This window comes from Pavona decussata, unplaced genomic scaffold, assembly GCF_977016875.1.
Source record: "Pavona decussata unplaced genomic scaffold, jaPavDecu1.1 SCAFFOLD_52, whole genome shotgun sequence".
NCBI lineage: Eukaryota > Metazoa > Cnidaria > Anthozoa > Scleractinia > Agariciidae > Pavona > Pavona decussata.
Genome location: NW_028145474.1, coordinates 1,934,903 through 2,006,323, shown reverse-complemented (window position 1 = coordinate 2,006,323; position 71,421 = coordinate 1,934,903). Strand labels below are relative to the sequence as shown.

Here is a 71,421-nt window from a genome sequence, read left to right as displayed (position 1 = left end):
TCCAAACGTAAGTAATCCAACCCCCAAACTTAAGAATTTCTAACCCCCAAACGTAAGAAAACGAACCCCCAAACGTAAGAATTCCTAATTCCCAAACGTAAGAAATCTAACCCCTAAACGTAAAAAGTCTAACCCCCGAACGTAAAAATTCGTAACCCCCAAAAATAAGAAATCTAACCCCAAAACGTAAGAATTACTAACCCCTAAACGTAAGAAAAATAAACCCGAAACGTAAGTAATCTAACCCCCAAACGTAAATATTATAAACCCCCAAACGTAAGAAAACTAACCCCCAAACGTAAGCATTCCTAACTTTCAAACGTAAGAAATCTAATCCCCAAACGTTCGACAACTAACCCCCAAACGTAAGAAATCTAACCGCCAAAAATAAGAATTCCTAGCCCCCAAACGTTGGAATTACTAAACCCCAAACGTACGAAGACTAACCCCCAAAGATAAGAAAACTAGCCCCCAAACGTAAGTATTATTAACCTTCAAACGTAAGAAATCTAACCCCAAGAAGTAAGAATTTTTAGCGACCAAACATTAGAATTACTAACCGCCAAACGTAAGAAAACTAACACCCGAAACGTAACAATTCCTAACCCCAAAACGTAAGAAACCTAACCCCCAAGCGTTAGAATTACTAACCCCCCAAACGTAAGAATTACTAACCCCCAAACTTAAGAAAATTAACCCCTAAACGTAAAAATTCCTAACCACCAAACATAAGAATTGCTAACCCGGAAACGTAAAAAAATTTACAAACCCCCAAACGTAAGAATTCTTAACACCCAAAAGTAAAAATTACTACCACCAAAACGTAAGAATAACGAACCCTCAAACGTAAGAATTCCTATCCCCCAAAACTAAAAATTACAAACCCCAAACGTAACAAAACGAACAACCAAACGTAAGAATTCTTAACCCCAAACGTAAAAATTACCAACCCCCAAACGGATAAATACGTAACCCCTAAACGTAAGAAATCTAACCCCCAAATGTAAGATTTAATAACCCCCAAACGTAATAAAGGTAAGCCGCAAACGTAGAAATTCCTAACCCCCAAACGTAAGAAATCTAGCCCCCAAACGTAAGAAAACTAACCCCCAAACGTAAGAAATCTAACCACCAAACAGAAGAATTACGAACACCAAAATGTAACAAATCTAACCCCCAAAGGTAAGAATTCCTAACCCCAAACCCTAAGAAAACCAAACCCAAAAACGTAAGAATTCCTAGCCCCAAAACGTAAGAAATCTAACCACCAAACGTAAGAATTCCAAAACCCAAACGTAAGAATTCCTAACCCCGAAACGTAAAAAATTCTAACCTCCAAACGGAAGAACACTAACCCCTAAACGGAAGAATTCTTAACCCCCAAACGAAAGAAATCTAACCATAAACGTAAGAAAACTAACCCCCAAACGTAAGAATTCCTAACCCCCAGAGGTAAGAATTCTAACCCCCAAACGTAAGAATTCTTAACCCCCAAACGTAAGAATTACTAACCCCCAAACTTATGAAAACCAACCCCTAAACGTTAGAATTCCTAACCTCCAACCGTAAGAATTACTAACCCTCAAACGTAAGAAAACTAACCCATAAACGTATGAATTCCTAACCCCCAAACATAAGAAATCTAACCTTCAAACGTAAGAATTACTAACCAACAAACGTAAGAATTCAAAACCTTCAAACGAAGAAATCAAACCCCCAAACGTAAGAATTACTAACCCCCAAACGTAAGAAAACTAACGCCCAAACGTAAGAATTCCTAACCCCCAAACGTAAAAAACTAGCCCTCAAACGTAAGAATTACTAACCCCAGAACGTAAGGAAATAAACTATCAAAAGTAAGAATTGCTAACCCCCAAACGTAAAAAAAAAAACCTTCAAACGTAAGAAAACTAACCCCCAAACGTAAGAATTCCTAACCCCTAAACGTAAAAATTACTAACCCTCAAACGTAAGAATTCGTAACTCCCAAACGTAAGAAATTCTAACCCCCGAAACGTAAAAATTCTTAACCTCCAAACGTAAGAAATCCAACCCCCAAACGTAAGAATTACTAGCAATTCTTACGTTTAGGGGCTAGATTTTTTACGTTTTGAAGTTCGTTTTCTTACGTTTTGGAGTTAGTAATTCTAACGTTTGGGGGGTTAGATTTCTCACATTTGGGGGTTAGGAATTCTTACGTTTGGGGGTTAGTTTTCTTGCGATTGGGGGTTAGTAATTCTTACGTTTGGGGGGTTAGTAATTCTTACGTTTGGGGGTTTTTAATTCTTACGTTTGGGGGTTAGATTTCTCACGTTTGGGGGTTAGTACTTCTTACGTTTTGGGGGTTAGATTTCTTACGTTTGCGGGTTATGAATTCTTACGTCTTGAGGTTAGATTTCTCACGTTTGGGGGTTAGGAATTCTTACGTTTGGCGATTAGTATTTCTTACGTTTGGGTGTTAGTAATTCTAACGCTTGGGGGTTAGATTTCTTACGTTTGAAGGTTAGGAATTCTCGCGTTTGGAGGTTAGTTTTCTTACGTTTGGGGGTTAGGAGTTCTTATGTTTGGGGGTTAGTTTACTTACGTTTCGGGGTTAGTAATTCTTACGTTTGTGGGTCAGATTTCTTACCTTTGGGGGTTAGGAATTCTTACGTTTGGGGGTTAGTATTTCTTACGTTTGGGGGTTAGTAATTTTTACGTTTAGGGGTTAGATTTCTTATGTTTGGGGGTTAGAAATTCTTACCTTTGGGGGTTAGTTTTCTTATTTTTGGGGGTACGTATTTTTTACATTTTGGGGTTAGATTTCTTACATTTGGGAGTAGCAATCTTACTTTTGGGGGCTATATTTCTTTCGTTTGTAGGTTAGGAATTTTTTCGTTTGGGGGATCGTTTTCTTACGTTTTGGGTTAGTAATTGTTACGTTTGGGGGTTATTTTTCTTACCTTTGGGGGTTAGTAATTCTTACGTTTGGGGGTTAGTAATTCTTATGTTTGGCGGTTAAATTTCTTACGTTTCGGGGTTAGGAATTCTTACGTTTGGGGATCAGTTTTTTTACGTTTGTGGGTTAGGATTTCTTACGTTTGGAAGCTAGTAATTCTCATGTTTGGGGGCTAGATTTCTTTCGTTTGGGGGTTAGTTTTCTTACGTTTGGGGGTTAGATTTTTTTACGTTTGGGGGTTAGATTTCTTAAGTTTAGTTGTTAGGAATTCTTACGTTTGGGGGTTAGTAATTCTAACGATCGGCGGTTAGATTTCTTACGTTTTGGGGTAAGTTTTCTTAGGTTTCGCGGTTAGTAATTCTTACGTTTTGGGGGTTGGATTTGTTACGTTTTGGGTTTTGGGGGTTGGAAATTCTTACATTACGGGGTTCTTTTTCTTACATTTGGGAATTAGTTTCGTTACGTTTGGATGTTAGTAATTCTTAAGTTTGGGAGTTAGATTTCTTACGCTTGTGGGTTAGAAATTCTTACGTTTGGGAATTAGTTTTGTTACGTTTGGAGGTTAGTAATTCTTAAGTTTGGAAGTTAGATTTGTTACGTTTAAGGGTTAGAAATTCTTACGTTTGGGGGTTAGTTTTCTTACGTTTGGGGGTTAGGAATTCTTACGTTTGGGGGTTAGTTTTCTTAAGTTTAGTTGTTAGGAATTCTTAGCTTTGGGGGTTAGTTTTCTTACGTTTGGGGATTAGTAATTCTTACGTTTGGGGGTTAGATTTTTTACATTTGAAGGTTAGGAATTCTTACGTTTGGCGGTTGGTTTTCCTATTCTTGGGGGTTAGTAATTCTTACCTTTGGAGGTTAGATTTCTTCCTTTTGGGGGTTAGATTTCTTACGTTTGGAAGTTAATACTTCTTACGTTTGGGGGTTAGAATTTTACGTTTGTGGGTTAGGAATTCTTACGTTTAGGGGTTAGTTTTCTTATGTTTGGGGGTTATATTTTTATACGTTTGGGGGTTAGTAGTTCCTACGTTTGGGGGTTAGTAATTCTTACATTTGGGGGTTAGATTTCTTAAGTTTAGTTGTTAGGAATTCTTACGTTTGGGGGTTAGTTTTCTTACGTTTAGGGGCTAGTAATTCTTACGTTTGAGGGTTAAAAATTCTTACGTTTGGCGGTTAGTTTTTTATGTTTGGGGGTTAGTATTTTTTACTTTTGGGGGTTAGATTTCTAGTAACGTTTGGGGGTTAGATTTTTTACGTTTGGGGGACAGGTTTCTTAGGTTTCGGGGTTAGTAATTCTTACGTTTGGGGGTCAGGATGTCGTACGTTGGGGGTTTTGGGGGTTGGAAATTCTTACATTTAAGGGTTATTTTTCTTCCCTTTGGAAATTAGTTTTGTTACGTTTTTGGGTTAGTAATTCTTACGTTTTGGGGTTAGTTTTCTTATGTTTGGGGGGTTAGTAATTCTTACGTTTAGGAGTTGGATTTCTTACGTTTGGGGGTTAGGAATTCTTACGTTTGGGGCTTAGTTTTCTTACATTTGGCGGTTAGATTTCTGACGTTTGGGGGTTGGTTTTTTTACTTTTGTGGGTTAGTAATTCTTACCTTTGGAGGTTAGATTTTTTCTTTTTGGGGGTTAGTTTTCTTACGTTTGGGGGGTAGTATCTCTTATGTTTGTTGGTTAGTTTTCTTATGTTTGGGGGTTAGTAATTCTTACGTTTAGGGGTTGGATTTCTTACGTTTGGGGATTAGGAATTCTTACGTTTGGGGCTTAGTTTTCTTACGTTTGGCGGTTAGATTTCTTACCTTTGGGGGTTGGTTTTTTTACTTTTGGGGGTTAGTAATTCTTACCTATGGAGGTTAGATTTTTTCCTTTTGGGGGTTAGTTTTCTTACGTTTGGGGGTAGTATGTCTTACGTTTGGGGGGCAGGTTTCTTATGTTTCGGGGTTAGTAATTCATACGTTTAGGGGTTGGATTTCTTACGTTTGGGGCTTAGGAATTCTTACGTTTGGAGCTTAGTTTTCTTACGTTTGGCGGTTAGATTTCTTACGTTTGGGGAATGTTTTTTTTTTACTTTTGGGGGTTTGTTATTCTTAGCTTTGGAGGTTAGAGTTTTTTTATTTTGAGGGTTAGTTTTCTTACGTTTGGGGGGTAGTATCTCTTACGTTTGGAGGTTGGTTTTCTTACGTTTGGGGGTTAGATTTTCTTTAAGTTTGGAAGTTAGGACTTCTTACGTTTGGGGGTTAGGAATTCTTACGTTTGGGGGCTAGTAATTCTTACGTTTGGGGGTTAGATTTCTCACGTTTGGGGGTTAGTTTTCTTACCTTTGGGGGTTGAGAATTGTTACGTTTGGGGGTTTAATTTCTTACGTTCGGGGGTTAGGAATTCTTACGTTTGTGGGTTAGTTTTCTTACGTTTTGGAGGTTAGTAATTTTTAAGTTTGGGAGTTAGATTTCTCATTTTTGGAGGTTAAGAATTCTTACGTTTAGGGGTTAGTTTTCTTACGTTTGGGAGAAAGTAATTGTTACGTTTGATGGTTAGATTTCTTACGTTTGGCGGTTAGTAATTCTGACGTTTGGGGGTTAGAGTTCTGACGTTTTGGGGTTAGGATCTCTTACGTTTGGGAGTTAGTTTTCTTACGTTTTGGGTTTAGATTTCTTACGTTTGGGGGTTAATAATTCTTACGTTTGGGGGTTAGGAATTGGTACGTGTGGGGGTTAGGAGTTCTTAGGTTTCGGGGTTAGATTTCTTACGTTTGAGGGTTAGTTTTCTTAGGTTTGGGAGTTAGTAATTCTTACGTTTGTGGGTTAGATTTCGTACGTCTGGGGGTTAGGAATTTCTTACGTTTGGGGTCTTGGGGGGTATAAATTCTTACCTTCAAGGGTTATTTCTCTTACGTTTGGGAATTAGTTTTGTTACGTTTGGAGGCTAGTAATTCTAACCTTTGGGGGTTAGTTTTCTTAGGTTTAAAGGTTAGGAATTCTTACGTTTGGGGGTTACGAATTCTTACGTTTAGGGGTTAGTTTTCTTACGTTTGGGTTATAGTAATTTTTACGTTTGGGGGTTAGATTTCTTACGTTTGGAGGTCAAGAACTCTAACGTTTGGGGATTAGTTTTCTTACCTTTGGGGGTTAGTAATACTTACGTTTGGGGGTTATATTTCTTACGTTTGAGGCTTAAAAATTCTTACGTTTGGGGGTTAGTTTCTTTATGCTTGGGGGTTAGTATTTTTTACTTTTGGGGTTTATATTTGTTACGTTTGGGGGTTAGTATTTCTAACGTTTGCTGGTTAGATTTGTTACGTTTGGGGATTAGGTTTCTTAGGTTTCGGGGTTAGTAATTCTTACGTTTGGGGGTTAGGATATCTTACGTTGGGGGTTTTGGGGGTTGGAAATTCTTACAGTTAAGGGTTATTTTTCTTACCTTTGGAAATTAGCTTTGTTACGTTTTTTGGTTAGTAAATCTTACGTTTGGGGGTTAGATTTCTTAAGGATAGTTGTTAGGAATTCTTACGTTTGTTTGTTAGTTTTCTTACGTTTGGGGGTTAGTAATTCTTACGTTTGGGGGTTGGATTTCTTACGTTTGGGGGTTAAGAATTCTTACGTTTGGTTGTTAGATATCTCACGTTTGGGGGTTAGAAGTTCTTGCGTTTGGGGGTTAGTTTTCTTATCTTTGGGGGTTAGGAATTCTCACGTTTGTGGGGTTAGTAATTTTTACATTTGGGAGTTAGATTACTTACCTTTGTAGGTTAGGAATTCTTACGTTTGGGGGTTAGTTTTCTTAAGTTTGGGCGTTAGGAATTTTTTCGTTTGGGGGTTAGTATTTTCTTACGTTTGGGAGAAAGTAATTGTTACGTTTGGGGGTTAGATTTTTTACGTTAGGCGGTTAGTAATTCTTACGTTTGGGGTTAGATTTCTGACGTTTGGGGGTTAGGATCTCTTACGTTTGGGAGTTAGTTTTCTTACGTTTTGGGGTTAGATTTCTTACGTTTATGCGTTAGTAATTCTTACGTTTTGGGGTTAGGAAATGTTACGTTTGGGGTTTAGGAGTTCTTAGGTTTCGGGGTTAGATTTTTTACGTTTGGGGGTTAGGAATTTTCACGTTTTGGGGGTTAGTTCTCTTAGGTTTAAGAGTTAGTAATTCTTACGTTTGTGGGTTAGATTTATTACGTTTGGGGGTTAGGAACTTTTTACGTTTGGGGTCTTGGGGGGTATAAATTCTTACCTTTAAGGTTTTTTTTTCTTACGTTTGGAGGTTAGTAATTCTAACCTTTGGGGTTAGATTTCTTACGTTTGTGGGTTAGGAATTCTAACGTTTGGTGGTTAGTTTTCTTAGGTTTGGGGGTGAGGAATTCTTACGTTTAGGGGTTACGAATTCTTACGTTTAAGGGTTAGTTTTCTTAGGTTTGGGTAATAGTGATTCTTACTTTTGGGGGTTAGATTTCTTATGTTTGGGTTTAAGAACTTTTACGTTTGGGGGTTAGTTTTCTTACGTTTGGGGGTTAGTAATTCTTACGTTTGGGGGTTAGATTTCGTAAGTTTGGGGGTTAGGAATTCTTACGTTTGGGGGTTAGTAATCCTTATGTTTTGGGGTTAGATATTTTACGTTTGGGGGTTAGGAATTCTTACGTTTGGGGGTTAGATTTCTTACTTTTGGGGGTTAGGAATTCTTACGTTTTTGGGTTAGTATTTCTTACATTTGAAGGTTAGTAATTCTTAAGTTCTGGGGTTAGATTTCTTACGTTTTGGGGGTTAGGAATTCTTTCGTTTAGGGGTTAGTTTTATTGTGTTTGGGGGTTAATAATTCTTATGTTTGGGGGTTAGATTTCTTACGTTTGGGGATTAGGAATTCTTACGTTTGGGGGTTAGTTTTCTTATGTTTGGGGGTTAGACTTCTTACGTTTATGGGTTAGGAATTCTTACGTTTAGGGGTTAGGTTTCTTACATTTGGGGAATAGTATGTCTTACGTTTGTTGGTTAGATTTCTTACGTTTGGGGGTTAGGAATGTTTTACTATTGGGCTCTTGGGGGTTATAAATTCTTACTATCAAGGGTTTTTTTTCTTATGTTTTGGAATTAGGTTTGTTACGTTTTTGGGTCAGGAATTCTTACGTTTGGTGGTTAGTTTGCTTAGGTTTAAAGGTTAGGAATTCTTACGTTTGGGGGTTAGTTTTCTTACGTTTGGGTAATAGTAATTCTTACGTTTGGGGGTGAGATTTATTACGTTTGTGGGTTAGGAATTCTTACGTTTGAGGGTTAGGAATTCTTACGTTTGGGGATTAGTAATTCTTATGTTTTGGGGTGAGAGTTTTTACGTTTGGGGGTTAGGAATTCTTACGTTTTGGGGGTTAGATTTCTTACTTTTGGTGGTTAGGAATTCTTACGTTTGGGGGTTAGTATTTCTTACGTTTGGGGGTTTGTAAATCTCATATGTTTGGGGGCTAGATTTTTTACGTTTGGGGGTTAAGAATTCTTACGGTTTCGTTTGGGGGTTAGTTTTCTTACGTTTGGGTGTTAGATTGCTTACGTTTAGGGTGTTAGTAATTATTACGTTTGGAGGTTAGTAATTCTTGCGTTTGGGGGTTAGATTTCGTAAGTTTGGGAGTTAGAAGTTCTTACGTTTGGGGGTTAGTAATTCTGATGTTTTGGGGTTAAATTTTTTACGTTTGGGGGTTAGGAATTCTTACGTTTGGGGGTTAGGAATTCTTTCGTTTCGGGGTTAGGAATTCTTACGTTTGGGGGTTACGAATTCCTACGTTTAGCGGTTAGTTTTCTTACATTTGGGAAATAATAATTCTTACGTTTGGGGTTAGATTTTTTACGTTTGGGGATTAGTGTTCTTATATTTGGGGGTTAGTAATTCTTACGTTTGGGGGTTAGATTTCTTACATTTCTGGGTTAGGAATTCTTACGTTTGTGGGTTAGGTTTTTTTTTGGGGGGGGGGGGTTAGTAATTCTTATGTTTGGGAGCTAGATTTCTTACGTTTTGGGGTCAGGAATTCTTACGTTTTAGGGTCACTTTTCTTACGTTTAAGGGTTAGTAATTCAAACGTTTGGGGGTTAGTTATTCTTAGGTTTGGGGGTTAGATTTTTTAAGTCTGGGGGTTAGGAATTTTTACTTTTGGGGGTTAGATTTCTTACGTTTTGGGGTTAGTAATTCTTTCGTTTGGGTATTAGATTTATTACGTTTGGGGGTCAGTAATTCTTACGTTTGGGGGTTAGATTTCTTAATGGCGATTTAAAGACGGTACGATTTTGCGGACGATTTGTCGCATGCGACACGCTTATGCGATGCCCACAACACGAATCGCAGCAAGTAAATCAACTTACAACACCCTTACGACAGACGCACACAACACGAAAAATGTCGTAGGATTTTAAAACATGTTTTAAAATCCTACGACAATAGTAGGTAAAGGCAATGTTAGGTGGCGAGAGTTGTGTACGATTTTAACATGACGTAAGCAGCGCGCGCTCTAGAAATCGCCTCCGACAGTCGTAAGAGAAAATCGTACCGTTTAAATCGCCCTTTACGTTTGGGGGTTAGGAATTCTTCCTTTTGGGGGTTAGTAATTCTTACGATTAGAGGCTAGATTTCTTACGTTTGGAGATTAGGAACAGTTTTACGTTTGGAGGTTAGTTATTCTTACTTTTGGGGGTTAGTTTTCTTACGTTTGTGGGAAGTAAGAATTACTAACCCCCAAACGTAAGAAAACTAACCCCCAAACGTAAGAAAACTAACCCCCAAATGTAAAAATTACTAACCCCCCAAAGTAAGAAAACTAACACCCAAACGTAAACATTTCTTACCCCTAAATATTAAAAATCTAACACCCAAACGTAAGAATTACTAACCCCAAAACGTAAGAAAACTAACCCCCAAACGTAAGAATTACTAACCCCCCCAAGGTAAGAGGACTAACCCCCAAACGTAAACATTTCTTACCCCTAAATGTTAAAAATCTACCCCCCAAACGTAAGAATTCCTAACTCCTAATCGTAAGCAAACTAACTCCCAAACGAGAGAAATCTAACCCCCCAACGTTAGAATTCTAACCCCCAGACGTGAGATAACTAACCACTAAAGGTAAGAATTACTAACCCCAAAACGTAAGAAATCTAACCCCCAAACGTAAGAATTACTAACCATAAAACGTAAAAAAAGTAACACCCAAACGTAAGAAATCTTAACCCCCAAACGTAAGAAAACTAACTTTAAAACGTAAGAATTCCTAACCCATAAACAAAAAAATCTAACACACAAACGTAAAAATTACTAACCTCAAAACGTAAGAAAACTAACCCCCCAACGTAAGAATTCCTAACCTTCAACCGTAAGAAATCTAACCTCCAAGCGTAAGAATTATTAACCCCTAAAGGTAAGAAAACTAACCCCCGAACGTAAAAACTCCTAGCCCCCAAACGTAAGAATTCTAACTTTCAGACGTAAGATAACGAACCCCCAAATGTAAGAAATCTAACCCTCAAACGTAAGAATTACTAACCCCAAAACGTAAAAAAACTAGCCCCAAAACGTAAGAATTACTTAAATCTAACCCCCAAACGTAAAAATTATTAACCCAAAAACGTAAGAAAACTAACCCCTAAACATAAGAATTCCGTAAAAAATTTAACCTCCAAACGTAAGAATTACTAACCCCCAAAGGTAATAAAACTAACCCCTAAACGTAAGCATTCCTAACCCCAACACGTAACAAATCTAACCCCCAAACATTAGAATTACTAACCCGCAAACGTAAGAAAACTGTCTTCCAAACGTAAGAAATCTAACCCCAAAACGTAAGAATTACTAACCCCTAAACGTATAAAATATAACCCAAAAGGTAAAAAATACTAACCGCCAAATACTAAGAAAACTAACCTGGAAACGTAAGAACTCCTAACCCTCAAACGTAACAAATCTAACCCCCAAACGTTAGAATTACTAACCCCAAAACGTAAGAAAACTAAATCCTAAACGTAAGATTTCCTAACCCCCAACCGTAAGAAGTCTAACCTCCAAACGTAAGAATTACTAACCCCCAAAGGTAAAAAAACTAACCCACTAACGTATAAATTCCTGACCCCCAAACGTAGCAAATCTAACCCCGAAATTTAGAATTACTAACCCCCGAACGTAAGAAAACAAACTTCCAAACTTAAGAAATCTAACCCCCAAACGTAAGAAATCTAACCCAAAAACGTAAGAATTCCTGACCCATAAACGTAAGAATTGCTAACCCCCAAACGTAAGAATTACTAACCCTTTAACGTAAGAAAACTAACCCCCAAACGTAAGAATTCTTAACCCCTAAACGTAAGAAATCCAACCCCCAAAAGTTAGAATTCTTAACTCCCAAACGTAAGAAAACTAACCTTTTAACGTAAGAAAACCAACATTCAAACATAAGAAATGTAGCCCCCAAACGTAAGCATGACTAACCCCCAAACGTATGAAATCTAATCCCAAAAAATAAGATATACTAACCCAGAAACATAAGAAAGCTAACCCCCAAACGTAAGAATTAATAACCCCCAAAAGTAAAAAATCTAAACCCCAAACGTAACAATTACTAACCCGCAAACGTAAGAAATACTAATCCCCAAACGTAAGAATTCTTAACCCCCAAACGTAAGAAATCTAACCTCCAAACGTAAGAATTCCTAACCTTAAAAACTAAGAATTCTAACCCCCAAACGTAACAATTACTAATTCCCAAACGTAAGAAAACTAACCCCCAAACGTAAAAAATTCCTAACCCTCAAACGCAAGAAATCTAATCCCCGAACATAAGAAAATTAACTCCCAAAAGTAACAATTCCTAACCCCCAAACGTAAGAAATCCAGCCCCCAAACAGAAGAATTACTAACCCCCAAACGTAAGAAAACAAACCTTCAAGCGTAAGAATTACTAACTTCCAAACGTAAGAAAACTAATCCCCAAACGTGAAAAATATAACCCCAAAAAGTAAGAATTTTAAACCCCCAAACTTAAGAAAACTAACCCCCAAACGTAAAAAAACTAGCCCCCAAACGTAAGCATTCCTAACACCCAAACATAAGAAATCTAACCCAAAAAAGTAAGAAATACTAACCACCAAACATAAGAAAACTAACCCCCAAACATAAGAATTCCTAACCCCCAAACATAAAAAATCTAACCCCTAAACGTTAGAATTACTAACTGCCAAACGTATTAAATGTAACTCCTAAAGGTAAGAAATACTAACCCTCAAACATAACAAAACTAACCCCCAAACTTAAGAATTCCTAACCCCCAAAAGTAAGAAAAGAAACTTCTAAGCGTAAGAACTCCTAACATCCAAACTCTAGAAATCTAACCCCCAAACGTAAGATTACTAACCTCCAAACGTAAGAATTCCTAACCCCCAAACGTAAGAAATCTAACCTTTAAACGTTAGAATTACGAACCCCCAAACGTAACAAAACTAATCCCCAAACATAACAATTCCTAGCCCCCAAACATAAGAAATCTAACCCCCAAACGTAAGTGTTCCTGACCCTCAAACGTAGGAAATCTGAACCCCCAAAGGTAATAAAATCTAACCGCCAAAGGTGAGAATTACTAACCCCCAAACGTAAGAAAGTAATCCCCAAACATAAGAATTCGTAACCCCCAAAGGTAAGAAATCTAACCTCCAAACGTAAGAGTTACTAACCCCCACATTTAAGAAAAATATCCCCAAACGTAAGAAGTTCCTAACCCCCGAACGTAAGAAATCTAACCCCCAAACGTAAGAATTACTAACCCCCAAACGTAAGAATTATTAACCCCCAAAGGTAATAAAACTAACCCCCAAACGTAAGAATTCCTAACCCTTAAACGTAAGAATTCTAAGCCTCAAACGTAAGAATTACTTAACCCCCAAACGTAAGAAAACTAACCCCTAAACGTTACAATTACTAACCCCAAACGTAAGAAAACTAACCCCCAAACGTAAGAATTCCTAACCCCCACATGTAAGAAATATAGCCCCCAAAGGTAGGAATTACTAACCTCCAAAAGTAAGAATTACTTACCCCCAAAACGTAAGAAATCTAACCTCCAAACATAAGAGTTCCTAACCCCCAAACGTAAAAATCACTAACCCCGAAACGTAAGAAAACAAACCCCCAAACGTAAAAATTACCAATACCCAAACGTAAGAAAACTAACCTCAAAAAGTAAGAATTCCTAACCCCCAAACGTGAGAAAACTAACCCTCAAACGTAAGAAATCTAACCCCTAAACGTAAGAATTACTAACCACTAAACGTAAAAAATCTAACCCCAAACCTCAGAATTACTAACTCCCAAACGTAAAAAAACTAACCCCTAAACGTAAGATTTCCTAACCCTCAAACGTAACAAATCTAATCCCCAAACGTAAGAAATCTAACCACCAAACGTAAGAATTACTAACCCCTAAACGTAAGAAAACTAACCTCCAAACGTAAGAATTCATAACCCCAAAACGTAAGAATTACTAACCCTCAAACGTAAGAAAACTAACCCCCAAACGTAAGATTTCTTAACCCCCAAACGTATGAAATCTAACCCCTAAACGTAAGAATTACTAACCCTTAAACGTCAGAAAACTAATCCCCAAACGTAGGAATTCTAACCCCTTAACGTAAGAATTACTAATCCCCAAACGTAAGAAAACTAACCCCCAAACATAAGAATTTCTAACCCCCAAACGTAAGAAATTTAACACTCAAACGTAAGAATTACTAACCCTTAAACGTAAGAAAACTAACCCCCAAATGTAAGAAATCTAACCCGCAAACGTAAGAATTACTAACCCCCAAACGTAAGAATTCCTAACCCCCAAATGTAAGAAATCTAACCCCCAAACGTAAGAATTACTAACCCCCAAATGTAAGAAAACTAACCCCCAAACGTAAGAATTACTAATCCCCAAACGTTAGAAAACTAATCCCAAAACGTAAGAATTTCTAACCCTCAAACGTAAGACCCCAAACGTAAGAATTATTAACCAACTTGTCGGATTTTGATTTTCTTCGAGGACTACCCCTAATGAAGAATTACTAACTCCCAAAGGTAAGAACACTAACCACAGTAGTATATGTTCATTGGAATTATCCCCGTTAGTGTCGAGGTAAGGTCGAGGTGTCGAGGTAAATCATTGATATGCATAAGTGTCGAGGTAATGACGTCACCTATTGTTATAACCTAGGGAAAAAATGCCTTCCTGCATACTAATTAAGTGTCTTCCTGCATAATATTAAGTGTCGAGGTTTACTAATGAGCGTCACTCTAATACAAAGGGAACAATAGACATGCCCACGCTTGCCCGCTCTATACCCACCCTGATTGGATCTTAAGATTTGTATGGCCGGTTTGAATAAAAGCGCGCTTTCTCTTGGTAGCGTCACTCTTGCAATCCGTTTGCTGAGAAAATTTATCTCCGAGATTTCAGGTTATTCGTTACGATTATCGCTATCATAACTGTGAACATGGCTTTCTTGAACGTTGATGATTTTCAAGCTGCTTAAATTAATTTACATGTTATGTTTGGCGCGCACTGAAAAAAGTAAACACGCTCAGAATTTACTGAAAATTCTTTATTTAAATCGTTTAACAATTCAAGTACAAAGCAAAGTTCTTATGACAGCGTTAATCATCTTTATCCTCGTCATCGCTAGGGGGATAGAATGTCATTTTTGATGTCCTTTCATCCTTGTGTGTGATCGCTCCACAATCATAACATCGACGGAGAGATTCCTTGGCGTGCTTTCGTTCAAGAGGAATCTTGTGATCACATATAGGGCAAACTTTACAGTTATCTTCCCAAAAGCACTTAGGACATTTCATGACTACGGTATCATATCCATGTGAACTGTTGCAGTGTCGGCACGGATCATGAACTTTTGCCTGAGCTATTGTTGAATTTTCAACTGAGTCGCTACTATTCTCAGCCTCTTCTTCTTCCCAATCATTTTCCAGGCCGCTGTTATGAGCCTCTTCAGGTTGGCTATTTTCAGAACTGGTTTCCTCCTCTTCACTGCTGTCTGACAAGTTTTCATCATTAGCCTCATTACCTGATTCGTCCTCTTTATCCTGGTATCCTCTTTCTTTTTCTAACAAATCGCTTAGAAGTTTTTTATTTTTGACCAGTCGCTTATTCACTCCGAGCTCTGCCAGTCCATCTAGGAAAGTATTGAGCGCACGGGGTTTGGCGACATCTTCGTTATGAGGGAGTAACACATACTCGACCAGCTCTGAGATGTTTGTTACTGGTATTGCGCGCTGGTTTCGGAGTAACAGTCCACTAGGTGTCCAGAACAAGATATTTTTAGAAGCAGCCATACTATGCAATAGTTCAGAAGCGTGCTTTCTGGAAACGGCGTTGGAAAGGTTGTTCAAGACATCTTTTATTCTTGGTTCTTCATTCTCGCTTTCATCATCAGAACTTTCGCTTTCTTCATGTTCACTCTCGTGTTCTTCTTCAACCAAATCTATCTTTCTCTTCATATTGATCAGCACTCGTTAAAAGAGAGACACAAATGACCAAATTTCAGAATCCACGGTCTCTTTTATAACATAAGATACCACAAGCTACTAATTGCAGGGGTCAGTAATTCTTGTATAAACCCACTACCCTCTTGCACAAGGACGCGTTTCTTTGTCTTGTAAGGAACATTTCGCTGAGCAAGATTTAGAAGAGCATCCTTATGCGAACGCAATATGGCCCTAACTTCTTCAGACACTGGTATGTTTTCTGTAAGTACATTATAAATAACTTGCAATAACGCATGCAACTGTTGTGGAGTAGCTGTTCTCAAGAGAAACTGACGCTGCTTGGAAGGGCAATCAGAAAGGAGCTGAAGGAAACCTCGGTTGTTCTTTACAACGCGAGACATGATCATGGAATGAGTTTAAGAAAGTAAGTTCCCCCCTTTTATTGTGTAGGGTGTGGGGGAAGCAATAGACTTGAGGAGAAGGAAAACACTAGAAATAAGGAGGAGGAAAAACAATAGAATTGAGGAGGAGGAGGAGGAGGAGGAGGAGGAGGAGAAGGAGGAGGTGGAGGGAGAGGAGGAGGAGGAGGAGGGGGAGGAGGGAAAACAACAGAATTGAGGAGGAGGAGGAGGAGGGAGAGGAGGAGGAAAACAATAGAATTGAGGAGGAGGAGGAGAAGGAAAACACTAGAAATAAGGAGGAGGAAAAACAATAGAATTGAGGAGGAGGAGGAGGAGGAGGAGGAGAAGAAGGAGGAGGAGGAGGAGGAGGAAGAGGAGGAGGAGGAGGAGGAGGAGGGGGAGGAAAACAATAGAATTGAGGAGGAGGAGGAGGAGGAGGAGGAGGAGGGAAAAAAATAGGGGTTAATTCTATATAAATGTGACACATTCGATGTTTTTTTCAGTTCACGTTAAGTCTTCACTGAGTTGACATGAGTTGGTTCTGTTCTTTCTGCGAAAAATCCTTTAGTAGAAAAGATAACATGCAAAGACATATGTTTAATAAGCACAATGAGTCGCCGAGTTTCACACCATTCAGAGCTATGCCGTTTTCTCCAGAAAAATGTCAGCGGTTTCGCTTCCAGCATCCTTTTACTTCCATGATTGCCGGGATGACGGGGTCTGGAAAAACGGCCTGGGTTCGATCTCTATTGCAACAAGCTTCAGAGACAATTCACCCTCCCCCGGAGAGGATCGTTTGGTGTTATTCACAATGGCAGCCTGCGTACACAGAAATGCTAGTCGCCATGCCACATATTGAATTCGTCAAGGGCATTCCTAAGGCTTTGGAGCAGGATTCCTATTTTAATGTAAACACACGGAATTTGATCGTGTTTGATGATCAGATGATTGACGCCAGTAAAGACAAGCGAATTGTGAACCTCTTTACTCGTGGTTCTCATCATCGTAATCTCAGTGTGATTTATATCGTGCAGAATCTATTCCATCAGGGAAAAGGTAGCCGCAGCATAAGCCTTAACAGTCATTATTTGGTGTTATTTAAGAATCCACGAGACAAATTGCAAATCTTGACTCTGGCGAAGCAAATGTATCCCGGCCAAACGGATTTCTTTTTAAATCAGTACGAAGAGGCTGTGAAAAGACCTTTTGGTTATCTGTTGATTGATCTGAAAACCACTACCCAAGACAACTGTAGATTGCGAACAAACGTCCTCCCCAGCGAAGAAGGCTTTAACCAAGCAATATTTCAAGAAAACATTCCTCAAGAGCTTTTAAAATATCTGAAGCAGCAAAACATAGCGACACCCCCGGTACTTCCAGCTATGGAAGAAATAAAGGGCAGTATGGATGGCATGCTTTCTCGAAACGATCTCCGGGAAGATGAAAAAGCTAAACGATACTTTCAGTTGCAAAACAGATACCTGGCTTTTAAAGAACAATTAAATTCAAGAACACGACCGGAAGAAATAATCAGCGCTGTTCCAGACTTAACATCAAGGGCACTAGATTCTTCGACAGCAACGGCAGCATTCCCCACTCCCCTCAACCCTTTTAACGTAACACCTGAATTAACACAAGCGGCTATCTCTCAAAAACCATACAAAGAAAGCCTCACGCCTGCACCACCCTCAAACCCTGCTTTCCTGACCCCTCCTCCCACAGTAGAAACCCCATCACAACAAGCCCCGAAGTGAAAAAGGCGTCGGATTCAATTTGTAAATTATTTGGATGATCATGAAGCTCATGGCAAACGGCTGAGGAAACGTCGGCAAAAGAAATTTAATCCTTACAAGTACTCCATGGGTGAAGAAGATGAAGATTAATTAATTTCATCCGCTTAAAATCGCTGTGTATTTGACTCTTTTTTTCATTGTTTTTTAATAAAGTTTTTTAAACGGTATCTCTTGTCTGGTTCTATTGCTAGCAATTATAAGTCGCGTGTTTTAATTGATCCTTGTTAAGTTATATAAAATTGATTATATACTAATGCGTCAAGATACTCCCTTGGGTTTTTCCAGCAGAGCTGAACTAATTTGTATGCAACTTCGGGATTGCGAACTCGCATAATTAACTGACTAACGGTGCGTGACTTTAATAGTTTTTTATTTCCTCGAGATAGGTAGGAGAAAACGGTCTTGTAATAGTCAAACAAACTTGAAATATAGAGTTTTCAGCGCCACTTTGTGTATATATGTGTGTGTGTTTTGTTTTTTAACGGTAATGATCGATAATCGTCACGAATAACCTGAAATATCGGAGATAAATTTTCCCAGCAAACGGATTGCAAGAGTGACGCTACCAAGAGAAAGCGCGCTTTTATTCAAACCGGCCATACAAATCTTAAGATCCAATCAGGGTGGGTATAGAGCGGGCAAGCGTGGGCATGTCTATTGTTCCCTTTGTATTAGAGTGACGCTCATTAGTAAACCTCGACACTTAATATTATGCAGGAAGACACTTAATTAGTATGCAGGAAGGCATTTTTTCCCTAGGTTATAACAATAGGTGACGTCATTACCTCGACACTTATGCATATCAATGATTTACCTCGACACCTCGACCTTACCTCGACACTAACGGGGACAATTCCAATGAACATATACTACTAACCACCAAACGTAAGAATTGCCATAAGGGGCCCATACAATGTGTGTGTGTAGCCGATTGTTATTATATAGTAAATGCACTGGATTTACCGTTGGCTTGACCTATAGAAATATTAACCCCGAAAGGTAACAATTACTAACTTCGAAACGTAAGAAAACTGACCGTAAAACGTAAGAATTCCTAACCCCCAAACGTAAGAAATCTAACTCGCAAACGTAAGGATTACTAACCCCCAAACGTAAGATAACTAACCCCAAAACGTAAGAATTCCTAACCCGCAAACGTATGAAATCTAACCCCCAAACCTACGAATTACTAACCCCCAAATGTAAGATTACTAACCTCCAAACGTAAGAATTCCTAACCCCCAAACGTAAGAAATCTAACTCGCAAACGTAAGAATTACTAAACCCCAAACGTAAGATAATTAACCCCAAAACGTAAGAATTCCTAATCTCCAAACGTATAAAATCTAACCCCCAAGCGTAAGAATTCGTAACCCCCAAACGTAAGAAATCTAACCCCCAAACCTACGAATTACTAACCCCCAAACGTAAGATTACTAACCCCCAAACGTAAGAAATCTAACCTTTAAACGTTAGAATTACGAACCCCCAAACGTAACAAAACTAATCCCCAAACATAACAATTCCTAGCCCCCAAACATAAGAAATCTAACCCCCAAACGTAAGTGTTCCTGACCCTCAAACGTAAGAAATCTGAACCCCCAAAGGTAATAAAATCTAACCGCCAAAGGTGAGAATTACTAACCCCCAAACGTAAGAAAGTAATCCCCAAACATAAGAATTCGTAACCCCCAAAAGGTAAGAAATCTAACCTCCAAACGTAAGAGTTACTAACCCCCACATTTAAGAAAAATATCCCCAAACGTAAGAAGTTCCTAACCCCCGAACGCAAGAAATCTAACCGCCAAACGTGAGAATTACTAACCCCCAAACGTAAGAAAGTAATCCCCAAACATAAGAATTCGTAACCCCCAAAGGTAAGAAATCTAACCTCCAAACGTAAGAAATCTAACCCCCAAACGTAAGAAATCTAATCGCCAAACGTAAGAAATCTAACCCCCAAACGTAAGAAATCTAACCGCCAAACGTAAGAAATCTAACCCCCAAACGTAAGAAATCTAACCCCCAAACGTAAGAAATCTAACCTCCAAACGTAAGAAATCTAACCCCCAAACGTAAGAAATCTAACCGCCAAACGTAAGAAATCTAACCCCCAAACGTAAGAAATCTAACCGCCAAACGTGAGAATTACTAACCCCCAAACGTAAGAAAGTAATCCCCAAACATAAGAATTCGTAACCCCCAAAGGTAAGAAATCTAACCTCCAAACGTAAGAGTTACTAACCCCCAAATTTAAGAAAAATATCCCCAAACGTAAGAAGTTCCTAACCCCCAAACGTAAGAAATCTAAACCCCAAACGTAAGAATTACTAATCCCTAAACGTAAGAAATCTAACCGCAAACGTAAGAATTACTAACCCCCAAACGTAAGAATTCCTAACACTTAAACGTAAGAAATCTAACCCCCAAACGTAAGAATTACTTAACCCCCAAACGTAAGAAAACTAACCCCTAAACGTTACAGTTACTAACCCCCAAACGTAAGAAAACTAACCCCCAAACGTAAGAAATATAGCCCCCAAACGTAGGAATTACTAACCTCCAAACGTAAGAAAACTAACCCCCAAACGTAAGAATTACTTACCCCCAAAACGTAGGAAATCTAACCTCCAAACATAAGAATTCCTAACCCCCAAACGTAAAAATTACTAACCCCGAAACGTAAGAAAACTAACCCCCAAACGTAAAAATTATCAATACCCAAACGTAAGAAAACTAACCTCAAAACATAAGAATTCCTAACCCCCAAACGTGAGAAATCTAACCCCTAAACGTAAGAATTACTAACCACTAAACGTAAGAAATCTAACCCCAAACCTCAGAATTACTAACTCCCAAACGTAAAAACACTAACCCCCAAACGTAAGATTTCCTAACCCTCAAACGTAACAAATCTAATCCCCAAACGTAAGAAATCTAACCACCAAACGTAAGAATTACTAACCCCTAAACGTAAGAAAACTAACCTCCAAACGTAAGAATTCATAACCCCCAAACGTAAGAATTACTAACCCTCAAACGTAAGAAAACTAACCCCCAAACGTAAGATTTCTTAACCCCCAAACGTAAGAAATCTAACCCCTAAACGTAAGAATTACTAACCCTTAAACGTTAGAAAACTAATCCCCAAACGTAGGAATTCTAACCCCTTAACGTAAGAATTACTAATCCCCAAACGTAAGAAAACTAACCCCCAAACGTAAGAATTTCTAACCCCCAAACGTAAGAAATCTAACCCTCAAACGTAAGAATTACTAACCCTTAAACGTAAGAAAACTAACCCCCAAATGTAAGAAATGTAACCCGCAAACGTAAGAATTACTAACCCCCAAACGTAAGAATTCCTAACCCCCAAATGTAAGAAATCTAACCCCCAAACGTAAGAATTACTAACCCCCAAATGTAAGAAAACTAATCCCAAAACGTAAGAATTTCTAACCCTCAAACGTAAGACCCCAAACGTAAGAATTATTAACCAACTTGTCGGATTTTGATTTTCTTCGAGGACTACCCCTAATGAAGAATTACTAACTCCCAAAGGTAAGAACACTAACCCCCAAACGTGAGATTTACCATAAGAGGCCAACACAATGTGTGTGTGTAGCCGATTGTTATTATATAGTTAATGCACTGGATTTACCGTTGGCTTGACCTATAGAAATATTAACCCCGAAACGTAAGAATTACTAACTTCGAAACGTAAGAAAACTGACCGTAAAACGTAAGAATTCCTAACCCCCAAACGTAAGAAATCTAACTCGCAAACGTAAGAATTACTAACCCCCAAACGCAAGATAATTAACCCCAAAACGTAAGAATTCCTAATCCCCAAACGTATGAAATCTAACCCCCAAGCGTAAGAATTCGTAACCCCCAAACGTAAGAAATCTAACCCCCAAACCTACGAATTACTAACCCCCAAACGTAAGATTACTAACCTCTAAACGTAAGAATTACTAACCCCCAAACGTAAGAAATCTAACCTTTAAACGTTAGAATTACGAACCCCCAAACGTGACAAAACTAATCTCCAAACATAACAATTCCTAGCCCCCAAACATAAGAAATCTAACCCCCAAACGTAAGTGTTCCTGACCCTCAAACGTAAGAAATCTGAACCCCCAAAGGTAATAAAATCTAACCGCCAAAGGTGAGAATTACTAACCCCCAAACGTAAGAAAGTAATCCCCAAACATAAGAATTCGTAACCCCCAAAAGGTAAGAAATCTAACCTCCAAACGTAAGAAATCTAACCGCCAAACGTGAGAATTACTAACCCCCAAACGTAAGAAAGTAATCCCCAAACATAAGAATTCGTAACCCCCAAAGGTAAGAAATCTAACCTCCAAACGTAAGAGTTACTAACCCCCAAATTTAAGAAAAATATCCCCAAACGTAAGAAGTTCCTAACCCCCAAGCGTAAGAAATCTAAACCCCAAACGTAAGAACTACTAATCCCTAAACGTAAGAAATCTAACCGCAAACGTAAGAATTACTAACCCCCAAACGTAAGAATTCCTAACACTTAAACGTAAGAAATCTAACCCCCAAACGTAAGAATTACTTAACCCCCAAACGTAAGAAAACTAACCCTTAAACGTTACAGTTACTAACCCCCAAACGTAAGAAAACTAACCCCCAAACGTAAGAATTCCTAACCCCCAAACGTAAGAAATATAGCCCCCAAACGTAGGAATTACTAACCTCCAAACGTAAGAAAACTAACCCCCAAACGTAAGAATTACTTACCCCCAAAACGTAGGAAATCTAACCTCCAAACATAAGAATTCCTAACCCCCAAACGTAAAAATTACTAACCCCGAAACGTAAGAAAACTAACCCCCAAACGTAAAAATTACCAATACCCAAACGTAAGAAAACTAACCTCAAAACGTAAGAATTCCTAACCCCCAAACGTGAGAAATCTAACCCCTAAACGTAAGAATTACTAACCACTAAACGTAAGAAATCTAACCCCAAACCTCAGAATTACTAACTCCCAAACGTAAAAAAACTAACCCCCGAACGTAAGATTTCCTAACCCTCAAACGTAACAAATCTAATCCCCAAACGTAAGAAATCTAACCACCAAACGTAAGAATTACTAACCCCTAAACGTAAGAAAACTAACCTCCAAACGTAAGAATTCATAACCCCCAAACGTAAGAATTACTAACCCTCAAACGTAAGAAAACTAACCCCCAAACGTAAGATTTCTTAACCCCCAAACGTAAGAAATCTAACCCCTAAACGTAAGAATTACTAACCCTTAAACGTAAGAAAACTAATCCCCAAACGTAGGAATTCTAACCCCTTAACGTAAGAATTACTAACCCCCAAACGTAAGAAAACTAACCCCCAAACGTAAGAATTTCTAACCCCCAAACGTAAGAAATCTAACCCTCAAACGTAAGAATTACTAACCCTTAAACGTAAGAAAACTAACCCCCAAATATAAGAAATCTAACCCGCAAACGTAAGAATTACTAACCCCCAAACGTAAGAATTCCTAACCCCCAAATGTAAGAAATCTAACCCCCAAACGTAAGAATTACTAACCCCCAAATGTAAGAAAACTAATCCCAAAACGTAAGAATTTCTAACCCTCAAACGTAAGACCCCAAACGTAAGAATTATTAACCAACTTGTCGGATTTTGATTTTCTTCGAGGACTACCCCTAATGAAGAATTACTAACTCCCAAAGGTAAGAACACTAACCACCAAACGTAAGAATTACCATAAGGGGCCCACACAATGTGTGTGTGTGTAGCCGATTGTTATTTTATAGTAAATGCACTGGATTTACCGTTGGCTTGACCTATAGAAATATTAACCCCGAAACGTAAGAATTACTAACTTCGAAACGTAAGAAAACTGACCGTAAAACGTAACAATTCCTAACCCCCAAACGTAAGAAATCTAACTCGCAAACGTAAGGATTACTAACCCCCAAACGTAAGATAACTAACCCCAAAACGTAAGAATTCCTAACCCCCAAACGTATGAAATCTAACCCCCAAACCTACGAATTACTAACCCCCAAACGTAAGATTACTAACCTCCAAACGTAAGAATTCCTAACCCCCAAACGTAAGAAATCTAACCTTTAAACGTTAGAATTACGAACCCCCAAACGTAACAAAACTAATCCCCAAACATAACAATTCCTAGCCCCCAAACATAAGAAATCTAACCCCCAAACGTAAGTGTTCCTGACCCTCAAACGTAAGAAATCTGAACCCCCAAAGGTAATAAAATCTAACCGCCAAAGGTGAGAATTACTAACCCCCAAACGTAAGAAAGTAATCCCCAAACATAAGAATTCGTAACCCCCAAAGGTAAGAAATCTAACCTCCAAACGTAAGTGTTCCTGACCCTCAAACGTAAGAAATCTCAACCCCCAAACGTAAGAAATCTAACCGCCAAACGTGAGAATTACTAACCCCCAAACGTAAGAAAGTAATCCCCAAACATAAGAATTCGTAACCCCCAAAGGTAAGAAATCTAACCTCCAAACGTAAGAGTTTCTAACCCCCAAATTTAGGAAAAATATCCCCAAACGTAAGAAGTTCCTAACCCCCGAACGTAAGAAATCCAACCCCCAAACGTAAGAATTACTAATCCCCAAACGTAAGAAATCTAACCGCAAACGTAAGAATTACTAACCCCCAAACGTAAGAATTATTAACCCCCAAACGTAAGAAAACTAACCCCCAAACGTAAGAATTCCTAACCCTTAAACGTAAGAAATCTAACCCCCAAACGTAAGAATTCCTAACCCCCAAACGTAAGAAATATAGCCCCCAAACTTAGGAATTACTAACCTCCAAACGTAAGAAAACTAACCCCAAACGTAAGAATTACTTAGCCCCAAAAGGTAAGAAATCTAACCTCCAAACATAAGAATTCCTAACCCCCAAACGTAAAAATTACTAACCCCGAAACGTAAGAAAACTAACCCCCAAACGTAAAAATTACTAATACCCAAACGCAAGAAAACTAACCTCAAAACGTAAGAATTCCTAACCCCCAAACGTGAGAAAACTTACCCTCAAAGGAACGAATTCCTAATCCCCAAACGTAAGAAATCTAATCCCTAAACCTCAGAATTACTAACTCCCAAACGTAAGAATTACTAACCCCTAAACGTAAGAAAACTAACTTCCAAACGTAAGAATTCATAACCCCCAAACGTAAGAATTACTAACCCTCAAACGTAAGAAAACTAACCCCCGAACGTAAGATTTCTTAACCCCCAAACGTATGAAATCTAACCCCTAAACGTAAGAATTACTAACCCTTAAACGTAAGAAAACTAATCTCCAAACGTAGGAATTCTAACTCCTTAACGTAAGAATTACTAACCCCCAAACGTAAGAAAACTAACCCCCAAACGTAAGAATTTCTAACCCCCAAACGTAAGAAATCTAACCCTCAAACGTAAGAATTCCTAACCCCCAAATGTAAGAAATCTAACCCCCAAACGTAAGAATTACTTACCCCCAAATGTAAGAAATCTAACCCCCAAACGTAAGAATTACTAATCCCCAATCGTAAGAAAACTAACCCCCAAACGTAAGAAATCTAACCCCCAAACGTAAGAAAACTAACTCCTAAACGTAAGAATTCTTAACCCCCAAACGTAAGAAATCTAACCCTTAAACGTAAGAAGTCCTAACCCTCAAACGTAAGAAAACTAACCCCCAAACGTAGTAATTCCTAACCCCCAAACGTAAGAATTCCTAACCCTCAAACGTAAGAAAACTAACCCCCAAACGTAAGAATTCTTAACCCCCAAACGTAAGAATTCTTAACCTCCAAACGTAAGAATTACTAAGAGTGGACGATATGTCACCGTGCCCGTTTTCGAAATAAGGCGCATAGAAGACCCTGCATTTTTAGAAGCGTCTGTTACTTTTTTAATTTTGAATATTAAGGTTTACTGGGAATATAACTAACAATATATACCTGAAATAGTGGGAAACAAGAAAAAAAGGAATTGAAAAGAGAAGACGGTCTTAGACGATCTAAGCTATTCCACCTCTTAGAAAATCCCCGTTTAAGCTATTGACATATTGTCAAAAAAGGAAAACAGTTGTCTCCCAGCAGCCGTTATTCGAACGTTCTGACCATTCTACGTCTTGAGCGTGAAGTTACCGAGAAAGATTTCAAGCACAGAAACTTCTTCTACTTGTTTGGCACACCCAGCCTGTGTGCAAATCGATTGAAAAACGAAATTATGTTGTCGAACTAAGGGGACATCTCCATTGTTATGATCAGCGCAAAAAGAATGATTGTACGTACAAAGTTGTCAATCGATGAAATCATTGGCGTCAAATTATGATTTAGTTACTTAAACAATGAACCATTGTAGGCAACTGACAACTGAACAATGCTAATATTTTGTGCTCTTAATTGCGTGAAAACAGATCCCTGCAGGTGCAAGATTTCAAGTTTTTCCCAGGGTATGCTCCCGGACCCTCCCCTTCCCCCCTAGATTGGCAAGATCCTTCGGCCCTGATGTATTTTCTGTCCTTCTATGGAAACCCCTGATTTGATTCAGCAAGCAGCGCTCCTTCATTCCCTACACATTGAGTAATGACTCTACAATCAATTCGCGAACTCAGTCAAAATATTCATACTAAGAATTGGACATTGTGGAAACCCACGAAGGTTCCACCATTGTAGTCACCGTGACAACGAATGAGATCCCTAAGCAAACCAGGTTTGAAGTTAGTAAATAGAATATCTCCTAAATTCTCTTTTAAATTTGATATGTTATGTAGGAAGACAAAAAGCTTCAGAAAAACTAAAAGAACCTTTCACGAGAACAGCAAGTTCACATCAGGAGAAATTGATTTTCCTTAATAACCTATATTGCTTTCGTATTATTTTGAGCAATTTTTATTTTCTAAGAAATTGCTGCCCTCTTATAATGTAAAAAGATAATGTGGACGAGATCGATTCCGTGCAGTTGCGTTGGCAGCAGTAACCATCACTGAACCATGTACCCCGGCTTCAAGTAATTTTATTAACGTCACGACATTATAGTTCAGTCATTGCTAGCTAAGGGCCTCTGTAACAAATTGAGGTGAACAACGACATCTAGAAATAAAATCTGTGGTGATTACCATCAGACAGAGCTCCGATGGTGGACTGGATAGAGGTGATTTGTAGAGAGTTAAATTACAGGGGCTTCAAAATGTTTTGAAGTAGGCGTCTGCAGGGGCAGCAAGGGGCCCCTTCTCCTAGGGAGTATAAGGGCGGGCTCCCCTCCCCAAGAACATCTTGAAATCTACAACATCAGGAGCCCATTACCCGGCGCGTGCAACTTCCCTACATTTGTGCAACGGCGTTTTCACAAGTAGTTTCAAGTTATTTTTAGAGACACCTTTCCCCGCGAAAATTACTGTTTCCGCTGACGTCCGCATCGAAACAAATCTGATTTTAAAAAAAATGGAAGCTACGATTCTATCATTCCATCATTCAAATCCACTCTTCCATTAGATGGGTAATGGGCTCCTGACAACATAGAAGCTAGGAAATCCATTTTCAGCATTCAGAGTTAGATATGTCAATGGCATAACTTTATTGATTTTCTCAAGATGGCACTAATAAAATGAAATCTAGTCAACGAAGCAAAGATTTGTATTAGCCACCGTGTTATCTTGCTTTACAGAGTAGCATGAGAAAATAAATCCTTGTAACACGTTTGTCTTAGATAGAAAAGTTAAACCAGGGGCTCCTGGTTAAACAAAATCATTCAAAAGAGTTGCCACATCTCACATTTTTCATTACATATAAGATCAAATTAAAGCTTAGGATTATCATCTTAAAGGCGTGAGAATCAAGCGATCAAATTTTCTCATTGGTTAAGGCAGGGTTCGAAATAAAAAACACCCTTCGGTCGCCATTTCGGAACTGTAGTCGCCAAATGCAAATGTACTTATTGCTGCAAAATTGAGGGTAAAGTTACTCTGCCGTCTCGATGAGACAAAATGCTGAGCTTGTTTGTAGCAAGCTGATTGCCAAAGTCAGAGTAACCGACGCCGGATACATCATCAAGTAGGCGGCGGAACTCCGGTGGTCGCCGGCTTGTTTTGAAAACACTGCAAAGTTAGTAGAGTACTAAGACATGTTCCTATACGGTAAAGGACCAAGGCGCGTACGGTTTAACCACCATCCCACATTTCTTCTTTTTACTATAGGATATATGTATTTATGAACATTTCAACATTCAAAGGTTTTAAAAAATATATAAGTAACTCCTTTTTTCTTTTACAATCAACCACAGCATATGATTATTCTATTATCACACCATAGCAAAGAGAAACTGACTGGTTAGAATCGCAAAAACTCAACACTTTTCGTTTAATAGTCTCAAAATGTATTTTGTAAACATCTGCGCTTTAAGACCATTTTCTTCCAACATCCTTGAACCCATCACATTTTGTCGATGGTTAAAGAACGATGGAACAAACTGATTCAAAAGCCAATCATTACATTTCATGAATATGTCCTTCACTATTTCTGGATCATGTTCTTCACACATTCCAAAATCAGATGCGCTCTCTGACCGTTGGGGATCATGATTGAATTCATGAAAGACACCTTCCACTCCATCCTTTCTTGCTTTTTCCTCTATGGAGTGAAAAAAAGCCATTTTTAGTATATACGATGGCATCTGATCTTCAACTTTTTCATACAAATCAAAGTCTTCTTCCAAAGACAAACTGTCATGCCGACTTGCGAAATACATCTTCGCGTCTCTGTAGTCCTCAAAGCTAACAAGGGGACAAATAGCGGAGTTGATCAGCGACTTAGCAGCTATGTAACTGTTTCGAATTCGATGTCGACATCTCTTCATAATAGCAGTCTCGACAAGGCATGGAGAACACCTCCAAAGACCCTCATCTTCACTCGCCATTTTTGGGACAGCGAGAAAGGGAAGCTGCGAAAGATCTGAAAGGAGGAGTGGAGACTGCATTCGAAATTTATCTGGCCAAGATGGAAGGCGTACGGCGGGGACAAAATCAACTTCGATCTCCAGAGTTTTATATCTAGATCCTTTCCACAACAGGGAAAACTTGGGGTCGTTGGTGACCTCCTTTATTACCAAACGTTCATCTTGTGGGAAGCTTTCACTGAAAACGATATTGGATAGTTGCTGGGTGAATAGATTATACATCATGTAATTTGGAATCGCTTTCGAGTCCGGTTCAAGGTCTTGTGTAAACTCTGAGTAGTCATAGCTTGTGTGATCCTTCAGAAAGATTTGAGTGTAATTTGACACTGATGATGAAGTTTCTTTATAATCTACCCCTTTCTCCAATGCCACTTTTACTTGGTCACTTGTTTCTCTATCTGGAACAAAAAGGACACTTTCGAGAACGTCCTCTCTTACATGTTTCGGATAAATGTTCTCACTCAGTTCATCAAGGCAGACGACATAGTCAAACTCATCTGGAAATTTTGTCTTGGTTTCTTCTGATGAACTACCCGCGTGGTACAGAGTACAGCGCATTTTCGGATGACTGTCTGCTAGACGTTTTACAACATTTGACGCGAATCTGTCTACAGCATCCCGGATTTCTCCCGCTTCAGGATCTTCGATAACTGTCCCTATTCCTGGAGTGGAAATTAAGCAGCTTAAAAATTCGTTCAAAGTGCCCGACATTCGTAATGATTCCTCACTAGAATCGATGATGTCCTGAAAGGCTTCAAGCTGTAACAACTCACCACCATATTTTGCCAACAATTTCTTTCGCTGTTCTAATTCAAGTTTATAGTTTTCATCTTTTTCATGCATCATCTGCAGAAAATCGAGACTGGACCAAAATTTCGCCACCTCTTCTGCTGTTTGTCCACATGCATCGCGGAGCGCAACATCACATCCTGCTTTGATTAAAAGATGTCCAACAGGAGCCTTGCCTGTCAGTGCAGCAAAATGGAGTGGCGTGGACTGATACTTGTCTTGTCCGTTGATATTCGCCCCTAGTGTGATTAGACAATCGCAGATGACGTCCCACCCCTTCTCTGCTGCCATATGTAATGGTTGCCTGCCTACAGTGTCCTTCACGTTCACGTCTGCTCCACACTCAACCAAAGCCTTAACAAGTTTCTTTCTATTCTTCTCGACAGCATGATGCAAGACTGTCTGTCCCCATATATCGGCAGAATTGATATTAAGTCCCGTGTCCAATAAGAAGTTTAAAATATCAATGTCGTCATCTAACTCTCGCTCTACAACACAATGTAGTAAGTTGCGTTTTTGACCGTCTTCAGCAGTGGGTGAACATCTTTTCTGTACAAGGTATTCCAAAACTTGCAACGGTGCACCAGCAAGTATTGCCAAATGCAAAATGGTTTGACCAATGACATTCTTGGCATTAGCTCCACTGTCATTAGTAACTTGAAGGTCGAAGATTTGTAAGAGCAACTTGATATCATCTTCTGAATATGGTCTGCACTTGTCGATGAGACGATGAATTGGATTCATTCCCTGGAGATCGAAAACTGTCGTAGACGCTCCTGCATTTATTAAGATGCTCACCGTGTTTGTTTTATCGAGGTGATAATTCATGACAGCCAGGTGTATTGGCGACCTACCCTGAGAATCTTTCGAATTTACATTCGCTCCCATTTCAATCAGTTTTCGAGTTAGCTTTTCGTCATGTGGCTTTGCCATAAATGACGAACAGATTGTGTGAAGTGGGGTCTCTCCTTTGGCATTGGTGTATTGAACATCGGCACCGACTGACAAGAAAAATTCAACAAGCTCTTGTCTTCCTTTGCTTATGGCTGTTTGCAATGGAGAGTTTCCACGTTCATCATGGGCATTCAGGGTTGTCTTAGCTTTTAACAGTAACTGGGCAGACTTTACATCCCGAACCATGTGCAAAGGGCTAGTTTTTCCATTAACGTTCGCACCATTTTGCAATAAGATTTCTACACATTTTGCGTGCCCTCCTTTTGCAGCATGGTGGAGAGCTGTAAGGCCGTCATCATCCTCTTCGTTGATGTCAGTTCCGTTGTTGATCAAGTCAATAAGCTCAGTCTCATTCCCTTCACTGGCTAGGCGATGGAGGATGGGAGAAACTGAGAAGTCAACCCCCACTATTTGCTCCAGGAATTGGCCCAGCTGCGCAAATGGTCTGTAGGTGTCGGTTGCCCAGTTATCACCCATAACCTAGAATAAAGTATTACCATTAATTATAGAATGGCAAGCAAATGAAATAAAAAAAAACAACAAAACAACAGAAAAACTTCTGTTAAGGTTAAAGCTAGTTAAGCTAATTTAACATTTCTCTATTTTTAAACCCCTTCTTGATTACCTTGTTTAAAATGGATGTGATACACTGTTTTATGTTTTGTCCAAAACATAAAACATGTACTTATTGGGATCACAAGTAGCCCAGGCTCGTTTGGGGGCCGTCAACATGAAATTGCGCAACAGCATTATTACAAGAGTATGGGAATATAACAATCGTACAAAATAGTTCAAATAACGGGAAAAATAATAAAATCGACTTACCTGTCGTGTCGTGTGTATAACTTGTGTTTTTATGGCATTTGGAGGGGTTTCAGAGCGATTTCAGTGTATTTTAGCTTCTCTGTATTATTCTCTGAAATCGCTCTCTTTATATGGAGAGGAATGCAGAGAAGCTAAATCCCACTGCAATCGCTCTGAAACCCAATCACACGCCATAAAAACATAAATTATACACAACAGGACAGGCAAGTCGATTTTATTATTTTTCTCTTATTTTGAACTATTTTGTACAAACTCTTATAATAATGCTGTTACGCAATGTCATGTTGACGGTCCCCAAAGGAGCTTGGGCTACCTGTTTTGGGATCAGAGAGAATTGAAGGGCGCGTGGATAAGTGTGAACTCGAAGGGACCTTCATGCTCCTCGAAGTGCCCTTCATGTACTGCAGTAAAGCATATATTCTCTTTTTGCTACGAGACCTCTTTAAAATAAGACATTTATTGTGAGATTATGGAATAATATTGCAAATAGTCAAAGACGAAATCGGATCGTCGCATTTACAAAGCGGCAGACAAGGTGATATTTGAAACGTTAATTAACCGCCTTTGCTTCCAGTCTAATTCCTTCTAAACGGCTCAAGCAGACCTAGGAACACAGATAAATAACAGTGCATTTTATTTCAAAGTGCATTATTTTGTAAATGATTATGTTATTGCCGAGACAGTGTTCGGGTGCTTTGAGCGTAAAGGTTTCTTGGGGAGAGCGGAAAACTGCAGCACGCGGGGAATGCCAGACCTAATATTATTCAGAAATTTCCCATAGGGAGCCTCTGGGGAGGAGAGAGGTTCGGGTCTCCTTACTTTGGGCGAACGAGAAGATTTTTATGAACACAAATCGAATGAGAGCTTTAAAGCTACCTACAGACCAACATTTAAGAGCGGCTGACTGAGAATATCGAGAACTCGCGGTCAAAACTGAAATTTCGGATTTCCTCATATTTTGTCAGAAGAATGCCTTTAGAGAACTATTTACGAAAATAACAATAAAACTTTCCAAAGATTTTTCGTTTTCGAGAATTCCGGCATAACGTGAAATGCCGTGATCGCATCGCAGCCGGCGTTTAATTTTGACGAGATTTGGTGCATTTTCAAATCGCTCGGGAAGGAAGACGGCTTAGCGTATTAAAACGATCTTTTGAGGTTAAGTTAGGCATCCTTCTAAAAATACGGTCTTATGAAAATATTGCTGGAGGATTCTTATTTACATGCAGTTTTCAAAGTCCGAAGAATCCTATTTTCAGCATTTTTGTTGACACTTGAAATTGTGGAAACTTTGCGGACAAAATACCTTTCCTGGTACATCGAAATTTACAATGAAAGTTACACTAAAGAAAAGCTCTATTCTTGTGCTGCAACATATAAAAAATTCAGCTTGGGTAATTTAAAAGCCAGCCTTTGACGGAATAAAACACATAGGGAATTTTTTACATATTTTTTCAAAAAATTCCAGTGGTCACGCAAGGACAAGATGACATGTTTCAATAAATTGTTGTCTGTATGTTATTTTTACCGGAGAATTATAAAATTCTTGTTCCAAAACTAAATCTAATGATCTAATAAGTTTTGTATTGTTTTATATACCTTAAAAAGTCTAACTAGGGAGTGAGATGTAACCCCAAATTTGAAAAGGTCAAAGTGTCATGTCACCTTTCTGCTCGTCCAGATCTCAACCAATTTTTTCATTGCCACATGGTGCATCTAGAACCAAGTATTTATGGTATATCTTACTAAATATGAACTTGTTTCAATAATAAAACTAATTGCAGGCGTTAAAATCACTTTTGGGTTTGTGAAGCTGTGCAAAGCAGGCACGTTTTCTAGATCACAGCCTGTCAACAACATGCCGACTGTTGAACTCCCATGACATGTGAACACTTGAAAATGGGGAAATATTTCGAGGCAAAATCTTGTCCTGGTACATGGAAACTTACAATAACAGGTATGCTTGAGGAACGATCTGTTACTTTACTGCTACATGTAAGAAATCTAGTTTGGGTATAACGTTTATAGTCAAGTGTTAACAAAATTTTTTTGTGTGTTTTCTTCGAACTGATATCGCACTGGTCACGCAAGTACCTGTTAACACATTTGAAATACATTTAGTTTGTATAATATATTTTCCCGAGAGAATGACAAAGTTATCGATACATTACAAATTGTAATACTCTAAACAGTTTTTCGTTGCTGAATATTCCTATACAAAAAATTATTCACAGTCAGAGTGAGTGATAACTAATGCCACAGCAAAATTCGTAAAGGCCGATTGCCGTGGCATGTTTTCCGATAACGCAACGTCAGAATGATCGACAAATTTCATTATTGTACTTCACGCAACTAGTACGTTTTTTACAGAACAGAAGAGTGACAATTTGCTCAGTTCTAAAATGAAGCTGTACGAAACAGCGATGTTTTCTACCTCACAGTCGATAGCTAGGGTTAATGACATGTATACGTTTTTATAACTACAGTGTAGTATCCGAGTTGTATTTACCTGCCACCGCTGATTTGAGATAAAATTCCATTTTGCCGGCGCTTTGGCATATTTTCGAGTAGCAGGTTTCATCTACACGTGGTATTGCTCACTGAAGACGAAACTTCCATCAAACAAACGTTGCGGTATTTTCATCTTTTTCGCAGGGGTTCAACACTAACCCGTGTAGTCTGTTTGTCTGTCTGCCTGTCAATAAACGACCTTTATCTTAGCTAATTAAACAGCATTTTCTGAGTCTTTCTAAGTATTTTCTTCCATAGTAAAGAAAATAACATTGATTTAAAGCTGGTTACAACGCATTCAACTTCTTAATAGATACATAAGTTTGCTGAAAATAATCCCTAGATCCCAGGCGCTTGATTTTTCCAACCGGCCCTCAAAAAATCTTGAGTGAATATGGCATTTAAAAAAGAGGACAATGAATGTAGTTAATACGGGGAGAAGAGAAAGGGGGGGAACTATTGTTTTATCTAAGAGAAGGGTACCATGTGGTATAGAGACACAATACTCTGGTCTTAGAAGGAAAGGTGACTGATAAAACTTAAACAAAAAAAGAGGAAATAATATTAAAAAACCGCAATGGTCTCAGCAATCATGCTATCGCTGTGGCTACTTTAATTTGAACGAATTTTGAATCTCCTTCAGTACACACATACCCTTGCACGTAAAAGGTATTCAACAATAATCCGAAGTATTTACGCACTACAGATGTCATTTAATAGTAACTGCAGGTTTCTCATGCTCACAAAAAAAGCAAAGCAACATGCCGTACCTCTAAGGCCTTTATTCGATTCACCATAATAATGATGATGATAATGGCGATGGTGTGATGATGATGATGATGATGATGATGATGATGATGATAATGATGATGATTATTTTAGGGCTTATTGAGGCATCTCTCGACCCCTTCCGACTAAACTAGACGTCTAAACTAGATATCTACGGTCTCAGTTCGTTGGCGGTAGACTCCCACGCAGTTGTTTTGAGGGGACTCGGGGATGAGGTAATACGAGTCCCCTAAAAACGACTGCGTGGTAGGCTACCGCCATCTCGACAGCGCGGGCAGGTGGTCAGATTGTCATTCGACTCATCCTTTCAGAATATCAAATTCCATCAATGTAAAGATCATCGTAGCTTGATCAGAAATATCCCCGCTGTTTGTATTCCATCAATGTAAAGTCAGTAAACTTAAAGTCATATGTTCAATCAACAACATCAGATGATCGATAGCTTTACTAACATGCGTGCGCGAGGATTAATTACATTTCACTGTCAGTTTTGTCGTCAGCAAACACCTTCCTTGCGTTGGGACCTGGATGACTGGAGATATCTTTCTGGCATTCACCCAAAGAAACGCAGGTTGCTGTAATAGTACGAACTTTGACCGCAACCGGACTCGTCGTCTATCAAGGACGAAAATGGGCACTGAGCCATAAATGCAACCGAAAATATATAGATACTGCAAAATATGACAGCGCGGAAGAAGAAATGCAGTCTCTAATATCGAGCAAACCACTCCAAACCAAGAACGCACATTTAACAAATCGAATGTGGTTAGACGTTGTCTGTACTCTTATCGACAACGATATTCGTCATCACAGTGGTCAAAATGTTGTGGACTCACGAGGCGCAGCCGAGTGAGTCTACAACAAATTCTGACCAATGTAATGACGACTATCGTTGTCGATAAGAGTACAGACAACGCTAAACCACATTCGATTTGTTTTTTACCACAATATCAACGCCAAAGAAAATTTTTTCAATAACTGTCAAAATTTCCGCACACTGATTGACGCGAGCAGCGTTGTCTAGACTCTTATCGACATCAGAAACTTAGCCAATCAGATTGCGAGATTAGAAACAGTTGTGGTAAAATGCTATTTATAACCATTTTGCGTCATTGTTTATAAATAGCAAGTTTAAAATAGCTATGTACACAGTGATGGCCATAATATGCAAACAACCTTGGTTATTTTCTGGTGCTCTTCTATCCGGATCGGACTGAGAAGGGTGGACTATTGCTTGCATTAATGGGGATGGTTCATTAAATGCCTATTTTGCAGGCATTGGAACGGTAAGTGCTCATTCAAATATATTATAGCCGTGTAGCTGTTGAAGATAAGGCCAGCCTTGCACTAAAGTGAAAGCATGATTTTCTCTATCGGCTCTGATATCTCAGTTCTGTTTATGATATATAGTCTAGGACCCGCAAATTGAAAACACAGATACCTTGTTCTTCAGCATTTAGAATTCTCGTCTTCGGTTGTCCAGCTCAATCTAGTGCCTGTCACGACTTTTTATTGACAGTTAGGATGGGATGCAACTTTGACAAACCTAGGATTTTTGAAAACTCGGACTGCAACTTTTGCGCAACTTTACTGAACCAAAGGTGTCTTTCACGCAAGTCGATTAGTAATTTAATGGGACATTATCGTCTGTTGGGGGTTTCAGAAACACTTTGATATGAAATATTTACTGATTTTGTTTCGTATCCTTCGCATTGTTGACGCTGGCGTACCGAGGAAAGCGTGACATACCACCTGAACGTTTCATTTTTTCGTTTGCGATAATAGGAATGAAATTAATTTTTAAACGGATAAACCCATCAACAGATGAGATTTTGTTTCCGAATAACAACTTAGTTTTATTCCACCAGAAATGAAACATAAACAATAAATTCATTTTAAACTTATTAACTTGTTCTTGCGTGACCACTGCCATTTTTGAAAAAAATAATTATTAAAATTCCCTATGTGTTTACTTCCGTCAACGCTTGGATTTTAAATTACCCAAGCTGGATTTTTTTATATATTGCAGTACATGTATAGAGCTTTCCTAAAGTATAATACTTGCCACAAATTTCGATGTACCAGGACACGATATTTGTCCGCAAAGTTTCCACATTTTCCAGTGTTAGCGAAAATACTGAAAATAAGATTCTTCGGACTTTAAAAACTGCATGTAAATAAGAATCCTCCAGCAATATTTTCATAAGACCGTATTTTTAGAAGGATGCCTAACTTAACCTCAAAAGATCGTTGTAATACGCTAAGCCGTCTTCCTTCCCGAGCGATTTGAAAATGCACCAAATCTCATCAAAATTTAACGCCGGCTGCGATGCGATCACGGCATTTCACATTATGCCGGAATTCTCGAAAACGAAAAATCTTTGGAACGTTTTATTGTTATTTTCGTAAATAGTTCTCTAAAGGCATTCTTCTGACAAAATATGAGGAAATCCGAAATTTCAGTTTTGACCGCGAGTTCTCGATATTCTCAGTCAGCCGCTCTTAAGCTAGTTTTTGTTTTGTTTTTTTAATCAGTGATTGCGGTGAATAAAATCCCAACTTGCGGTGTTGCAGTGATGTCAAACCCTTCGGTGTGCGATGTTTGTGTTTTTCAAGTTACGCTAAAGTTATTTACGGTGCTGTGGTTTCTTGTTTGACCTTTCCCAGACCAAAATTTAGCAACCAAACTTCGTTAATCCGTGCTAATTTATGACAAGCGCGTACCATTTCTATAAACAAAATACAGACCAATAATGCCTAGTTTTAACTATTAAAACCAGTTCACGTCTTACACAAGCCGCGGATAACGTAAGCCGCGGCTTACAATAAAACGAGGGCTTCAAGCTAGGCTTAAATAAGCCGCGAAAACATTTGTATAAATGGTATCGCTGCTTATTTGCGGCTTACGTAAGACGCAAACTTACACTGCGCAAGCGCAAGATTTCCCCGCGCTCGCAACATTTAGCATACCTCAGTGACCGACTATCACGTAAACGCGCAATCTGATTGGCTACACAGGTGCCGTCTATTTAGTATAAATCTACTAGTGTTCTATCACGAATGCCGTTCTCTGATTGGCTACGCTACTCGCTATCTATTCTGTGATAGATAGTGAGTAGCGATTTTCAACAAAATGGCGCCCGCTTCTTCGCGTTTTCGAAGTGTCTGCGATGAGGAAATAGATCATTTACTTGTTTAGTTTTGAACGACTAGTAGATTTATACTAAAACAATTAGATTATTCGCTCTCGATTTCTATGCGTGATAGTTGATTCGGGCTTCGCCCTCATCAACTATCACGCGATAGAAATCTCGAGCTCATAATCTAATTGTTAATTTGATCGATAGACGGCAGTTTGTCAGAGCGCGCGCGATCTAGCATGCATCATTGCACAAATATAAAAAAATTTATGAAATTAAAAGATTTTTTTGCTTCCTAGATCGATCACTGAGGTATGCTAAAACAATTAGACGGCTCGCTCTCGGTTTCTATCGCCTTTGATAGTTGGCTCGGGGCTTCGCCCCTCGCCAACTATCAGCCGATTGAAACCTCAAGCTCGCCGTCTAATTATTAATTACTTATATTAGCCGCGCTCGTATAAATGGTTCAGGTCGCGTCTTATTTAAGCCGTGGTTTATTTATTTCTCGTATAAATATGCACGTCTTCGTGGTGTACGTCACCCTTTCAGGCCTAGGGTCAGTTACTCCTTCGGGCTCGGATACTTCAACTTCAGTATCGCAAAACAGGCCCATAGTTATCCCCGAAATGCTCGCAGCGTTAGAAAACCAAGAATGGAACTCGTGGAAAAATAACGGATGAAAATTGCCAGATCTCGCCGGTTTTTTGCAAATCGAGGCAATGTACGATGCTGAGTCCGGCGCGGTAGCAAAGGTTGGTCGCTTCGAGTTGTACAGCAGTCACTGAAGGGAGAGAATAGAGGATTCGTAGAGCTTATCAAGCAAAATACAGCTGCCATAAGGGCCATTTTATGGCAGATTGTCCCGGGGGGGGGGGGGGTACTCCTACATATGGGCTATATAGGTATGTGCCGCGAGATAGGGTATGGTTTTTGAGGTTCTCAGTCCTTAAATGGGGTATCATTTTTTCCTCATTTATCAACGCGTTCCTGGATTAGTCCTTAGATAGGGTACCTAAATTGTATCAGTTAAATTGAAGCCTGTAAGCGCCATGTTTTACGAAAAAGAAATGGCTTATTAAAACTGAAGTGTCCGCTGAAGTATTAGAAAAGCGATTTTCATAGAGATTTGTGTTTATCCGTGTACATTAGCCGTTGTTTGGGTCCCTTGAATAGGGTGTCATTTTTCGGGTTCGGTCCTTAAAAAGGGTATCCGTTTTCCCTTCCTTTACCCTTAAATAGGGTCACGGTTTCGAGAACCTTCGCGGCACACCCCTATTGAAAATTTTCGGGAGTACTGTGATGGAAAACTGTGATGTTTCTTCAGAGTTCATTCATATGACTAAAACCTCCATATCAGAGCACGTGTGGTAATGGGGAAACTCTTATATAAAAAAAAATGGGTGCTAGTCAAAAATTATAAAAAGAAGCCCTCAGAGGGTAACAAGATCTGGTTTTATGGGCGTGGCTTGAACTTTTTTCACCCCCACGAGGTAGCAATTCTAAGACAAAACATTAACTGACACCTTCATTATTTTAAATAGCAATGAATTGAACCTATTGATCAGTCATTGATTTCATTGATGTCATCGATTAGTTATGTCTGCTACTTACAGAGTTGATAATCAAATACCTCCTGTCATATTTTTTACGGGTCAATACCCTGAAGAGTACCACAAAAGCTCCCGCTGACCTGTCCTTATAAGTCTTAACACCCTAGGAGGTGCCAAATGCACTTTTTAAATCCCTGAAAGGTACAATGAGCAACCCCATCTTTTTATATGGGAGTTCCCTAGATGTGGTCATAAAACTATAAGGAGCCACCTTGAATAACACTCAACGATTGGTGAAAATTTCAGACTGATGAGCATTTAAGCGAGTGAAGACTGATCCAATATTGAGAAGATGTATTCATATACTGCTTTTCAGATGATGAAACAAAAGATCCATTTGCTTCACTCACTCGGCCAATACTTCTCTGGTTAGTGATAGGTGACGTAACTGGCATAATTAATAATTTAACGTTGACACAGGGAGTAATAATATTGCCCATTCTCCTGAGCCAGAGACTCATGATACCATTCCTCCTCAGAAAAAAAAAAAGAGAAACCTACCTAAGTACAAAAGTATTGTGAATATATAATAATACTAACAACTACAATTAATTTATATAGGTATTAAAAATAAATTAATTAATTAATTAAAAGGTATGTTAATAATTTTCTCTAATGACTCTGACCATAGCTAAGATATGCACCGGTTGCACTGGTAGCCTTATGTTGACTTTCTGTTGGTTTTTAGCATGAATTGCGAGTTTCTTGTTCGATGCGAAGAAATGAATTACAAGCTTTTGTTGTAGAATCTTTTCTAACTTATTGTTCCACATGCGGACGTCTGATATTATGTAATTCTGTCCTACTGTTAATTAGGCTCAAAGTTTCAACAATAAGTGGTTATATGATAAAATATTTATTGAATGAGTAAGGTTAGGCCGGACTGGAAAATATATTTGGCTCTTGGTCAGTCATACGGACCTCGAGCCAAATATTTTCCAGTTGATTCAATCTATAACAATCACCAATAATAAATATTATTGCTATTGATTGATATTGGCAATCAATAACAATCAATAACTCACAGAAAATTCTTTATCAATTACTATTGATTGGCAAAAATTGATGACAATCAATAATTCCTGTCTTCACGATCGATTTTTAAAAAAATCGATAATAATTGTGAGGAATATTCAAAGATGGCTTTGTTATTGCATAAAATAACACCAGATGTAAAACCAGACATTCATATTCAGCATGCTACTAGGTTATATTTTCCTTTTGGCCTACTCTGAGATCTATTCTTATGTTTGTTTCCTAATGCAAATATTGAGATCACTAAAGAACACTGACTTTGCTGTTTATTTTGTTAAAATTTCTTAATGCTGACGATACTACGAGACTGGAGAGTTTCACGCTGCTACTCTGGGCTGAGCTCCTTCCAGTGTCGCAAACTAGCAAAGAAAGTCATGTAAAGCCCAAAATGTTTCTTCCAGTTGTTTCCGTTAAAATTATGATTCTAAAAGACTCAACCAAACCATTACAGACAAGATTTGGCAAATATTTTATCAGTGTAACTTGTAAAAGGACAAAAATGATTTCTCAAAACAAATATTGATAAAAGTCAAATATACCAATCAATGAACCAATAGTTGTGGATTACTATTGGCAATCAATAATTTGCAACTTTTTTTCTTCATCGATTTTCATTGACAATTATATCAATCTTTATTGATTTTGTTGTTTTATACATATTGATATCGATCAATACCGATTATTGGTTTATTGATTGGCTACGCCTGGAGGTTTACCAGAGTTTGTGCACAGTAGCAGTGACAGTAGCCAAGGCGGGTGCCAGCAGCTAGACGGTACAAGATGACCCAGGTTCAAGCAGATTTATTTACCAAACATAACCGAACACAATCGAATGGATTTAGTGCGATTGTGTTCGATCGAGTTCAATAGGCCCTTTTCATGATGACGTCATTTGACTACAATTACCAGAATTCATTTCGTTTTCCTTTTCAAATTCAAAGTTTGTAATCCCAGTGGACAGCAAAGAACAATGGCAATAATTAGCATGAGAAAACAAGAAACTGAAGGATTCTGGTAGTTGTAGTCAAATGACGCCATAGTGAAAATGTCCTATTGGTTCAGAAATCGAAGTCTCACAAAGTTTGGTGCTCGATCTGGTTCGACTGCCAAACTCAACCGCGCTTGGGTTCGATAGACTTCGATTTCCGAACAATAATCTTCGATATTATTACAAAATTTCTACACGCAAAGCCAAAGCGTGAGAAAATATTGTCTTTTTCTCTTACGAACCGTTTCCAAAGAATGAAACTTTAAGACACACCGATCCTACCTTGTTTACTTTGTCGCTGGGGATAAAGAGTTAGGTTATTCGACTGATGATAGCCGGAAGTAACTTGATATCATCAGCCACAGCAACCAGTGGACTTAGCGTTTTGAATGGTTTGTCCTTGTGAAGAAAAGATAGTAGGCTTTATCTTCTTTCCGTTCCTTGATTAAAGAATAAAAGCAAGCCACTCACAAACGCGTTTAACTCGATCGAAATCTTTGCGAATGTAAAAGTTCCGTGATATTTGAGCCGAAGCGATCACGTGTAGTAAACGCGCGGGCTCTGGGTACTAATATATCTCTTTCTCGGGAGTCTCCAACCTAATACTCGAATACTGCAGAGTTGATAGCCTGCGTGGCAGGCGCTAGAAAGGGGAAAATTGGGCGCGCGAGAAACAAGCGGCGCGAGGGAGAGGGGGAAAGGAAGCTTCCTTTTCCCGTCTTCCTCGCGCCGCGTGTTTCTCGCGCGCCCATTTTTCCCCTCTCTAGCAGGCTACAGAGTTGAGGACAATAAAAGTTGTGTTACATAAGGTAGTGGTTTTACATAAAGTACTAATCGCGAGACATTTGTGAAAGATTGGGAACACGTTATTGTTTGGAATTCTCTTGTCCGTGATCGAGTACTTTACATGTAAATATTCAATGCCATGTATGCTGAGTTAACGAACCACTTTCATGAAATTCGGCAGGTCGAGGAGGTTTTACATTCTATGCAGTTTTGGCTTTGTGCTAATTCTGTTCTTTTTCTCACACTGGAAAACTTTCAAAATCCTTGAGCTTGATCAAAACGTTATTGACAGAAATTTCCTGCACGATCAAAAGATAGACCCCCGAAACAGCAAGAGTGGAGGGGATGAGGATACAGGGGACGCAAAATGCAGTTCGGAAATTGGGGTCCAGACTTCTGGCCATTGCATGAACAAAGGTGAATATACACTGTATTCAAAAAGGACATTAATTAATAATAATTATTAATTAATGCAGTTAAGGTAAGTTAAATATAAGTTGATGTCAAAATGTTGCCAGGTTTGTGAACAACCATTATTGTTTTACAATTTTCTGTTTACATGACCTTTTCAACCAAAAGCTGCTTCTTACTTGATTGATAAGATGACATGACCATAAGCCAGTTTGCAGAATATGGGAAAACTTGACGAGATCTCACACATGCAGAGACATTTTCGAAAAGAAATAAACAGCAGATTTTCTGAAAACTCGTGCTCTGCAGGCTGAACCATAAACATCAGTTTGATATTGGTACTGCAGGGTTTTCTAACTTAAATATTTATTACTTTAAATGTTTTTTTTTGTGTGCCTGAACTACTGGTATTGATCATGGTATGGTGGTTTTCGTTGGCGTACAGTGAATTAAGGACGGTGCCTACTATTGTTACTGCGCATACGTTCTGCGCATCTCGTGATACGCGGGTTTCCTATGGGTGGTGCCTACGTACAGGAATATTTTTGTGCGGTTTCAAACTAGATGGAGAAAGTAGAGCTTAGCAAATGCTTTTGGTATCTCAAAAGAAAATTGGGGGGTAACCATGCATTTTTCAGAGATAATTAAGCTTCAATTTAGGAAAAAATCCCATACATTGCTTTATATTTTGGCGCTTTTTCGAGATATTATTGCTTAGTTATCTCTGAAAAATGCATGGTTAACCCCAATTTTCTTTTTGGATTCCAATAGCCCTTGCTAAGATCTGCTTTTCCTGCATAGTCATAATTACCGCACAAAAATGCCTGGTATTAGTAGGCACCATCCTTAAGAGTCACTGGATGCTTGGCGTTAGCAGGGTTATGCCTCTGGTATTTTGTCGTCAGCACCAATTTAAACATCTGGATGAAAACTAAAAAAGAGATGATGTGGAGTAATAACTTATAATTAGTAATTTCCTTTGTAAGGAAACACCATGACGTTCTAGAGCCCAACCTAACCTCAAACCCCTGATTTTTCAATCAAACTGTTTGCCAAAAAATTGGAAAATTGGGTGTCCAGGGCACACGTCTCCAGTTAAATTTGCAGCTGATAAAATTACTTTCCTCTGATCATTTTAAAAAAAAGTGGGTATGATGTTAAGTCCGATGTGCTAAGCACCACACTGCTACTTTCCAGTTCCACTCACAAAATATGCCATAACTCATGCAGAAATGGCATTATTGTAATATATTCTATTTATTTTATGGAATTTCAGAATTGTAATATATTCTATTTATTTTATGGAATTTCAGAATTGTAATCTTTAACAGTTTAAGTCCTATTTAATCTATTAAATTTAATACCTAACTGTAAGGTGCAGTTGAATGAAACTGCAAATGAAACTGCATGAAATAATCAATTCATTATTAATAAAATTTATTGTTATTATATTCCATTACCTGCTGAGCACGTGAATAAAGTATGGAAACATTTAGTCTAAGCTGACTAATAACTAGACCTTGCTTTCATATGAAAAAGACAGCAAGGAATGTTCATGCTGAGTGAGCAACCTCTTGATCTTAGTACTGCAGGTGGTAAATAGCCATTATACTAATTCACCTGCTTCTGCTGTGGGTTTGGCTGTTGGTGTAATGGTTATCATCATGTCTGCACTGAATACAGGAAACTGAGATTTAAGACCTTCCTGATGAACCATATTTCCCCACGGAATGTTAAATCTTGCTTTTATTTGTGAACTTCACAGGTGTTTTAGGGGTCGCACCATCTGACACGGTAAAGTATCAACCCAATGCAAAGGAATTCTTTGTTTGTTTGGATGGAGACCTGAGTATAACCTGGAGTTCAGTTAATGACGATTACTGTGACTGTAACGACGGCAGTGATGAACCAGGAACAGGGGCATGTCCAAACACAAGGTAAGATATGCCATGATCAGATTTTACCCAATACTGCAGTATTTACTAAATGTGCCCACCAGGCCCCAGTTGTCCAAAGAGCAGATAACTTTATCCAGTGGATAAGGCGCTATCCAGGGGAGCAAATGTACTCCAAAGAATGCTTTTGGCAAGTTTCCCACACAATCTCATACTTAAATTTGACATATGCTTCAACTACATTCACAAATAATAGGCAAATCGGGAAAATCTTGCATACATTTTACCTGCTGGATAGTGACCTATCCAGTGGATAAAGTTATCCGCTCTTTGAACAACTGGGGCCAGTTGTAACTTGTGATCAGGCGCTATTTTCATTTTGCTTGACGAACCATTCCAGCGGGAAACGTATGATGAAAAAGGTATGTCAAGCGACTGAAAAATGATAATGATGATGATGATGATTATAACAATGGCTATACAGAATTTAAAACCTGATAAAACCAGTCAGCTGGTATTCACCAGTGACCAGTTTAAAAGGCCAACTAATACATTAAGAGGACATAAGAGCATTGCTAAAATCAGGCTAGATCACAGGTTAACTAGTTGAGATCAGTGGTAGGCATCAAGGTCTCAAAAGAAATGTGTTAAATAGCGTAGTATGTGCATAATGTTTTAGGAATTTGCATCGGTTAACATAAATTATTTCGTGAACAATTTTATGTAAAATAATTTTACAAGTGAGTGTCACATTATTAAATAAACTACTCCAGAACCAATAATTGTCGAGAGACCTTACAGTCGGGAATTTTTTCTTGGCATGTGGGACATTAGACAAGGAAGGACTTTGAGAAAGTCTTTTTTCTTACTAAATTTTTCATTTCTGTTTTGTTTAGATTTTATTGTGCAGGTGAACAGCAATATTTGCCTTCCTCCCGTGTTAACGATGGGATATGTGACTGTTGTGATGGTTCTGATGAGTGGAAAAAGCGAACAGTTAGAGGAGATGTGCTACAGAAACACAACTTCAATGTGAAATATGCACCATGTGAAAACTACTGTTAGAAACATTGACTTACTAATGAAGTTAGAGGAAGTCGATATATGTTGTATTTCAACCCAGATGTAAAAATTAAATGAAAGGTTTTGGGCAAGAGGGGTACATTGGTGTGAGTGGGGTTAATTTAAAAAGAAGCCATATTTTGGCATGGAGACCCAGTTGTATGTATGAAACTTAGTTGCATATATTTTAATATAATTTTGAGCAAAATGTTGAATAAACAAGAAATAGCTTGTTTTATCCCATGCCATAAAGAATACAGCTAATCAGAAAGCTAGAAATCCATTGCATATTCTGTGGTATGCAAAAGGTAGTATTCCACCAAAAATCCTGGTGTTCCACGCGGCCCTACAAATTTTTCCTGCCGAAAGATCGATTGAAGAGCCTGCAACAGGTCAAAATTTTCATTCAGAAAAAAAAATTGTCAACAACTAAAACATGGAAAAAATATACCACTAGTTTTGACCTTAATTTTGAATTCATGGAACCAGGCGTCCAACAGGAAATTTAATTCAATGAGTGGCATGGGATAAATTAGTTATGCAGTGCTTTCTCGTGGCATACCTTGAATATCCCACTCGTGACTTGATTTTGCTTAATGCATACACATTTGCCTAAAGGCTCGTGTGTATACTAACAAAAATCAAGTGACTCGTGGGAAATTTCCCGGTATACCATTCGAAAGCATTGCATAACTAGTATATACAAGTTTTCCTAGAAAACATGAGAGACAAACACAAAAGAGATATGGACACTCAACTGGTTTTGTATGTATACCAGACTGAACCAAGTCAAGTGAAGCATTGGTAGTTGTGAACAAAAGAAATCATTTTAGCACAAAGTTTCATAATTCATGAGAACCAGTCTGTAACAAAATAGGGCTTATTTGGATCAATTTTGATTTTAAGGCAAAAAAGGCACAGTCATCTCTCTTGCCCAAAACCCTTGAAATGCTACAGAAGCACAACTTCAATGGCAAATATCAATAATATTCAATTATTGAATATTTGAATATTATATTCATGTATTCATATGGGCAACCCCATAGGGAATAACTCATAATATATTAGCACCATGTGGAAACTTCTGTTAGAAACATTGACTAACTTATTAATTTACCAGAAGTAAAACATCGAGTATATATGATGTAAAAATCAAATAATATTATTTTCAAATATTTATTTTGCACCCAAGGGTTTGTTATTGTTATGATATGTAGATTTAATACGTGACATAGTTGTAATTATTTGCATACTAATTTCCATAGTTCCATGTACGTTTTCAGTGGTTTGGTACCGTGAATATAAACTTTTTTCTGGTATTTGCATGTTAGTTGAACTATCCGTGAGCTATTGATTAAAAGACTCAAACAGTTATCTGGGCCCAGTTTCTCGAAGCATGGTTAGCGCTAACCCGGGTTAAATACCATGACAACCTATAGGTTTTAATGCCTCTTAACCAATGGTTAGCGCTAAACATGCTTCGAGCAACTCAGCCCTGGGCGACAGGCCATTCTCACCTTCAGTTGTCAATCAACCATCAGAACGTAAACAACCAACAAGCAACATGTCCATTTTCTGGGAAAAGTACTGAAGAAATTCGTCTAATAATAATATTTGTGCTTTCTTTCAAAATATCCATACTCACCCCCTCACCTGTACAAACCTCCTGAGTACAGCCCCCACCCCTGCACTCGAGCTATTTTAGTAATCACTCAATTGACAAGTCCTGTCAATAAACATCTAATGTATTCATTTTACCCATATGTAGGTCAAAACCAAAATTTTGGATGATGCTATTTTCCTGCCTAAAATAAAAAAAAAACTAAGGAAATGAAAAATCAAGGATTGTAAGCATTTACAAGATCGTTTGTGTGCAAAATGTTTGAGGCTAGTCAAGTCAAAATAGTTTTGTATTTGCACCTTAACTAGCACTATTTTGGTGGGAGGGATGTTTTCAGCTTCCCAAAACTGATTGACTTTATAAAAGAGGTTGACTTGGACCCTGAATTGTTCCAAGTTAACTCCATTTGGGCAATCACTGGATATTGAGAAAGAAACCCAGGTTTGTACTGTTACTTTTTTCTCAAAGTATTAGTTTTGAATTCTTTTAATTTAACAGGCAATACAAATTATTACTGCTTTTAATTGCATCAACAAGATGCCCCTCTAATGGCATTACACGGAATGCTTAATGTAGCCCCAATTATTCCCCATTGTATGTTTCGTAGATATTTAAAAAATATCCTCCCTTGGCCATTGAAATAATTGTCTGAATGGTTTTATTCAGATATATTGCGTGATACTTATCGTTGTGTTACTAGGAATCATACCAGAAATAACTATGCAATAACGTCATGACCCCGCTGAACTGGTCTGGCCTCCTCTAGCTCTAATCCTTCGCGTTGATCATTCGATCTGTTTTTTAAAGCGGATTTTCTTTGCTGTGAACTCTCCCAATTTCCGCCGTTTCAACTGTCGAGTACTACCTAGAAGTTATTATTTCGATTTACTGCTTGAAAAAGGTTGGTTTTCCCTCTGAAAACGGCAGATCCGGAGTCTTAAATTCAGACATGTGGCCGCCATTGATCGAAAACAACTTTTCCAAATGATGATTTGCTTTGACGTCACACAAGTAGAGATGAGTGGGTCCCCTCCCTCGTGATATACGCGCAGATAATTGAGTTTGATTGGGCCGCTTTTGTTCAAGACAATCAAAACAATAGATCCCTTCTGGGAGAGGGAAGAATTTAATCTAGTTTTAATGAATAAATCAAATGATAATTTGACGTCACACAGAAGTGATGAGTGGGTCCCCTCTCTCGTGATATGTGCCTGAAAAATAGATTTTGATTGGGCCGCTTCTGTTGAAGACAATCAGAACAAAATATCCTTACTAGGGGAGGACAGAGTTTAATGCATAAATTAATGTGCACATTTGCGACACCAATGAACAAAAAGATACCCGACCGAAACCTAGACACGTCATGCCCTGCGGGCATTCCGTGTAATGAGCTAATGTACCAAATTTAAAGCTGATTTTGAGCAATTCAGATAACTAGCAGTGGGTCACAAAGCAGTGTGGAAGCACACTAAAAAGCAACACCCAACAGCCTCAAATAAGCCTGCACACAAACTTTCCCTATATCCTTGGGCTACCTCAAAATTTTGCAGTTCTAGAAAATATCCATACTACCCCCATGGAAGGTTTTTTTATTTTGCATCCCCCATCCCTTAGGAAATTCCAGTTTAGCTTCATACTTTGCTTCTAAAATTTTGACTTTTAAGAACCCCTCCCCCTGGGAATTTCCAATTACCTTCCATGGGGTGGGTATGGATTTTGTTCTGGAACTACACAATGTGCTTCACGAATGTTGGTTTTATCAAAGAGTTCATAAGGGAACTTGGCCAACATAAAGAGATTTGAGTGCTGATGTTTCGAATGTTAGCACTTCATCAGAACATTTCCACGCCCCTACTGATTAAGCACCAGTTTCTTTAGAATACCCCCTTCCCCTTATTAAAATAATGTGCTTCAGTTCTCTGTTTTGTGTACATGCAGCTATTTCAATCAACGTCATCAGAAAACCATAACCGACAAGACTGCAAGGTGATTAGGGTAACTGCCTCACAAATTTACCAAACTCAGATACAATTCACCCCCACGGGAAATGAAGCAGAGACAAACGTTTGTAGCGTTTTTTCTTATCTGCAACACAGCCTCTGTGAAATTGAAGCCAAATAACTATAGCTATACAGAGAGCCATACCACCTTTCAGGCGAGGTTTTAAAATCTGACGTTTGTTGAAATAGCTGCATACATCCAGACCCAATTTACAATATTTTGATGTCAAGTGTAGTTCACAGAAAGGTCTATGAAAAGCCAGTGGTGACCGAGGGCAAAGGAAAATTGTAGGCTACAGTGTACAAGTCAGAAAGAGCCAAGAAAAGGGTTTTGGGCAAGAAAATCTTTCACTGTTATTAAACCTATGCCCGGTCTGGGGAGTACCCCTCAGAATTTTTGGTGCAGGTGTGAGGCTCAGTTGTTCAATCCCTGAACATATCAGACCAAAACACAAAATTTTCCAACCTGGCCTCAAAAATTTGTACCCAAATCTAGAATCTATACCTGTTTCTGTAAAATTCATACCCATTTTCAGCCTTTCAGAGGAAATTTGTTAAAATCTATAGCCTATTTCAGACCAAAATCAAAAACCAAACCCTTTGGGCCACACCTACCTATATAGCTTGTGTAGGGTAGCAATCCCCCCCACCCCTCCCCCAAGGACCATGCTAGGAATGAGAGGAGATTGACCTTAATTCCATTGTTTCCTTTTGTTTATTTAGCAAGGTTAGGGATGACAACCATGACAAGCACACACATGAAATTATATTGTTGCCCTCACAAAATTAGTTTTATTCAAACATATTGCAGAAGGTTTATTTATTTTGCTGCCTCCTCCTCTTTGGCGATCTGTTGGATCAACTCCTTCCTCTTCTGTTCTTGACGTTCATCTCGCCTTTGTTTGGCTGCCTTGTTCTTCATTCTGCGAGCCTCAGCTTGGTCACTAAAGCACAACGAATAATTGTATAACATGGTCAGTGAAGATGAAGGGACATTCTTTAGCAAATCTGAAACATCGCAGTGTGGGCATATTCAGCCCTCTTAAAATAAGCTGGCAGCTGATGATTTTGCTGCCCCTTGTTAGGCCCAGTTCAGACGCCGAACTTTTCATGAGCCGAACTTAATTCAAATTAAGGTCGGCCCAAATCACGAAAATCCCGCCTTTTGATTCAGACGCCGAACTTAATTAGCCGAACGTAATTTACTTGAAGCAAAACCAATCGAAATGTTAGCGTTTTATTTTTTATTTTTTTATTTAAAATACGTTATAATAATTTATGCATTAGGTTCGGCTCATGAAAAGTTCGGCGTCTGAATCAAAGCCGTTCCAAAGCCGAAATTCTCGGCTGGGCCAGGCGGGAAGAACGGCTGAGCCGTTCCAAATTGAAACAGCCGTTCTCAACTGATTCAGACGCCGAACTTTTCATGTGCTTAATTCGAGGTATCAGGTTCGGCTCATGAAAAGGCCTTACCTACTACAAAACAATTTGAGAAACCTGAAATTGGATGAGAGCACTTTATTTACTGTGAATAGAATATTGCATAATGATGTGACAGGAGCCCAGGACCAAAGTCAGTCATAGATTGAACAATCTCAGTTTAGTCAGAAAAACTCCTTTGTTGCTGTTTGCACACTTAGTCACCCATCCCTCATAAGATGAAGGCCAGGCCGGCTTAATAGTGTGCAGTAAGTTACTGTCTGCTTAATACCTAACGTTGGCACACATGAGAAGAACATGTCCCTTAAATTCAAACTAGTTTGAATTTGTGGGTCAAGTCACAGGACGTTTAGTCCCTGCAACCAGAAAAAATGTAGTTCACATTATGAGTCAAGCTCCCTCCTGTGTACCAACATCTAAGGAAGGTTATGCACCTATCTATTTCAGACTAGGAATGAAAAAGGAAAAATTGAAATTGTCAAATGCAACTACTAAATTCTCTACAGTTTTGATTAAGGGCCCTTATGGGTTGCATCACAGCAGAGTAAGCAAGTACTGTAAAGTATGCTGTGCTGGCCATCAGTTGGCACTATCATTATAGAACAAGGATCTTTTCCCCCATTCAAAAAAAGCTGCCTAACCACTATGCAGAATTAACAAGGAAAAAGGCAAGTCTGAGAATAGAAATCGTGGTTTATGCAAGATTTAATGAAGAAGATACAATATTTTAACTCTATTTCAGAGTCATAATCATGTTGTGTCACAAGGATGTTATACTAGCAGAAGTGAAAGAGAAAGCATTCGCATTGAGCTTTACTGCTAATGTCAGACTTGCAAGGCTACTTTGTCAGCCAATGCTGCAAGTTTAGGTCCAACAAAGATATTTAAGCAATCAGCTCAGCTCCCAGTCGTTCCAAACTTGCAATCTCATTGGTTGATCATTGAAAGACAAATTATGGTGATGTAATGATGGAGGAAGAAGACCACAAAATGCAAATAGAAATTTTGTGCAAATGGAATGGAATGGAATTTGGTTGGAATGGAAAAAGTGGAGTTCGCCCAAAGGTGGTCTGTTTGTTCTGGAAAATGTCTGTTTGATCTGCACATACCATTTGCATTTCAACTTGTCAAACTGAAAATTGTGGCCAAGAGGAAACCTCTTGCTGGCTAGCGACATGAGGGAAAACTGATAGGCTTGGGAGACACGAACATAATCCTAGCCAATAGTAGTTGACAATCACAGTCAATAATTAACCTAAATGGAAAGCACCCCATGTGATAACTTCTTACTGGGTAAAGATAATGCAACATAGCTCACCTGAGGAGCTTAGCACGCTGCTTCTCAGCCTTCTTTTTGTGGATATACTCCATCAACACTCTCTTGTTCTTGAACACATTACCCTTTGCCTTCATGTAAAGGTTGTGGTACATGTGGTTATCAATTTTTTTCGCTTCTCTGTATTTTCGAAGCAGCCTTCTGAGGACTCTCATACGTCTCATCCAGATGATTTTTTCAGGCATACGTGCGTTGGCTGTACCCTTGCGCTTACCATAGCCACTGTGTCGCCCCTTCTTCCTGGCTTCATCAGCCTTACGAACACGAGCACGACTGTGGATGATCTGCGGCTTCTTGATGATCAAGCCATCTTTGACGAGTTTTCGGATATTTTGACCTAAAATATGCAAGCAGAAATAACTACAATTTACCACTCTTGGACTAATCATCACAATTGTTGCTGTTGTCATAGCATTCTAGACAAATCTTACACATTTGCCATGCTAACCAAAAGAGTACCCACTTGGGGAAAAAGTTTTGTTTCATCTACAACTTGAAATCAAGACCAAGATTAATTTCTTGTAAATCTACTTGAGATGGTAGCAGATGCTGCAAATGCTTATCTGATCAACCTGAGAATACCTCATACAAGTTCTACAGTTCTACTTATGAAAGGATCCTACACAGAATCATAATGACAGTGGACTACTGAAGTGACAACATTACAAAAATTCAATTTCTGACATTATAGGATTAGTTGTTATATCTGGGAGGAGCATCACAGAAAAATTGAATTGTCAAAATAGAAATTCCTCTTCAGGACCTTTGAAGTTTTTGTAAGATCCTGTAAACTTTTAGAAGATTCTGTGGAATCCTATGAAAGATCCTGTAGTACTTTAATTTACACAATTCTGCAATATTAGCATTCTACTAAGATCCTATCAAAAGCTCCTACAGGATACAATGGACACCATAGGATTCTTTTAATCTAGATTTAAGAGGCAGATAGATGTTACTAGGATGCTGTGTGGATTTTCTACCAGGGATGAGATGAAAAATTGATTTTATCAATGACAGTGCACTGGTTACAAATACTTATGGGAGGTGGCATTTATTTCATTGGTTACTTACGGGAGTTGGCATTTGCAATTTCATTGGTTTCGTTAGGATCTAACCAGATCTTCTTTTTTCCACACTTAAGGACACTGGCTGCCAGCCGCTTCTGAAGTCGCAAAGTACTATGACAAAGAAAAACAAATAATACTTCAGCACAAAACTATGACACAACCAAGTAAGACATAAGAAACATTTCCAAATTCCAACTCAATCTGGAATCTGCAGGCCACCTATTTGCCACTCTCAACAGACTGTTACGTGTCACCCTTGTTAAACAAAGTTGATTGATTGATTTATTTTACAAACCAAAAAAATAAACATTGTGCTCTACTGCATCTTGATCCAAACTCAATCACAATGAGTCCTAAACTCCTTCTGATTGAAGCAAAACAGGTTTGTCAGTCTTAAGACTGGTGTCACCTTCACTAGACAAAGTGAATCCATTTATTTAATCACTGAAAATATACCAAACATTTCACAAAGTTTACCTAAATAATTGAGTAAACCACAAGTTGAACACCCCAAAATAGCAAATAAAACTTGTGACTGTCACATGTAATCAAATCTCAGACAACTTTCTGGCTACCAATTACTGTGCAATCAAATTAAATGTTTGATTCATGGAATTTTAAGCAAATGTTTCATTACGTTCAACTACAAAACCCAATTACAGGTCTGGGTATGACAGAGTTTGATTATAATTTTTTGACTGTCCTCAATAAGTAATCCTGGCTATGAGAAGGATAAGACGGAAAGATTTCTGCACAGCCCCCTTTATTTAATTATACACGAACCACTGTCATAGTAACCCTCTTCCTAAAATGGAGAGTTTGAAATGCAAACTGAAAACATAATTAATGTATGGGGCTGTGAGGAAATCTTGCCTGAGAAGACTTGCAGGAATTGATCACAAATATCGTCATCATCATCATTGCTCTCTGTTTTTAGTTTGTCCATTTTGAGTTGTATTAAGAATAATCAGTATCACATACTGCTGATACAAAATATTCTTAAATTCATAAGCTTACAAACAACACAATATATTCAGTTGAGTTTTGTGATGTCAACATATTAAAAACTTCAAATTTCCAGTACACACTACTCTTCTTGATACAGCTAATAGTATTTCTAGAAGTATGATTTACGCCACAAAATATCACGTTCGCGGTTATATTGCAACTTACTTTATTTACAACGCAAACTAAGAAAGTCACATGGCACTCAACTGAAAATATTTCCATTTCTATTCTGTATTTTGCTGTCCCTAGCTACACGTGCAAAGGATTTCCAACACAATTTTTATGTTTTCCAATCATTAAATTCATTATGAACGTAACCACAGTAAAGAAAAATACATTAGCTTCAAGCTGAAGCGATTTAATGAAGCGAGAATAATTTTGAAGCGCTATTATGTGTAAGTTTTCCACAGGCTTCGAAAACTTTTCCTACCTCATAATGGCGGCGATTGAAAGGGAAGAACGTGGTGGTGCAATGGCCTATAGGGGGGTTAAAAATTGAACAATTGGGGATGGGAACATTGCTGAGGGAAGTGAATAGTTGTTTATTTTGCACAGCGGATACCCCCATAAAAGGTAAGGTAATTTTCACGTGGAGTTGTTGTTTGGATCGTTTGGAAAGATTTTTTCCTGGATTTTTAGAAGTTTTATTCCTGAAAATGCCAAAATCAAAACGAAATAGAGCTGGTAAGAATATTTTAAATGGATTTACAGTATAAATGTTAATGTCATAAGCCCTTCTAGTGCGAAAATTGAGGCCTTTATGCTTATAATTTTGATGCACTAGAAAGAGATTTCTCAACAATTATAAGCTTATCTATATTGTGCATGAGATGTATGCAATAAGCTTGATATTTAACACTTTGCCATTAAGCAGACTTTTTTCGCGATCTTTGTTTCATTGAAGTATTAAGCATTCAGGAATAAGCAGTTTACATCATTAACAAACTTAACCATTATATAATTCAATACGTACTTCACCCCAAATGATAATGCTGTTGTTTTCTATTTTTATAGTATCACTAACAAAGGCAAAGAAAAAAGGATTAGAACTGAAGACTGGACTGGTAAAGGAGGTATAACGTTTTGTTTTTCATTACTTGTTGGGAGCAGCAACGATTTCTTGTCTAAACTTGTGTCAGAAAACAGTTTTTTGCTACTTAATATTGATTTACTGTTTGTTGTCCAGATCCAAGAATGTGTGGATAACTATGCCTTCATTTATGTATTCTCAGTTGAGAATATGAGGAATAGTAAGCTTAAAGAGGTCAGGAATGACTGGAAACACAGTAGGTAGGAATTTTTTAAATAATTATTAATGTTTTGCTTTGGATCACTGGTATTTACTCTTCAGCTGCTGTATCCCTACAGTCTGTGGCAGTCATTACTTTTTGAGAATGATGTATTGTTCAGTTAGTGACACAGGCAAACTCGGAACAATTAAATCCAAGTGCTCCCATCACGAGTGAAACCTAAGACCTTCCGATTACTACACGTGGTTCGGATGCTCTACCACTGAGCTAGAGGAGACTCGAGGGAGCTAAGGCCATTATTAAACTAGGTTCATGGGACAAACATCCTGCATACTGCTAGGATTGGAATTTCAATGTGTGGCAATGCACAATGGAATAAATGTGATGGTGTATATTATATTTTTTGTTTGTTAGGTTTTTCTTTGGTAAAAACAAGGTAATGATCATCGCACTTGGCAGAGATAAGGAGGCTGAATACAAAGAAAACTTACACAAGATAGCAAATGTGAGTGAACACTCTGTTGAAACTTTAATAGATAGGGGATGAAAAGGATCAACTGTGTTTTGTTATATCAACTGTAAAGTCCAGTGCAGGTCATTTCATAAGTTGATGTTGCCCGTTTGTTAGCCTGCCAATTTTAAACCCCAAAAAGTTATTATCACTGACAGAAATTTCAGCACAACACAATAATACTTGAGGCTAATTTAAACTTGACAAATAGATTCCATGTTGCCATGTGTCTGTTCAATAATAGATCACAGATGATTACAAAATGTGGTAAGAACAAAAAAGTGGCGCCGAGAGTGTCACTGATGTTCTTACCACATTTTGATGTTACCTGTGATCTATTACTGAACAGACGCACGGCAACATGGAATCTGTTTGTTTTAAATAATGAAGCAAAAGTTGTTAATGGTGGTGTCATCTATGCATCTGTCCTCCAATAGATCATAAGTACAGTAAGAACCAATCAAAATGTGTGTAGAATTCAGCTTATTATATTAAGTCCAATAGAGCCTGCCGGGTCTATTAATCATCTTGCCGAGTTTTTCTCAGCTATATCCCTTGGGAAAACCTTGTTGTGGTTCAGGTGATTATGTCATTGGCCCGTGACATTCAGGCAAAGGTCTTGCCTTCCACTGCTTTAAACTTACAGGAAACATTTAAGTTCCAGTACCTTCATTAGTGTTTTAAAAGATTTGGCCCCTGCATTGTAGTCTGACCTTTGCACTTTAACTTCATAAAATCGTTATATAAGAATAAGGAACACAATTATATCAGCATTGCATCTCCAGACACAAAACTACTACACACCGCTGTAAGCTCTACAAACAAAATTTTTGCCCCTTATTAACATCAGCTACATTTATACTTATCTAGATGCAGCTTGAAAGCACATAACTCGACATTTTGTTGTTTCAGAAACTAAAAGGACAGTGTGGATTAATGTTTACAAATCAAGCAAAAGAGGATGTAGTCAGGTGAGACATTTTTTTTAAATTCTTTTAAAGGGAACCTCTACTCCGACAACAAATTGACGGTAAATTGTTGGAAATACTGTAGTGTCTAAATTCTAAGTTTTAGTTTAAAAAGAACAAGTGACATTCAAGTGTACTAAAAATTAGATATGATTATCGCCTATTTTCGATTTCCCGGGCGCGGCCATTTTGGATTTCATGACGTCATACGGTTGTTGCTATTGTCAGCAAGCAGAAGTTCTTTTGTGTGAAACAATTGAGCAACCGTATTACGTCACGAAATCCAAGATGGCGGCGCCCAGGAAATTTAAAATAAAAACTAGGCGATAATCAAATTCTGTTTTGTCCGACACAGAAATATTTTTTCCTTGTTTTCCAATGAAATTTGAAATGAGATTGTATTTTCAACAATTTAACGTTAATTTATTTCAAGAGTGGAGGTTTCCTTTAAACTTTCCTACAGGAAAAAATTGTTATAAAACTCTTATTGGAAAGGCCATTCTAGCCAATTTCAGCCTGATCTTGTGTGTAAATCACAAGGTGTGACCTTTGATGTGTGACCTGTGATGTGTGACCTGTGATGGCGGAATCAGTTCAGTTGTCTCATGAGGTCCAATTGTTAATTAGCGGTAATAAACCAAATCCATTCATTGTTGGTTTGTAGATGGTTTAAAGATTACAGTGAGATGGACTATGCCAGGTCAGGCAATGAAGCAACAAGTGATGTCACAATAGATGCAGGTACTCAAAAAAATAAGGAAAACTGGAAATATTTTCTTTTAACTATAAATATAAATATTATGAAAGGTGTTTGTCATCGTGGTTTGAAATGATAGCTGAGTTTAATCGTTTGTCTCTCACTTGCTCGAACCCAATCCTCCACCATTACAGAACATAGCAATGCGACGGGCCACTATCCGCTCTGGGATGAGGTTAAGTTTATTGACCGAGACCCACATTGATACACCCGCAGGGTTAAAGAGGCTATTCACATAAGACTTTACCCTGACAACATCAACAGGGATAATGGAATTGAAATTCCAGAAGCATTGATGCCCACGAGCAAACAACACAGCAGCCGATTGGTACCAAGGCAGACCCCCAAGGGAACAATTTCTAGTCTGAACGACAAGGATTGAAATCATCCAATCAACTACAGCCTAAGAGAGGATCAAAACGCACCAGTCAACACAAACCAAGGTGCTACTTATACTGTTACGCAATAAGTCGACACCATCGCCTGATGAAGACCAGCAGTATAGCAGTTGAAACATCGCAATCCACATCTATGTGACTCAGTCGTGAGACAAACGATTAAACTCAGCCATTATAAATACAAACATTGCAGTTCAAAGAGTTTTCATGTGAAATAAGTATCATGTATTTCCAGGTCCTCTAAAACAGTTTCAACACTCTATGGAGCCACAGCTCAGACAACTGGGACTTGACACAACCCTTAAGAAAGGTAACATGTGTTTTGGATTAAAGTTTAGTCGTAATCTCTTTTACTTACTCATGTTGCCATGGAAAGGCTGGTTTGCACAGTTAATGCAAGCGTGTGCATACACTTAAGCCTTATAAATGCAAGAAAATAAACCGACAGTGTAATGCATATGGAGGCAGAAGAAAAGGAGAGCTTTCCCTTCTCTTGTCTGCTTGCACTTACACTTACATCTTTACATCACCAATGCAAACTGGAATAATGAAAGCATATCCAGGAACAAAAGCACAGCAAAGGGCATCTGTCAAATTAAACTGGACTGTCATGTTGCATTTAATTAACTGATGATAGTTTAAAGATACTGGGCCTGGACAGGTTATCTGGACCATGGAAAGAAATATGTTAAAATACCCATCTGTAAGTGTTGTTTTCAATTTACATGCAGAGCGACATCATAAAGAAAACTTCATCTTCATGACTATATTAAAATGCTTTCCACCTTTCTGATTGTAACAGTATGTGGGACGTGTGTTTGATATGATCATAGTATGCTAAATTACTGGTACTGATTGTAGCTTAGTAGCTACAACATGTTAAGAGCACTGCATCCAACTGGTGTGCCAACAGCCATGGAGTTGACTACAGTTAGGGACTGACAAAAAAAATATATTTTCCTTGAATGCTCTCTCCTGTGGAGTTACATTGGTGTAGTGGTTAATGTGTCAGACTTGTGATTGGAGGGTCTGTGGTTCAAGGATAGGTTGGTCTCTTCATTACTGTGTTGTTTCCTTAGGCAAGAAACTTTGCTCCACATTGTCTCTCTTCACCCTAGTGTATAAAAGGGTACTGGTGACATACTGCTGAAGGTAACCCTGCAATGGACGTGGACTAGCATCTTATCAAGAGAGTGCAGCAACACTCCTACAGTCGACTCCCAATAACTCAAACCTTCAAGGGAAATTGAAAAAGGTTTGAGTCATCGGGAGTTTGAGTTATCGAGGGTAAAATTATATAGAAAATGACCTGAAAGGAAAGGAAATTGGTTTGAGTTAGCGGGAGGTTCGAGTTGAAAATTGGTTCGAGTTAGTGGGAGGTTCGAGTTAGCGAGGGTCTGAGTTATTGGGAGTCGACTGTAGTTACCTTATGGGGATACTTCATGGAGCTAGTTATTTCAGAAACCAGAGTAAGCTCTGTCTGTGTGGGCCAGTTAGGTGCAACTTCACCTTCTCTCTTCTGATCAACTGAATATGGACCACTACGTGTACGTGATCAGTGACAGTCAGTGACCATTCTCAACAGTTAACATTATTCTGTCAAGATCTCACCAGTTCAAAGTCCTAAACGTAGCTAAACTACTGAAAATTGATGAATCCCATTTAAAACTTTCAGGTGTTGTAACATTACAAACAGATTTTCAGATCTGCAAAGAAGGTGATGCACTGACCCCAGAGCAAGCTAGACTTCTGGTAAGGAGCTAAGAAAGTAACATTTTACAAATTATGAACTTAAATGATAATAAAAATGAACAACGTCCTTGTGATGCCATTGTCATGTTGAAATGCCAAGGGCTATTAAAAATCTCATGCATTATTTTAAGTAACTGAGGATATCTGCATATAATTATCAGACAATTTAAGCCAACACTTGATGCCAATCTTGACAAAACCTTGGTTTCTTGGACCGTTCCAAGATGCACAGAATGTGTGCACAGTATGCAGCAAAAAGAGGTACTGGCCTTCAGGCCAAGACATCACCTACACCTCTCCTGCACCAAGTTCTTCAATAGCCCGTTTTACAGTTGTGTGCTTAGTGATCTGGCCATGGACTGGAAACGAGGCTGGGGTTGACGTTGTTTTGATACAAACCTCACTGCTTTGCATATGTAGATCACGCTGTTCTTATGCTAAATAGTTTGCATTTACATATGAAAAGAACTGGGGTTTGTATCAAAACAAGGTCGTCCCAACCTCGCTTCAAAGCCAAGGCCAGTTCACTTAATTAGGGCACAACTGTAAAATGGCCTATTGCATGTAGTGGTAGTCATTACAGATTGTGTGCATAAAGTGAGGTTACACAACACTTCAATGTTCATAACCCTGTGGGCCCAGACACTTATAGCAAAGAGTAGGGCATGGAGTTCCCAGTGTGCTGGTCTGGTCTTTGTGCTGTTTCATGATTTTATGGGTTGAGTGGGTAGGATGAGCTCGCTAATGGACATAATTATGCTGATGTAAACCGCATTTGAATATAATAAAATAATATAAAAAATACGGTATGTAAATGCATTACCATTGCCTTTTTACAGATTGTTATTTCTTGGTTTCCCCACAGAACAAGAAATATAGGGAGGCACGTAATTGAAGGAGTTGGTCATAAACTATGCTAAGCGCTGCTCCAAATAAGCTCCAGTTTGGCAGACAGATACTCATATGATACATTTATTGATGTTAGGCTGAAATTTCCTGGTTTATGACTTTTTTATAATTTTTTTTATTACTCCTGTTCATTTTATTAGCTTAAATTGGGAAAAACGCATGGGTTAGAATTGAAGTGTTTCTTATATGTAACAAGGAGTCTGCTTGCTAAATTAGAGCTAATTTGGAGCAAACTTTCACTTAGCAATAGCTTTGGACCGACCCCTTAAATTATTCTTCCAGATACTGGTAGATGATATCAGATATTCATTCTTTGGACCTTAAACATTCTGCTAGATTTTATTGCATTATGCTGTTGGCATTTAAGTTAGCTTAACTTCACGCTGTTCCAAAAAGCAGCAGGTTAAATTTGAACAAATTAACTGTTTACTAATTGTATACGTGTGTATAATAATATTTATAAAGTTCTACCTTGTCTTGACATCAATTCATTTCTCACAAATTCAGTAAAGGCACAAGGCGATTAAAACTTGTTATAAAACTATATTAATATGTAATTTTTGTGTGGTAATGATTTATTTCTATTATTTTATATGTTACTAAGCTTGTGTTTCCTTTATAAATTCCTTTCTCCAGTGATATTGTAAAATCTCGTACAGCTATCTATAAATATCACAGTGTAATTGGTCAATGTTGCTTGCACAAAATGCACTTATTAACTTATATGTACATGTATTTGCTCAACTATAAAAAGCTTCAAACAAGTGCACTGTGCAGACTGTATATTAACTTGAAAGGAAAATTTTCCACTTATCTTCATATTAGACAAACATCCTTGAAATGAAGATGGAAACTGAAGTATCCAAAAATGTCTTCCAAACTTAAACATTGTGTCTTTGTTTTGAAATGCCTAAAATCTGTTCTGCTGCTACTAAAATTTGGTAACATCATTCTCATGTTTTTGTATTTGTTTTTTATCAAACAGAAACTCTTTGGAAACCCAATGGCTGAATTTCACATCTCTCTCTTGTGTATGTGGTCAAATGATGGCACATTTGAAGAACTCACTTAACCTCTTTGAATGATCAGTTAAATCTGAAGCTATTTGTAACATAAACATTTTAAAATTGGCACCAATAAAAAAAGCACAAAAAATCTTGTTTCTAGCTTGATGTTGTAAAAGTTCAGAATTACTTTGTCTTAGTCAACAAATGTCATGGCCCTTGGGGTTTTAACCATGATAGATGTTTTTTTCAAATGTAGAGTAAAAAAAATCTTTATTAAACCTTGGTACAAAAAACTTTTAAATTTAGACAACAAGACCACAAGGTGATTTGGGGTTTCTATGTTTCTTTCATCACATGCCCAGAAAAGATAACTCGTTCAGTACACTTTTGCCGTGTTTTCTTCCAAAACAAATGGATTCACAATTCTCCAAATCACATTTCGGTCTTGTCACATAAGCTGAGGCGTAGAGTATGCGGCATAAAGAGTGCTGGTCACCTTCAATGGTATAAATGAGACTTTTCCTTTGATGTATGTGATTGAAATGAAATGCATTACACTGTGGGAAGCACTTTTATTTACACTAATCTGCAAGCAGGCTCCCTAGGGAGCAGTACTGGTGTCGAATTTGTAACTTGTCTTGCAAACTAATTGAGTATCGAAACACCTAGCTTTAGTCTCTTTTGCAACTCCAAGATAACCAACACCATTCTTGGGTGGTAAAAACTGGTTCATTATTGCCTGTTTTATTCATAAAAAGCCAAACTAAGCCGAGGTTATTTATGTCTATGATATCGAGGTTGTGCTGTATTACACTTATTTCTTCTCAAAAGCAGCAATCAACTTCAATAGTCGTCCTCTTCCCATTTCCTCCTCTTCCTCGTGTTTCCCTTCCTTTGTCCCATGGGCGTCGTCAACACCACTCTCTTTTCTTTTCTCCTCAATGTAATACTGAGCAGACCTGTTCTCAGCAACTTGAGTTTTTTGCTGTCTTTCTGTAGGCTTTGCTGCAATAATTGTTCGCTGGCCTCTCTGGCTGGCCTCTTCTAATTCCTTTCTAATTTGACTTGGTGACTTGTAAGAGTCTTCATCCTCCATGCTGGCGAATGCGGCAGGAACAGCAGGCTTGGGAGGCCTTTCAGGCTTTTTCCTTCTATCGTCAGCAACACGCGAGTTTTTCTCTTCCTCTAATTCCTTTCTTATTTGACTTGGTGATTTGTACGCCTCCTCTCCCTCCGTGTCGGCAAATTCTAATGGAACCGTAGGCTTAGGTGGCCTTTTTGGTTTTTTCTTCCCTTCACGAGCAGAGTTCAAGTCTTTTTCCCATGACGTTTGGACATCTTCCAACTCTTTTCGTATTTGATTCGGTGATTTATAGACCTCTTCTTCTCCTACATTGGAGAATTCTGGAGGAACTGCGGGCTTTGGAGGCCTTGTAGGCTTTTTCTTTCCATTGTTACCAGTATTTACCATTTTTTCGGGCGATTGCGTTTGAACGATTTCATCATCGACCATAATCATGACGCTGTATGGCTTAATGTCTGATTTCTCGTTCCTTTTCCTTTCACTTTCTTTCTTGTCTTTCCTATCTCCACGAGGAAACAAAACTGGTGTCATCTTTTCTTTCAACTTTCTTGGTCGAGGGACAGGTTCAACTGGTTTTGGTGAGTCATAGACGTCAACATGATCCTCATCTGGCGGAGGAAAAGGCTTGATGTGTTGTGGTGAGTCAATGACATCACCTGTACCCTTATCTTTCACATGATCGATGTTGCTAATTTTTATTGGCTCACTCTTACTGTGACCATTGTCAATCGTCGAAGCTTTTTCTTGCAGATCGGCAATTAAACTGGCAGTAACGTCATTGTCAACGTCATCATTGGTGATGTCATTTGTAACGTCGATAATGACATCATCTTTGTCGAAGTCCTTGTTGTCGCCTTTATGCGAGTCCCTCATTAGCTGTTCAAAGGGATCGAGTAGTTCTCCTTCATCCCTGTTGTATGGTTGAGGTTCAGGGATGTCCAAAGGATCAAAAGCGACTAGCAGTGTATGTTCTGGAAAGACAGGAGATGTCGATTGGAATGTTAGGTCTGTAACGGTTGTAACTGAGGAGGACGTATCAGATGGAATAGAGGCGAACTGGAACAGATCATCCGTTGGTGGTTCTATTAACAGTGACTGTTGGTAATCCGGTTGGAGTTCGGATAGCTCCTCGGTTTTCGCGTCAAACTTTAAGAGATTTTCTGCTTGCACTGGGGAGCACGACGGCTGGTAAATGTCTTGAAGTTCGTCTGTTGGTGGCTCCATCAGCGGTGGCTGTGGGTAATCCAACTGGTTTTCGGTGGCCTCTTCTGTTTTCGATTGAAAATGATTTTCTGTTTGCAACTGCTTTGGGGAACTCGGCTGGAAGTATATGCTTTGCAGCTCTGTTTCGTCCCTTGTTCTCGAAGTTAGCTGTTGGAAGATGCCCTGCAGGTCTGGCGAGTTTGCATCAGCAAGATCCTCTCCTGTGTCTGGTGACGTTTCTGGGACTGAATGGGGTTCATCCAAGAGCGGCTGCTGTTGTAGATCTAGAACGTTCTCTGTCTTCACATCAAAACGCTGTGGGTCTTCAATCAAAACTGGATGTTGATAATCTGTGTGTAGATTGGGCTCATCTACTCTCGTATCAACAGGAGGTTCGGCTTTATTTGGTAAGATTGTTTTCCCTGAAGCAACCAGTGGCGTTTCAACAAAGAGTTCTTCCTTCCGCTTGTCGCCCTGTTTGCTGGTGAATTCTACGTCCTTGGTTATTTTTAGCTTCTCTATTGGTGCGTGTACAGACTTGGCCTGAGCTAATGTAGTGACAGGAATACCAGATGCGTCTTCAGCATCTGAAAATACAGGACTACCATCACCTGCTGCCACTGGGGTACTAGGCTCTGAAGGCATAGGAGTAGCAGTTTCTGAAGCGACAGGAGTGGCAGTTTCTGAACCTACAGGAGTGGCAATTTCTGAGCCCACAGGAGTAGCAGTTTCTGAAGCGACAGGAGTAGCACTTTCTGAAACCAAAGGACTGCGAGGTTCTACAGCCACAGATGAAACACTCTCTGGCTCTACAGTAGCACCAGGAGAAAGAAGATTTTCATCAACGATTCTTTCGTCCAGGTAATCCAGCATGGACTGTGTTGATCTGAGTGAATCCACCGAGCTGTCGCGACTTGTGTTGGGTCGTTGTCGTGACCGGAACCGACTGGGTCTTCCGTGGTCAGTTAATACATAATCGGCACTTTTTCTTCGTAATTCCTGAGGAACGGGTCGCGTTCTATGAACTTTCGCTTCATGCTTCTTGATATCTTTCAGGAGCTCGTTTTCAAGGTCAGTCACTTTGATTTGTGCGGTACTCAGTTTGTCGGACCAGTCACGAATCAATTTTTCGGCTTTTATTGGAGTGGCATGGACTTCTGATACGCGGACCACCGGAACGTCTGACTCAGAAGCCGCATTTCCCCTTTCTTTGTGCATTGCATCCGACTTTGTGAGCTTCGCTTTGATGTCAGCTAGTTCCTTCAAAAGCCTTTCATTTTCACTGGCAACTTTCTTGTTCAAAGACTCAGTTTCTTTTAGTTTTCTGCCTGCCTTTTCAGCTTCACTTTCCATGTCCTCTATTTGCTCTTTTTGCATTTTGAGTTTGGCGTCTTTTCGCGCGAGATCTTTCTTCAGCGACTGCAAACCTCTTTCCGCCACGTCACGATTGTAATTTGAGTTCATCACGCTCTCTTCTCTTTCCGCGAGATTACTCCTGAAACTATCGGTGATCTCTTTCTGTTTTTGCAGCCTCTTCTCTAACTCCGAATTCTCCTCTTTAGTGTATTTCAACTTTCTGTTCAGTTCTTCAAGTTCTTCATGCAAATCTGCGTTGTCTCGTAACGTATCTTCCAAGCTTTGTTCAAGAGTTGCCATCTTAGCCCGCGTATCTCTCAACAAGTCTTCCATTTCGCTTATGCTTTCTTCTTGATTTTCTTTCGCTGCTTCCAACTCAGAGATATTTTTCTTGGCGCGTGATAATTCATCTCTCAACTTAGATTTTTCTTCCATTCCTTTGTTTTGTAGGTCTTCATGTTCTGCAATATTTTTCTCCAACATTTGAACCTTTCTTTGAATGCTATCATTCTCCCTGTCTTTTGTCTCAACTTTTTGTTTCAAAGCCAAACGCTTCTCTCTTTCATACTCCAGTTCTTTGCGAAGCTCTTTGTTGACCTTGTCAAGCTCCTCTTTCATGTCTTGTAACGTTTCCTGCTTGGAAGACAAATCTCCCATTTTCTTCTCCATCTTCGTAAGTTTTTCTTTGAGTTCGTTGTTTTCAGCTTCCGTTTTCTCAATATTCTCGCGCGCGTTGGTAAATCTTTGTTGAAGCAATTGCTCGTTCGAAAGCCCGTTGTCCCTCGCCATTTCAAGTTCAGAAATATTATCTTTTGCATCTCGCAGTTTCTTCTCCAAAGTCGTAATTTTGCCCTGACATGAATCTAAAGTGTCCTGTGTTTTTTCAAGTTCCCTTTCTGTTTCGTTGTAATCTTTTTCTAAAGCTTGATACTCGTCCTGCCGTGCTTCAAGTTGCGTCTTTAACTTGACGATTTGATCTTTCGCTGCGCGCAAGTTTTCTTCATTCATCGAATTTTTATCTTCTCCCCGCTCAAACGCCGTTTCCAAGTCTGTGATGCTTTCATGAGCAGCTGACAACTGTTGTTCAAGAACTTTGGTCTCCTCTTTAGATTCCGCCAGTAAATTTTCCAGTTCCTTTTTGTTGTTAGCTGTCTCTTCCAAACTTTTCTTCAAACGTTCATTTTGTTCGCTCAGTTTAGTAGCTTCGTTTTCGTAATCTTCAAGTCTATCAACTAATTCCTCCAGTTGTTTCTCTTGTGCTGAGATTGTTCTTTTATCCTCGTTTTGCTCCGTTTCCAAAGCTTCAATTTTCTCCTCTTTCTCAGCGACATTGTGCTCCAATTCTTTTTGATCGTGTAAAAGTCTGGCCTTTTCTTGTGACGCTGTATAAAACTGTTCTCTGCTTTCAATCAATTCAGCTTGTAGATCCGATAACTCAGTTTCAGTGTTACTGGATAAAGATTTGATTTCGTGGTAGCGTTGTTCGGAAATTGCTAACTCTTCGTGCAGTTGTTCTAAATCGTTATCTTTTTCTCGAAGAGCGTCTTCTAGTTGTAATATCGTTTTTTCGTTCTCTTGATGAGAATTTTCCAAAGCATGTTCAGCATCTTCTATCTGTTGCCTCAAATGTTCATTTTGTGTTTGCAAATCTCCCAAACTTTCAACAGTCTTCTTCTGTTTTTCTTCATCATCAGCGACCCTTTCTCTCAACTTTTCAACTTCGCGTTGCAATTCTGCAGATTCTTGTTGGACAAGGTGTATTTGTTGCTGCAAAGCGTTGGCTTCTTTGTCCATTTTCCTGTACGCCTGCTCTGTCTCTCCGAGTTGAACTTGCAAATTTGCATTGCTTTCTTCCGATTGGTGTAGAAGTTCTTGTAAAGATTTTTCTTTGGTCCGCGATCTTCCCTGTTGTTTCTCGAGCTCGAGAATTGTATTCTGCGCTCGAAGTACCTGTTCTTCAGCACGAGTACTCGTTTCCTTGGAGCTTTCAACCAACGCTTCCAGACGCTCTTGTTGCACGCATAACACTGACAGCTCTTTTTGTAACCTGGCAACTTCATCATCCTTTGCAGACAATTCTTCTTGCATAATTTTCTGAAGTTCTATTCTGTTTTCCTGTTCATCTTGGCCTTTGCTTTCCTTCTCTTTGAGATTTTGTCTTGCGTGAGCAAGCTCTACTAACAGTTCCTCTTTGTCTTCATTGATCTTTATCAAACTTGTCTCGTAATGGCGGAGTTTTTCTTCCAGTTCTTCTGTTTTGTTTTGAAGATCTTCCTTATTTCCCTGAACAACCTTGCCCTCGTTCTCCATCCTTTGGAGCTTTTCTTGGGCATGTTTCAATTCTGCCAACAGTTCTTCGTTCTCTGTGCTCTTATTCTCCAAGCTTGCCTCAAAAAAGTGTGCTTGTTCTTCCAGATCTTCTGTTTTGTTTTCAAGTTCCTTTCTTTTCTTCTCAGAAACTTTACGCTCTCTTTCCGTCTCTTCGAGATCATCTCTCGTCTGTTTTAACTCTAATAACAGCTTTTCGTTCTCTGTGTTCACCTTCGCCAAACTTGCCTCATAACTGTGAATTTTTTCTTCCATTTGTTCAGTTTTTTCTTGAAGCTTTTCCCTGTTTTCGTGAACAGTGTTATCATTGTTCTCCATCTTTTTGAGCATTTCTCGGGTGTCCGTCAACTCCGATAGCAGATCTTTGTTTTCTGCACTCAGCTGAGCCAAACGTGTTTCATAATCGTGAATCTGTCCCTCAAGTTCTTCAGTTTTGCTTTGAGGTCGATAAATTTCCCCCTGAGGCAGTTCCGAGTTTAGGCCCTTTGGTGCATCCACAAAGTCAATGAGACTTTGTTCTACTTCATTTTCCGAAAAATGTACAACATCTTCTGGAAACGTTTCCAAACCACGTTGTAAAATGGATTTGTCTACCAGTGGTTCATCGATAGCGAGCAAATTCTCTACTTCCAACTCTAACGATTCCGTGACTTCACCTTTGGGTGAAAATCTTTGGCTTTCTTCCAGAGCTTGTATGAGCATTCTCTCCTTTTCTTTTAACTGTCTATTTTCTTCGGTCATTTTAAGAAGCTCTTCGTCCCTTTGAAGCTGCAAAGTCCTCGCGTCATGTTCTTGATCTTTGAGCTTTTCATTCTCAGCTATGACCTCTGCCAATCTCTTCTCTGTCTCTTTAAGTCTGCGAGTTGCGAGAGCCAGCTCTGCGTGGGATTTCTCTGCCTCATCTGTGTCGGTCGTCTCCTCATGTAGAACGGGTTGTTGAGAGTGGGAAAGAATGTCCCTTCTTAATCTGTCGATGGCCTTTTCCCGTTCCGTCTCAGAGAAACCACTGTCTGGACTAGCCGGGTCGGCTGCCGTTACTTCTCTGTAAAGCGCTTTAGCGGGTAATTTGCCAGGTTTTAGTGAGCCAAGCTCCTGTTCAATCAGCCTCTTGGACATTCGCAGTCCTTCCATCTCTCTGTTTTTCTTGAGAATTTCATCTGTCAGTGAGTCGATCTCATTGTGTAATTCTACCAGCTCATTTTGTAACTCTTTGATTCTTTCATCCTTTCTCTTCATCAGAGTATCGTGTGCATCTAATCTCATCCTTTGCAAAGAATTTTGTTCACGTGCGCTTTGTAGCGCCTCCTCCAATTCCTCGACTTCGGTTTTACTTGTTTGGAATTCCTCTTTTAGTCTTTTATTTTCTTTGTTTAATTCTTCGTTGTCTTTCATGAAATCGCTCATCCTTTCCTCTCCTTTATCCATTTTCAAATCTTGTAACTGTCTCTCTAAAGATGAGATTCTTTGTCTGCAATTCTCAGCCTCCGTTTCCAGATCTCTCCTTTTCTCTTCGCTGGAATCGTAAAATCCTTGCATTTGCGCGAGTTCTTTCTTCGTCAGATACAACTGTTGCTCCAGTTGGGTAAACTTCTCCAGGTTCACCAGCACCTCTTGGCTTAACTCAGATTCTCTATCTTCGTTTTGTTGTCGTTGGAACTCTAACTCGCTCACTTTGCCCTCCAGATCGCTTACTTGTTGTTTCATTTTAGAGATCTTGTTGCTGTTCGCTTCAGTAGTTGTTTCGGAACTCAGACGGTCAATCTCCCGGTCTGCGTTCTCTCTTTGTAATCTCTCGTTCTCAATCTTAAGCGAGCGTTCTTCGCCCCTAACAGCAGTCAGTTCTCGTTTCATGGCTTCCACAGCTCTAGATAAGCCTTCATTCTCTTTTGTAACAGACGCAAGGAATCTCTCTTTGTCGCTTAATTTATCTCTGTAACTTTCGCACTTCCCGCGCAGCTCTGAAATCTCTTTCTCCAATACGGACAAATTCCCGCCGGAAATGTTGGCTTTTGAATTTCCCTCGTTTATACACCTTTGTAAATATCTTCTCTCCTCTGCAGAGCTACTCACCTTTTGTCTCAGTGTACTTATTTGCTCTTCACTAAACTGCAATTCTTGTTGAAGTTTCGTTTTATCTTGCTCTGCATTAAGCCGATTAGCGTTCACTCTAAGTATCTCGTCTTGTAGATTTTTAATATCTTCATGCAGTCCCCGGTTTTCGGCTTTTAAGCGCTTAAGCAAACTGTCTTTAGAAGTGACGTCTTTGTTGTAAGATTCGCACAATTTTTCCTGGAGAGCTATTTTCCTCTCCATCCTCGCATAGTCATTTGACTCGTACTTTCGAAGCTTTTCCCTCAAGCGCGAATTCTCCTTCATAAGCGTTTCACTCAACTCATCAGGTTCCACAAAACCTGGTGAAAGCCGGTAGCCGTTTTCACCTTTACGAGTTTTATCTGTCTTTAGCTGCATATTCTCCCGTCTTAAATTTTCCACATCTCTTTCCAATGTTTGTTTATCGACTTTAAGTCGTTCAATGCACGCGTCCTTTTCCGCCGTTTCCTTGTAGTGCTCTTGACAAATTTCGTGGTGTTTCGAGAGTTGAGCGTGCATTGTTTCGAAGCTGGAGATTAATTCCTCCTTCTGCGATTCCGTTTGTTCGAAATACGCGAGTAGAGATGCTTTCAAATCATCCTCTAATTTAGACACCTGCAAGCCCAGTATCTTGACCAGACTATCACGCGCAACTGTCGGTTTATCATTCACAAAGTTAGTACCGTGTGTGCCGCGATAGTCTGAATGCGGTGATTCCATTCCTAATCCAGAACTCCTTTCATCACTGTCATGTTTATAATCGTCCCATCCATTAACGCTCTCCATACCTGAAAAATCTCCATTTTGTCCATTGAAACTGTCTGTGGCATCCCTTGTTTCAGTAAGGGCTCTTAACTTTGTCAGCGTTTCTTTGGCCATTGCAAGTTGCTTTAAAATGTACTCCTTATCTCGGGAGAAATTCGTCATGTTTAATTCGTGAAAAAAATTCGAGCTTCAGTGAAGTAAATGTATGGAAGCAAATTGTCCTACAATCCAAGCTAGTTAAATCACTATGCAGAAACAAATAATTGTATCCTAAGATTCGTGGAATAATCTTGCAGACAACGTCCGCTGATGCGATTTCGATTCCTCGATAGAGGCGTTCACCATATTTTCAACTTTCTAGAGAAGCCAGTTTACGCAGTTCTGTGGTTCTCGTACAACGCGTAGTTATTTTTACGTGTGATGAAAAATAGACCGCAATACTATGCTACTGTATAATTATATCACGGAGATATTACACCGACGGTCTTTTTCTGCCCATGAAATAAGACGAGATATCCATTCACGCTTACATCCGAGGAAATGTAACGTCCTTTAGAATGACTTTTTGTCGATTTCCCACGACGGGTAAGCCATGTTTGATGAATATACTGCCGGTCGCTCGCTGTAAAAGGCCATTTAACATTATGGAAAGGCGAGTGATATTTATTATGCAAAAAAGCTTATGTTTTCCCTTTTCCGCTTTTTGTCGCTTCTTTGTGATTCGTCGGCTTTATATTTTTGGCAGGTGTTCCTGTAAGCTCGGGTATCTATGGAAACGGGTGTTTTTCGCTGTTTCTGATTGGCTTTTCAGCGTAAATGATTGTTAGATATTAGGAAATACGTTTTGCTTTTGAATGTTTTATAAAAATGGGCAAAATTAATTTCCTTTGGAAACTTAAATATTCTTGTTTATCAAATAGTGAAAGATTAGCTGTCTTTTTCTTCCCTCCACGTCAGTTTCGATATTGCTTTGTATATTTAAGTACCTGCAATATTGATCTATCAATTCATCGAGAAGAAAGTAAGTTCTAAGTGTTTTGTGACAGATAATGTTACATTACGAACTTGTAGATTCTTTTTAGGAAGTTAATTCTGATAAATGCAGCTATTTTTTAATTCTATTTGGCAACCATCTCATTTCATTTCATGTTGTTGCCAATATTTACATGTCGATT

The 71,421-nt window shown here is 38.8% G+C and overlaps 5 protein-coding genes across 5 annotated transcripts; 2 read left to right on the top strand and 3 right to left on the bottom strand.

Moving 5' to 3' along the window:
* Positions 1-27,847: 27,847 nt before the first annotated feature.
* Positions 27,848-41,776, bottom strand: LOC146480876 (uncharacterized). The gene is made up of 2 exons (XM_085109217.1): positions 41,524-41,776; positions 27,848-30,823 (listed from the first exon to the last, which is right to left on the bottom strand). Exon 2 carries the CDS (start codon positions 30,818-30,820, stop codon positions 27,992-27,994), a length of 2,829 nt encoding a protein of 942 aa, XP_084965343.1. The 5' UTR covers positions 30,821-30,823; positions 41,524-41,776; the 3' UTR covers positions 27,848-27,991.
* Positions 41,777-42,059: 283 nt separating this feature from the next.
* On the top strand, positions 42,060-46,769 carry LOC146480875 (uncharacterized). Its single transcript, XM_085109276.1, has 3 exons — positions 42,060-42,444; positions 44,204-44,375; positions 45,230-46,769. Exons 1-3 carry the CDS (start codon positions 42,195-42,197, stop codon positions 45,396-45,398), a joined length of 591 nt encoding a protein of 196 aa, XP_084965402.1. The 5' UTR covers positions 42,060-42,194; the 3' UTR covers positions 45,399-46,769.
* A 3,011-nt stretch (positions 46,770-49,780) lies between these two features.
* Positions 49,781-54,346, bottom strand: LOC146480874 (large ribosomal subunit protein eL19-like). Its single transcript, XM_085109275.1, has 4 exons — positions 54,298-54,346; positions 52,864-52,970; positions 51,775-52,129; positions 49,781-49,960 (listed from the first exon to the last, which is right to left on the bottom strand). The coding sequence occupies exons 1-4, from the start codon at positions 54,300-54,302 to the stop codon at positions 49,837-49,839; spliced, it is 591 nt and encodes a 196-aa protein (XP_084965401.1). The 5' UTR covers positions 54,303-54,346; the 3' UTR covers positions 49,781-49,836.
* Positions 54,347-54,441: 95 nt separating this feature from the next.
* Positions 54,442-61,571, top strand: LOC146480873 (mRNA turnover protein 4 homolog). Its single transcript, XM_085109216.1, has 9 exons — positions 54,442-54,551; positions 54,882-54,940; positions 55,054-55,157; positions 55,532-55,622; positions 56,541-56,599; positions 57,261-57,337; positions 57,987-58,061; positions 59,427-59,503; positions 61,398-61,571. The coding sequence occupies exons 1-9, from the start codon at positions 54,524-54,526 to the stop codon at positions 61,482-61,484; spliced, it is 657 nt and encodes a 218-aa protein (XP_084965342.1). The 5' UTR covers positions 54,442-54,523; the 3' UTR covers positions 61,485-61,571.
* Positions 61,572-62,089: 518 nt separating this feature from the next.
* LOC146480872 (uncharacterized) lies at positions 62,090-70,615 on the bottom strand. The gene has a single exon (XM_085109214.1). It carries the CDS (start codon positions 70,406-70,408, stop codon positions 62,234-62,236), a length of 8,175 nt encoding a protein of 2,724 aa, XP_084965340.1. The 5' UTR covers positions 70,409-70,615; the 3' UTR covers positions 62,090-62,233.
* Between the last annotated feature and the right edge of the window lie 806 nt (positions 70,616-71,421).

What these genes read in the sequence shown, in the direction of transcription:
- LOC146480876 (XM_085109217.1), bottom strand. Translation starts at nt 30,820, where the DNA reads ATGGGTGATAACTGGGCAACCGACACCTACAGACCATTTGCGCAGCTG.
- LOC146480875 (XM_085109276.1), top strand. Translation starts at nt 42,195, where the DNA reads ATGAAATTCGGCAGGTCGAGGAGGTTTTACATTCTATGCAGTTTTGGC. An exon ending in TGGCCATTGCATGAACAAAG is followed by an intron (nt 42,445 to 44,203) that starts GTGAATATACAC and finishes TGAACTTCACAG; the next exon opens with GTGTTTTAGGGGTCGCACCA. An exon ending in GGGGCATGTCCAAACACAAG is followed by an intron (nt 44,376 to 45,229) that starts GTAAGATATGCC and finishes TGTTTTGTTTAG; the next exon opens with ATTTTATTGTGCAGGTGAAC.
- LOC146480874 (XM_085109275.1), bottom strand. An exon ending in AATTGCAAATGCCAACTCCC is followed by an intron (nt 52,130 to 52,863) that starts GTAAGTAACCAA and finishes TGCATATTTTAG; the next exon opens with GTCAAAATATCCGAAAACTC. An exon ending in CAGCGTGCTAAGCTCCTCAG is followed by an intron (nt 49,961 to 51,774) that starts GTGAGCTATGTT and finishes GTTGTGCTTTAG; the next exon opens with TGACCAAGCTGAGGCTCGCA.
- LOC146480873 (XM_085109216.1), top strand. Translation starts at nt 54,524, where the DNA reads ATGCCAAAATCAAAACGAAATAGAGCTG. An exon ending in TGATGTCACAATAGATGCAG is followed by an intron (nt 57,338 to 57,986) that starts GTACTCAAAAAA and finishes ATGTATTTCCAG; the next exon opens with GTCCTCTAAAACAGTTTCAA. An exon ending in CAGAGCAAGCTAGACTTCTG is followed by an intron (nt 59,504 to 61,397) that starts GTAAGGAGCTAA and finishes TTTATCAAACAG; the next exon opens with AAACTCTTTGGAAACCCAAT.
- LOC146480872 (XM_085109214.1), bottom strand. Translation starts at nt 70,408, where the DNA reads ATGACGAATTTCTCCCGAGATAAGGAGTACATTTTAAAGCAACTTGCA.